The 57539-nt window shown below is 49.2% G+C and overlaps 3 protein-coding genes across 7 annotated transcripts; 2 read left to right on the top strand and 1 right to left on the bottom strand.

Moving 5' to 3' along the window:
• The first annotated feature begins 5322 nt into the window (after positions 1–5322).
• On the top strand, positions 5323–10144 carry LOC122107361 (tubulin alpha-1B chain-like). Of its 2 annotated transcripts, XM_042679022.1 has the most exons (4): positions 5323–5420; positions 7832–8054; positions 8246–8394; positions 9115–10144. In XM_042679022.1, the coding sequence occupies exons 1-4, from the start codon at positions 5418–5420 to the stop codon at positions 10093–10095; spliced, it is 1356 nt and encodes a 451-aa protein (XP_042534956.1). In that variant the 5' UTR covers positions 5323–5417; the 3' UTR covers positions 10096–10144. The 2 variants fall into 2 exon arrangements, with proteins under 2 accessions (XP_042534956.1, XP_042534955.1); XM_042679021.1 differs by lacking the exon at positions 5323–5420 and having other exon boundaries at positions 7662–8054.
• An 8539-nt stretch (positions 10145–18683) lies between these two features.
• On the top strand, positions 18684–25925 carry Dnajb2 (DnaJ heat shock protein family (Hsp40) member B2). Of its 3 annotated transcripts, none has more exons than XM_042679088.1 (9): positions 18685–19176; positions 19595–19704; positions 21295–21348; positions 21513–21635; positions 22311–22403; positions 22613–22715; positions 22871–22941; positions 23691–23905; positions 23936–25009. In XM_042679088.1, the coding sequence occupies exons 1-9, from the start codon at positions 19112–19114 to the stop codon at positions 24038–24040; spliced, it is 939 nt and encodes a 312-aa protein (XP_042535022.1). In that variant the 5' UTR covers positions 18685–19111; the 3' UTR covers positions 24041–25009. The 3 variants fall into 3 exon arrangements, with proteins under 3 accessions (XP_042535021.1, XP_042535022.1, XP_042535023.1); XM_042679089.1 differs by lacking the exon at positions 23936–25009 and adding an exon at positions 25016–25925 and having other exon boundaries at positions 18691–19176; positions 23691–23891; XM_042679087.1 differs by having other exon boundaries at positions 18684–19176; positions 23691–25009.
• Positions 25926–27842: 1917 nt separating this feature from the next.
• Ptprn (protein tyrosine phosphatase receptor type N) lies at positions 27843–46983 on the bottom strand. 2 transcript variants are annotated; one of them, XM_042679086.1, is made up of 23 exons: positions 46866–46983; positions 45340–45390; positions 45015–45128; positions 43364–43460; positions 41503–41761; positions 41063–41417; positions 40527–40658; positions 38882–38916; positions 37032–37303; positions 36742–36828; positions 36394–36473; positions 36145–36209; positions 35340–35558; positions 34718–34918; positions 34471–34618; positions 34249–34322; positions 33938–34015; positions 33709–33828; positions 32630–32796; positions 29298–29351; positions 28691–28755; positions 28432–28505; positions 27843–28245 (listed from the first exon to the last, which is right to left on the bottom strand). In XM_042679086.1, exons 1-23 carry the CDS (start codon positions 46978–46980, stop codon positions 28174–28176), a joined length of 2934 nt encoding a protein of 977 aa, XP_042535020.1. In that variant the 5' UTR covers positions 46981–46983; the 3' UTR covers positions 27843–28173. The 2 variants fall into 2 exon arrangements, with proteins under 2 accessions (XP_042535020.1, XP_042535019.1); XM_042679085.1 differs by lacking the exon at positions 36742–36828 and having other exon boundaries at positions 46866–46980.
• Between the last annotated feature and the right edge of the window lie 10556 nt (positions 46984–57539).

Genomic DNA, 57539 nt, shown 5'->3' with positions numbered 1-57539 from the left:
CAGGAGGCTGAGATCTGAGGATGAAGGTTCAAAGCTAGCCTGGGCAGACAAATCTAAGAGACTTATCTTCAATTAACCAGCACAAAGTCAGAAATAGAGGTGTGGTTCAAGTGAAAGAGCACCAGCCTCGAGCAGAAAAGACAAGAGTTCAAGCCCTAGTTACACATAAACAGACACAGACACAGACTCAGACTCACACACACACACACACACACACACACACACACACACACAGATGGAAGGAAAATGGAGAAGGGAAGATTGGAGAGAGAGAAGGAAAGGGGGAAAAAAACTGAGGACCAACTAAAAGAGCAAATTTTTAAGCAAAATCAGGACCTGGATAGTGAAGAAGAGGCTCAGGTATAGCCAAAGCTGTTTGGGTGTCTACCACTCTTGGAATTAGCTCACTCTTTGCTTTGTTCCAAATTTAGCTACTTTCCCCAATGTCCCACCCCCCTTTTACAAACTTCAGCCCAAGCCACCCTCTCTTTATTTCCAGATGCCTACAATAGCAATGGTACTTTTAAAATCCTTCCACTTGGGGCTGGGAAGGTGGCTCCGTGGTAGAGCGCTTGCCTTTCATGCCTGAGGCCCTGGGTTCGATTCCTCAGCACCACATAAGCAAAAAAGAAAAAAGCCGGAAGTGGTGCTGTGGCACGTGGTAGAGCACTAGCCTTGAGCTGAAGAGCTGAGGGACAGTGCCCAGGCTCAGAGTTCAGGCCCCACTACCGGACCCAAAAATAAAAAATAAAAATAAAATCTTTCCACTGAGCTTATAGTGAAACCATTACCTCCAAAGCTCCTTTGCCTCTGTGATCTCTTGTATAATTCTCCCCCTCCCTCCTCCATTTCTTTGACATACTGGAATAGTTCTTGCCTATGAAGTTTTGTTCTTGATATTCTCTCTACCTGGAGCACTATTTTCTAGGTCTTATCATGGCTGACTCATTTAGTTCAAATATCATCTTCTGGAGAGCTAGTTGCTCCTTCTCTGTTCAATCTAAAATAATCATCTAGCCTGGCACTGGTAGCTCATGCCTGTAATCCTAGCTACTCAGGAGGTTGACAAGATCTGAGGATCACAGTTCAAAGCCAGCCTGAGCTGGAAAGTCCATGAGATTCATCTCAATAAACCACCAGAAAACCAGAAGTGGTGCTGTGGCTCAAGTGGTAGAGCACTAGCCTTGAGCTGAATTGCTGAGGCACTGTGTCCAGACCCAGAACTGACAAAAGATAAATTAAAATAATCATTCCCCCTTCTCTATCCTCTTAGCCTCTTGTTTTCTTTATGTGTACTGCTATTTGAAATAATTTTCTGTCTTTTCATACAAATGCAAGCTCTTTAAGACTTTTTTCTACCATTGTACTCCTGGCAGGTGGACCAGTGCTTGGCACCTAGTATCCACTCAATAAATATTGGTAGAAGGAATTAGTAATATTGACTACCTCTTATTTCATAACTTACATTCATTTGCTTTTAATATTCTGGTTTCTTCTTTTTTTATTTTTTCTGCCAGTCCTCGGGATTGAACTCTGGGCCTGGGCACTGTTCCTGAGCTCCTTTTGCTCAAGGATAGCATTCTACCACTTGAGCCACAGCACCACTTCCATTTTTTTCTGTGATTAATTGGAGATAAGAGTCTCATGGATTTTCTTGCCCAGGCGGGCTTTGATGTACTATCCTCAGATCTTAGCCTCCTGAATAGCTAGGATTACAAGTGTGAGCCACTGGACCCGGCTTCCAGTTTCTTTAAATTCTATTTTACAAATAAGACCTGCCCTTCAGATAGTAGAGTTGGTGATAAGTGGACTGACCCAGATGTCCAATTCTAGAGGTTTAATGAAACAAAGTCTCTTTACCCAAAAGAGTTCGGCTTCCAAATCTCTCTATTTAGATAGTAATTTCTAAAGGTGACAATCCAGCAGGAGGTTTGACAATGACTTTTTTGTGTGTGTGCTAGGGATTGAACTCACAGCCTCACACTAACACACACATGTTTTATCACTGAGCTACATCCTCAGCCCTTTCTACATTTTATTTATTTATTATTTTTGTCGGTTGTGGGGCTTGAACTCTGGGGCCTGGGCGCTGTCCCTCAGCTCTTCAACTCAAGGCCAGAACTCTACCACTTGAGCCACAGTGCCACTTCCGGTTTTCTGGTGGTTTATTGGTGATAGGAGTCTTATGGTCTTTCCTGCCTGGGCTGGCTTTGAACCACAATCCTCAGATCTCAGCCTCCTGAGTAGCTAGGATTACAGGCGTGAGCCACCAGCGCCTGGCTTACATTTTACTTATTTATTTATTTATTTAATTTGTGGGTCCGGTCGTGGGGCCTGAACTCTGGGCTTGGGCGCTGTCCCTCTGCTCTTTAGCTCAAAGCTAGGGCTCTACCACTTGAGCCACAGCACCACTTCCGGCTTCTTTTTTCTTATGTGGTGCTGAGGAATCGAACCCAGGGCCTCATGCATGCAAGGCAAGCGCTCTACCACTGAGCCACCTTCCCAGCCCCTTACATTTTATTTTTGAGGCAAGAGTCTCCCTATAGAAATGGATGGAGCTAGAAGGAATCATGTTGAGCGAGGTTAGCCAAGAACGAAGAGACCAACGGTACATGGTCTCTCTGATAAGTGGATGCTAAATCCAAAATGTTAGGTGATATGACAAAACTAACAGGACTTAAGAAACAAAGAACTCCCACTCATCTGGTTGAACCACTACTAAATATCCCCATGCTGCTGATCACATATATGGTATATAACATGTGAACACCGTTATATATTACAGACTGTGATAGACAATTTGCTCCAGGAAAGTTAGAATGAACTTGTGACTTTAAATGAGCATCATTATTCCACAATACTGTGAATTTCCAGAAATTATGTAATCACTTAATCACAATCAAAAAAAAAAAAAAAAGAACCTCAGGGAAGGGAGCGAGGGAGGGGATGGTGGGGGGAAAACAATAGAGGGGGTAACAATGTTCAAGAGGAAGTGTACTCATTACCTCACTCATGTAACTGTAACCCTCTGTATAGTAGCTTTAAAATTTAAAAAAAAAAAAAAAGAGTCTCCCTATATTGCTTAGGCTGGCCTTGAACTTTCAGTCCTCCTGCCTTAGCTTCATAAATTGTCAAGATCCAGCTGTGTACTATCATGGTAGTTTTGTTGACCTTTGATATGGCTATATCTTTTCTCTGGGCCTACTAATTCCAGAAGGAAGACAGTAAAACTCTAGAGACTTCAATCCACAGCCCAAACCAGGGTTAACCATGTGGAGATTCTGAGCTGTTCTTTGGCTTGTGGGTAATGAGAAAGCCCCCACCTCAAAATAACCTTTCCTATCATTGCCCACAGTAGCTGGAAAATCACATTAGTAACTACTTCTTGAATAGGCTTACTATGTGGTGTCCTTACTCCTGATTGGTCACTGTTTGGAGGAAGGAGTAGAGAAACATGGTGTGGAGTCCAGGCAGCATTAGGGCCCATTGGAGACTAATAATCATTCATTTAAAATTGGAGCTGGGCTTTTTGGCTTTAGCTGGACTTTCGTGCCCACCACTTAAGTGTAGGCATAGAACTGGTGAATAAATAATGTTAAGTCAAATAAGGATATTGAAATTAGAGGGACGCAAAGGATGATGGTGGTGAGCCATGGAATTCAAGCCTGAGAGAAAGGAAATAAAGATATACATAGGGATGGGGGGAAGGCAGTAAACACTGCCATGTGGAAAGAGTAGAGTGCAAGTCTCAGATGAGTCTTAATTCTACCACTAATGAACCCCCAGGTGATCCTGGGTAGCACACTAGAGACTTCAATTTTGTTTTTTCATCATGGGAACCTACCTCACAAAGCTGCTAAGGGACTCAAAAGAAATGAAGGATAAAGCTGCCTTAAGAATTATAAAACAAGGGGCTGGGAAGGTGGCTCAGTGGTAGAGCACTTGCCTTGCATGCTTGAGGCCCTGGGTTCGATTCCCCAGCACCACATAAGCAAAAAGAAAAAAGCCGGAAGTGGTACTGTGGCTCAGGTGGTAGAGCGCTAGCCTTAGAGCTGAAGAGCTGAAGGACAGCGCCCAGGTCCAGAGTTCAGGCCCACTACCAGACCCGAAAAAAACAAACAAACAAAAGAATTATAAAACAAGGGGTTGGGAAGGTGGCTCAGTGGTAGAGCGCTTGCCTTGCATGCATGAGGCCCTGGGTTCGATTCCTCAGCACCACATAAGCAAAAAGAAAAAAGCCGGAAGTGGTGCTGTGGCTCAAGTGGTAGAGCGCTAGCCTTGAGCTGAAGAGCTGAGGGACAGCACCCAGGCCCAGAGTTCAGGCCCCTCGACCGGACCCAAAAAAAAAAAAGAATTATAAAACAAGCGAGGAGCTAGTGACTCATGTCTGTCCTAGCTACCCAAGAGACTGAGATGAGGATCAAGGTTCGAAGCCAGCCCTGGCAGACTCTTATCTCTAACTAACTAGCAAAAAATATGGAAGTAGAGGTGTGGCTCAAGTGGTAGAGCACCACTGTTGAGCAGAAAAAAGCTAAGCACAAGGGCAAGGACCTGAGTTCAAGCCCCAGTACTGCACCAATAAATAAATAAACACAAATGCTAGTGATTAATGACTTTATTTCAGAAAATTTCCCACACCATAGAGAGACTCCTATTATGGCTAGTACAGCCATAACTTGCATGGAGAGACACATAGCCCCAAGTCTACCTTCATCATTCTTCATTTGCCTGTAGAGAACAACAGGATTTCTGAACTAAGTACTCAAGAAAAGTTTATCTTGTTTGAATCACACAATACTTCTGTTCCTAATTCCACAAAGGAGGAAACTGAAGCCAAAAGAAGCTAAGTGCTGTATTAGACACAGAGCTATCAGACTGTAGCTCCCTATGTTCTATGATAGTCTGCATTTCTACCCAGAATGCCCCGGGCTTGATTTCTTGCCCCAGGACTCGTTATTTCTGGATCACTGAAAACTTGATTTTTGTCCCACACAATACTTACAGCTCTTGCCAACCCCAAGGGGTTGGTAGGGGGAGGTGCTGGAGCGCTGGTCTTGGTTTCTAAATGCTCTCCCACCTGTGAAGCTTGGGCTGCCACCAGGACATGGAGTTGTGTGATTAGCAACAAACACCAGGTACCCAGAGACCTGGAAACCTGTGTGTGGTTACAGGACTTGACTCCTCCTCTGCCCACCCCACCCAGCTCCCCTCTTTGTGCTCAGGCCCAGTTTGCCCTATGCTCTGTAACCAAGTCAGCAGGCTGGCCTCCTGGGGCCACTGTATCTAACAACATTCCCCCTCAGAGCAACTAGAGAGTATAAAGAGCCCTAGCAGTGGGTTCCCTGCTGATCCATCCCAGCTCCTGTTCTGCAGCAGACACACAGACAGCAGGCCCGGCCAGCCCTCAGCCAGACAACATGGTGAGCCAGGGAAGGGGACTATAAACCTGTAAATGAGGGACCCATTTGACCTAGATGGCTGGTGTGAGGGGAGCTTGGATGTTCACGTAGACTTCAGGGATGACTACAGGGCTAGAGTGTGCGATGCAGTGAAGAGGTGAGCGGTGAAAAGACTTCCAGCTATGCTTGTGGCCCCAAGCGTGTCGATATAGCAGAGCATACACAGGTGATGGGGAAAGAAAGGATGTTTACCAGTGGTGGGTCTGAGTTAGGGCTGCTGAAGGGCTCTGAATTTAGGGGGTGGTGGATGAGGGTAAACAGGACTTGAGCAGTAAGCTTGGATACTTTCCCTGATGGCTGAAACTCCAAACCCTGAGCACTGCACGTATAGATTTGTCCTTAGGCTCTGTTCCCTCTTCCCAGTTGGAGGGACGTGTCCTTCATAGAAGCTGTGGTTTACAGGCTTCTGCCTTAGCCCTGCCCGCCCTGTTGCAACTTTGTCTGACCCAGTATTTCACCGAGATCAGGAGAGGGAAGAGGAAGAGGAGGGAGTGTACCACCTATCTGCTCTGCTGTGCTGTCTGATATCTTAACTATTAACTGCCTCTCTGCCAGGCAGGATAGAAAAGCAGTAAGAGAATGGTTGGAAGTACATTTTCTCTTCCCTGAATGTGCTTATGTTTGCTCCTGACCTTGAGCTGTGTTCTTAACCTTTCTGAAGGTCAATTTCCTGTAAAACAGGGATAATTAAAGTATTCACCTAAGGGGATTACTGTGAAGTAAAAATGAGATGATCTAGGCACATAATACAGTGCCTACCATCTAATTTGTGTTTATTAAATAGGAATAAAACAACACACAAAGCCTACTGGGTAGAGTATTATACTACTTTTATCATGGGGATCTGCGGAAAGGATCTCTAGGTAAAGTGACACATCCAGAATCATCAAGATCATGTCTGAAACCTGTTACTCACAGTAGCGAGCATCATTCCTTGTGTAGACTGGCAGTTCCTGGGCCCAAGGTGATAACAGGTTGCCTGGCTAGAGCTCAAGCAGGCTCAGAGATGCAATAGCTGGTGCTGGGCTTTGGTAAGCGATGGACAAAGCAAGTCAGTTCCCATTCTAGATCTGTATAGCATCCCTAAAGTCCTCCTAGATCAGCCATTACCTTCTACAATGTAAATTCAAGGTTGGGGGATGGGAAATGCACGTGGTGTATGTCTCCTTTCATTCAACTCTCATATTCATTTTAAGTGAGGGCTCTAATTATTGTTCCCATTTCACAGTCACAGGGGTGTCACAGGGGTGGGATACAGACAATTTACAGATTAGTCCCAGTCATCAAAAATCATAAATCAATATCCTTGATGTATTAACATTTTAGAGAAAGTATCTTCATTAAAATTGTTCACTATTGGGCTGGGAAGGTGGCTCAGTGGTAGAGCGCTTGCCTTGCATGCTTGAGGCCCTGGGTTCGAATCCTCAGCACCATGTAAGCAAAAAGAAAAAAGCCGGAAGTGGCGCTGTGGCTCAAGTGGTAGAGCACTAGTCTTGAGCTGAAGAGCTGAGGGACAGTGTCCAAGCCCAGAGTTTAGGCCCCATGACCGGACACCCCCAAAAAAATAAAATAAAATTGTTCACTATTAAGCTGAGTATCAGTGGATCATGCCTGTAATCTTAGCTATTCAGGAGTCTGAGGTCTGAGTATTGTGGTTCAAAGCCAGCCTGGTCAGGAAAGACTCTCATCTTCAATTACCCACCAAAAAGCCAGAAGTGGAGCTGTGGCAGCCTTGAGCAAAAAAGCTCAAGGACAGTGCCTAGAATGAGTTCAAGCCACTCATGCACACACGCACGCGTGCACACACACACACACACACACACACACACACACACACACACACATAAAGTATGTTCAGTATTTCAGCCATGCAGAAAGATATAAGGAATAATGTAATGAACACTGGCTATCAAATTTGATAAATAGAATAATCCCATTGAACTGCCTCCCTTCCTTACCAGAAAGAACAATTATTTGATGTTAAAGTTTCCCTTACTTTATATATTTTCCCTTGCTTTCCTTATCAATAGCTTCTTTTTTCTCCCAAACATGGATGGATTATCATTCTCTGCCAGACTTGTCTGGTTCCCTTTTTGTTCCTTATTGAGGTGCTTAGTCACTGAGCAAGGCTCTATTATCTTATATCTGCCCACATCTATTTCCCACAGGGTTTTAGCCTAGCCCCTGTAGCACATGCCTGTCGGTCCTCAAGGCCACCAGCAAATGCTTAGGCACAGGAGGTAGGATGAGGACAGCACAGTCCAAGAATCTTGGCCCTTTGCCAGAGAACCACTCAAGGAAGACAGGCAGGAACCATGTCGGGCTATGATATATTTCTCTCTAAGGCTGTTCTCTGCCCTTTGTTCGCTCAGCGTGAGTGCATCTCAGTCCACGTGGGGCAGGCTGGTGTGCAGATTGGCAATGCCTGCTGGGAGCTCTACTGCCTGGAACATGGGATCCAACCAGATGGGCAGATGCCCAGTGACAAGACCATTGGAGGAGGGGATGATTCCTTCAACACTTTCTTTAGTGAAACCGGGGCTGGAAAGCATGTGCCTAGGGCAGTATTTGTGGATCTGGAGCCCACTGTGATCGGTGAGTGGTGACTAGTCCCAAAACACAGCAAGTCTTACCCCACCACTTGAGGGTGCTGGAGTCAGTGATTATAGCCTTGGTTACAGCTTCTCTGGGGGTAGAATCTGGTGATTCCATTACTTCTTGGTCCTCTGGGACTCACATCCCAGATTGCAAAGGGAGGTGGAACTCAAAACTCTTGTTTGTTGTAGATGAAGTTCGAACAGGTACATACCGCCAGCTCTTTCACCCAGAGCAGCTCATCACAGGCAAGGAAGATGCTGCCAATAATTATGCCCGAGGCCACTACACCATTGGAAAGGAGCTCATCGATCTTGTACTGGACCGGATTCGTAAGCTGGTGAGGGAGGGTGGAGAACTGAGGCAGGGAGGCTGGATTCTACTTGTGGAGTGCTTGGAAACCAGACTGGGGAGGGGTAGCTTCAGCCCCAGGGAGAGCTGCCTCAATATGAGGAAGTCTAGGACTAGTGTGGATGGGGAAGGAATCAGGGGACAGTCAATCACATTCCAGCCTGAAGCTAAGTGTCTCCTTTAACTTCCAGGATTGCCCAGTGCTAGGCTGAGTGGCTCCTTGTGCAATTGTGATAGACTGTATGACCAAATTATGGAAGTATATATGCAACCCAGAACACCACCTTTTATTATACGGATGTAGCCAGAAGTACCTATGAAAACTGGGGATCCAAAGAATGATATCCTAAGGCCCTATGATTGGTTTTGGTCCTAGATTATGGATCTCAGTAGAGAATTGCTCTACAAATATCTAGTATCAAATAGGGGGAGGGATGGGTATGAAGCTGGATGGAATTGCCAAGTTATGATGACAAAAGTGGTATCTTGATTCAAAAGCACTGTCTATGAACAACTTCCAAAGTTCATAGAAAGGATGAGGGACATGGAGGAGAAAGATTTGCCCTGTCCATGTGGATCTCTTCTGCTCTTGGAAAAAGACATCCAAGAATTTAATAAAGTTTTGAGGGACTTTGAAACAGTATGCTGAAGAATCTTATGGGTCAGCTGTGCTTCATATACCCCATTTCTCTTCCCTTTCACTGCATAGGCTGACCAGTGCACAGGACTCCAAGGATTCCTCATCTTCCACAGCTTCGGAGGGGGCACTGGCTCTGGCTTCACCTCTCTCCTGATGGAACGGCTCTCTGTGGACTATGGCAAGAAATCCAAGCTGGAGTTCTCCATCTACCCAGCCCCCCAGGTGTCCACAGCCGTGGTGGAGCCCTACAACTCCATCCTGACCACCCACACCACCCTGGAGCACTCAGACTGTGCCTTCATGGTGGACAATGAAGCCATCTATGACATCTGTCGCCGCAACCTGGACATCGAGCGCCCAACCTACACCAACCTCAATCGCCTCATCAGCCAAATTGTCTCCTCCATCACAGCTTCCCTGCGCTTTGATGGGGCCCTCAACGTGGACCTGACCGAGTTCCAGACCAACCTGGTGCCCTACCCTCGCATCCACTTCCCCCTGGCCACCTATGCGCCAGTCATCTCTGCAGAGAAGGCCTACCACGAGCAGCTGTCGGTGGCAGAGATCACCAATGCCTGCTTTGAGCCTGCCAACCAGATGGTGAAGTGTGACCCAAGACATGGCAAGTACATGGCCTGCTGCCTGCTGTACCGCGGAGATGTGGTGCCCAAGGACGTCAATGCCGCCATCGCTGCCATCAAGACCAAGCGCAGCATCCAGTTTGTGGACTGGTGCCCCACGGGTTTCAAGGTTGGCATCAACTACCAGCCTCCCACTGTGGTTCCCGGGGGTGACCTGGCCAAGGTGCAGCGTGCGGTGTGCATGCTGAGCAACACGACCGCCATTGCTGAGGCCTGGGCCCGCCTGGACCACAAGTTCGACCTGATGTATGCCAAGCGGGCTTTTGTACACTGGTATGTGGGTGAGGGAATGGAGGAGGGTGAGTTCTCTGAGGCCCGGGAGGATATGGCTGCTCTGGAGAAGGATTATGAGGAGGTGGGCATGGATAGTCTGGAGGGAGAAGAGGATGAGGAAGGAGATGAATACTAATGAATCATGTGTATTTGCCTAAATAAAGTGCTAAGACCTTACTGTCTGATAGGTATCTTCTTGTGCTTTTCTTTTCTTTTTTTGTATGTTGTGGGGCCTGAACTCTGGGCCTGGGCGCTGTCCCTCAGCTCTTCAGCTCAAGGCTAGTGCTCTCCCACTCGAGCCACAGCGCCACTTCCTTCTTTTGTTGTTCTTTGCGGGGAAAGCATTGAAGAAGGCATCTCTTCTATGAGAGAAAGGAGACCTGGTGTCTTACCCTGGCTACCCAGAAGGCAGGCATCATTTTAGATTTCATTAATTTACAATTCCAGGGAGCAGAATAAGGATCAGCGGAGAATAGTGGAAGTGAAGAGGGCAAATCCACCCTACAGAACATTCAGCTGAACAAATTATTCTCTTGGGGTTATCCTTGGGAGACTGGGTAAGCAGAGTGGGTGGGGGGAGCTGATGGTGAGAGAATTTATATTCTGCTGTGAGTTAAACCTTCTTCCCATCAACCACCACTTCCTCTGCACTTCTAAGCTTCACACATATCACACATTTGTGCTACTGTCAACAGGAAATCTTGGGGGTGGAGAGGAGGCACTGGGAAGTTTTGTGCTCTAAAGTTGTACACTGTTAGGTTGGCCAGTGCTGCAGAGGAACCTGGGAGACCAGAGAACGAACACAAAGAAACCCCTAGGGTGGTGAGATGCAGCTGGTGCTCAATGGTCCCTGCTGCAGCCTGGAGGTTTGTCTTCTCTAGGCAGGAGGTTTTGTGTAGGGAATCAAGAAGAAGCTGACAGTGTATGTCAAAGCTTAGTGGTAGCAACAAAGAGCAAATAGGAGATGAGCTTAGCTCTCAGTAATCATCAATGCTCACCACTTTAAAAACAAAACAACTGACCTTCATTGTATGTAAGCACAGCTTCAAGTCCCCTCTTCCAGTTGGATAATAGTCATTAAGTCCTCACATATAAACTACTGAACTGCAGGGATGATTTAACACCCCCCTCCCGCCCCACCCATCCAACACCCAACAAATTCTCTGTGTTGCTCTCAGCTCTCTCCTTCATAAAATCAGTTCCAAAGCTTAGTGTCACTTCCCAAGATGGGAGGCTAGGAGGATAACCCCAAGTTAACAGTATCAGGAAGATGCTGTCACCCCTTGGGTTGGAGAAACCAAGGGATGAAATGTGATACTAGAACCTGGATACTAGGGCTACTAACCAAGAGCTGGAACCAAGGCAGGAATACCCAAGGGAAGCTAGAGGGACCAGAGGGGAAAGGACATTTGGTAGGATCACAGGCAAGGAAGGGACAGGACAACTACCTGAGAAGCCACCCACTTTCGAGGAAAAGGGGAGAAAACCCCTTGCTTTTCCCCTAGTCTTTCTTAATCTCTAGCCAGTTGTTCTGATGGGCTGAACCTGGGCAGAAGCTATTTGGCAAGGTAGGGGTACCAGGACAAAGGATGTGCTGCCTGATGAGGTATAGAGCAGGGCGGAGGAGGTGCAGACTGGATTTTAGAGAAAGCAATCAAATCACCAGCATCCACCCCCAGTAGGCCCAGTGCTAGGATACCATTCAGTGGAACTCCTTTTCCTCCTGATTTTGTCCCCATTGCTTGTCTTGCTACTCTTTCCCGACAAGTGCTTTGTCCTAACTAAAGATTACAGTAGAAGGCAACAAGATGGTGGGGAGTTTACAGAAGAAAATGAGTATACTCGTTCAGCAGCTTCTTCAGAGAGACAGTATTCTCAATTCTTTTAAGCTCAAATGATCAGAAAAGCCTGAGTTTAGGGTGTGTGTAGAGGACAGTAATTAACTCAGAAGGCTTATTTATTTAAAGCCTTTATCATTTGAGCCCCATATCCAGCTTTATTATTTTTTTTCAAAGAAGTTGTCATTTATTCTGTACCAAATATGAGTGGATATGGCCTGGGAACATGGGTTCACTTTGAGAGACATGTTCAAATTTTGGCTGGATAGACTAATTGACTTTTTTTTTTCTCACTAAAAGAGCCAAATTGTAAATCCCCATCTATCTGACTCCTGTGTTTTTCTCTCCTTCACCTGGTTTCAAATTTGGAGAAAGATGGTTATTTTGGGAACCCTTCAAACTCCTAAGAGTTTGGTTTCACTTATTGAGTACTTGTTGTATGCAGGACCCTGTGACTACATTGTCTTGTTTAATTCTGAGGACTGCATGGTTGTTGCACCTACTGGAAGGGACGCTCCTGGGGAACAAGGCCTTGTTCCTCACTACCCTAGTGCTGAACTAGGTACTTTGTTTTTGTTTTCCTTTCCTTTCCTTATCTTTTTCTCTAGGTCCAAGATTGGGACCTCAGTATCTGCCTCTGTTTTCACACATTGGCTAGCACTCTACCAGTATTGAGCCACACTTCCAACTCTATGAATGTCTATTTTATAGATGTGGAGACAGGAGCTCCAGTACTTTGAGAGACAACAATTCAAACCCAGGTTAGCCTGACCTAAAACTTGTGCTGCTGTCCTTCCCTTCTACTCACCATGCTTTCCTTTCCTGCCTGTGATGGCTCCAGGCATCCATGCAGACACCACCTCTTCTGGCCTGTCAGATGTCCAATGCCCAGACAGTGACTCAGGTGCCCTGGGGGCAGGGAAGGGGTGATGCTCAACACTCCTGTGTGGGGTGGAAGGCAAGGGGGAGGGACAAGAGGCAGAGTGCCCTAATTGGGGCAAAGGATTCTTTGGGGACAGGTCTTGGAGCTGGGAGTGCCCTTTGGAAGGGTTTCTGACATCTCACAGGAGGTAGATTGAGGCCAGGATGGAGGAAGGAGCATCACCTGCCAAGATGGCTGGTATCCGGCGAGGCAGCCAGTGTTCCCTCCTGTCTATAGTACTAAGTGCCTACCCTGGTGGCTATGTGGCTGTCTCCTCCCAGATCACAAGGCCTCACAGCTAACACTCCTGCTGGCATGCACAGGCAGGCCCAGGTTGCATGGGGTGTGGGTCTGGGAGGTGGCAACCCAGACCTCCTGGGGCGCTCAGAAGCACCAACCAGCCTGGCTCCTGGGGACTCACTCAATGTAGTGGAATGCTTTTATCCCTGATGCTTCTAAAGCCAGGGTACAATTACCTCCTGCAGGCACGCAAGAGACATGTTCCCAGTCTTGGATCCCACCCAACAAATTTATTCCTTCATTTCTGCTCTGTCAGAAAACATGCCTGCCTCTAAAGCTGTGTTTTCTCTCCATTCCTTTCTGGAACACCCCGGCTTGCCCTAACACTATCATACCTTCCAGCTTAAGTCACAGCTGTGCAGAACCTATTCAGCCCCTAGGAGCTCTCCCTCACTGGATTCCATTGGTCCCTTCTGCCTGTCACTATCATTCATTTGGTAATGGACACATGCTGCTTTTTATAGTAGCATGTGGCTTCTTCTTATTGTCTAAATTTCCCAACTAGATTTTTAGGTTTCTTGATATATATTGGAACAACTAGCACGCACATACGCTTTAGGATCCAAAAAATATCTAAGAAAGTTATGAATAAATTTTCATTTTGTTTCCCTCTTGGTAGCCATCACTGTAAATTTGTTTGGTAGTGTTCTAATGCATCTATGTATGCCTTAAAAACATTTTTGTGTGCTAGTACTGGGCTTGAACTCAAGGCCTCTTGCTCTTGTTTGGCTTTTTCAAAGCTGGTGCTCTGCGGGGTGTCAGTGGCTCACGCTGTAATCCTAGCTACTCAAGAGGCTGAGATCTGAGGATGACGGTTCAAAGCCAGCCTGGGCACGAAAATCTGTGGAAGTAGCACTGTGGCTCAAGTGGTAGAGCACTCTCCTTGAGCTGAAGAGCTGAGGAATAGCACCCAAGCCCAGAGTTCAAGCCCCATGACCGACATTAAAAAAAAAAAAAAAGCTGGTGCTCTATCACTTGAGCCATAACTCTACTTCTGGCTTTTTTCTGGATAACTGGATTTGTCTCCCCAGGCTAGCTTCACATTTTTATCCTCAGATGTCAGCCTCCTGAATGCTTAGAGTTACAGGTTTTTGTTGTTGTTGTTGTTGTTGGTCATGGGGCTTGGACTCTGGGCCTGGGCGCTGTCCCTCAGCTCTTCAGCTCAAGGTGAGCACTCTACCACTCTACCACTCTATCACTTCCAGCTTTCTGGTGGTTTATTGGAGATAAAGAGTCTCATGAACTTTCCTGCCTGGGCTGGCTTTGAACCGTGATCCTCAGATCTCAGCCTCCTGAGTAGCTAGGATTACAGGTGTGAGCCACTGGCACCTGGACTAGAGTTACAGCTGTAAGCCATAGATGCCTGGCTCATCTACACATATCTAATGTGCATATATAGACATTTAGTGCATACTTTGTTTTATAGCTCATTTGGTCACTTAACAATCAGTGTAGAAAATGGTATATCAATACATGTAATAGTACCTCACTCTTTTTGGTGATAATATTCCATTATATAGAATATCATCTCTCATTTAACTAATCTGCTATCAACAGATATTTATATTGCCTCTAATCTCTTGCTGTTAAAAAAAGAATGTTGCAACCCCTTTGCATATACACACAACTATAAATTCTTAGATTTGGAATTGCTAGGTCAAATGCTACACTTTTAATTTTGTTGTATTTTATGTTACCTTCTTCAGAAATTATAATGAAGTATCTGACTTCCTACTCCAAGTGCTCAAAACCTTACAGATACAATGTATTCAAACTTGTGTTTCTGTGACTGTTTCCCAATCCAGGGGCTTGAATCAACCCTGAGTTTCTTTTGCTCAATGCTAAGTGCTCTACCACTTGAGCCACAGCTCTCTTCCAGTTTTGGGGTTTTCTTTTTTTGGTAGTTTATTGGTAATAAGAGTCTCTTGAACTTTCCTACCCAGGCTGGCTTCCAAATAGGATGCTCAGGTCTCAGCCTCCTGAGTAGCTAGGATTACAGGCGTGAGCCAGCAGCTTGTATTCAACTTTTTGATCACTGTTAATCTTTAGTAAGTAAAATAAAATATATTCTTGCAGATTTTGTTTGTAGCTTTCTTGTTTAAGATTTTCTTTTCATGTATTTAAAAGCCAATGTTCTTCTGTGAGCTGTCTGTGCCCTTTGCTCAGTTAAACAATTACATTGGCTCTAGATGTGTAGCTCAGCATACATGTGTGTTGCCTAGCATATTTGAGGCCCTGGGTTTAATCCTCAGCAGTGAAAAAAAAAATGTATGATCTGTCTTTTCTTTTTTTTTCTTCTGTCGTGGGGCTTGAACTCTGGACTTGGGTGCTATTCCTCAGCTCTTCAACTCAAGGAGAGCGCTCTACCGCTTGAGCCACAGTGCCACTTCCAGTTTTCTAGTGGTTTATTGGAGATAAGAGTCTCACGGACTTTCCTGCCTGGGCTGGCTTTGAATTGTCATCCTCAGCTCTCAGCCTCCTGAGTAGCTAGAATTACAGGAGTGAGCCACTGGCGCCTGGCTTCTGTCTTTTCTTATCAATTTGGATTTCTTTGCAAATAAACAAATCTCTTTATCGCCATTTGTCTATGCCACAACAAGGTCCTACATTGTCACCTCCTTGACAATCTAGTCATCTCCTTGACACAGGGACTAGAATGACAAATGGGCAGTTTGTTTTGTTTTGTTGTAGAGTTTCACTGTGTACCCCAGACTGGCCTTAGACTCTTGATTTTTTTTTTTACTGCAATCTAGAATTACAAAACTGTTATTTTTTTCTTTTTTTCTATTTTTTTTTGCCAATCCTCCTGGTGCTTGAACTCTGGACCTGAACACTATCCCTGAGCTCTTCTGTTCAAGGCTAGCACTCTACCATTTGAGCCACAGTACCATTTCCAACTTTTTCTGTGATTAATTGGAGATTAGAGTCTCACGGACTTTCCTGCCTGGGCTGGTTTCAAATTGTGATCCTTAGATCTCAGCCTCCTGAATAGTTAGGATTACAGGCGTGAGCCACGGGTACCCAGCTACTTCTGCTCTTAATATACTGCCACATATCTGATCGGTACTAGACAAATGGCTTGAGAAAAGTAAGGAAAAAAAGGCATCATCTGGGTTGTAATCATAATTATGAAGGAGCTGAGATTTGGAAGATCATGGCTTGAGTCCAGCTTGAGCATACATTAGAGATCCCTTCTCAACCAATATTTGGGCACGGTAGTGTGTGCCTGTAGGCTATAACAGGAAGCCTAAAATTGGCAGATTTTAGTCCAGGCACTTGCCTGGATAGGATGTAAAACCCTATTTCTGAAAAAGCAGCACAAAAAAGATCTGGAGGCATGGCTCAGCTTTATGAATACCAGTCTAACACGCATAAGGCCCTGTGTTCAAACCCCAGCACAAAAAGAGAGGGAGAGAAAGGGAGGAGAAAGGGAGAGAGGAAGAGGGAGAGAGAGGGAGAGGGAGAGAGAGGAAAAAGGGAGAGAGAGAAGGAGATAGAAAGAGACAGAGAACAACAGAGAAGAGAAAGGAGAAAAGAAAACACAGAGACTTGGAAAACTTTGGTGTGATCTAACCTATTTCCTCTTATACCAAACCTAAACCCTCAGTGTTTGCATCTATCAGTACTCTTATTGTAAACAGCAGACACTTAATTCTTTCAAATTAAAAAAAGCAACAGGGGCTGGGCAGGTAGCTCAGTGGTAGAGTGCCTGCCTTGCATGCATGAGGCCCTGGGTTCGATTCCTCAGCACCACATAAGCAGAAAAAGCCGGAAGTGGCGCTGTGGCTCAAGTGTTAGAGCGCTAACCTTGAGCTGAAGAGCTGAGGGACAGTGCCCAGGCCCAGAGTTCAGACCCCACGACCGACAAAAAAAAAAAAGCAACAAATTCCCCTGTCCTCTTCCCCCCCCCCCCCCCGCGCCAAAAAAAAACCCCTAAAACAACCTACATGACATTAGCAACGCATGGAATTGCATATATCAATATGAGATTGAGAAAACAAGGCTCACCACACAGGCAAGCACCTAAGGAAAGGTCAGAGTAAAGGCAGCCTACACAGATCATTGTCCACTCTGTCTTGGCCTTCCCTCAGAAGACACTGAGGCTGACTTTCCTCCTCCAGACACTAGAGGCTGCTGCGGAGCCCATGACAACCATCTTCATACAGAATCAAATTCTCAATTACCTATACCTGCTTCCTTAGACCTTGCTCCAGATTGAAAGTCCTAGTTAGCAGTCCTGATTAGCAGTGTTTTTTTGTTTGTTTGTTTTGTTTCTTTGTTTTTTGTTTCCCCTACACCCTTAAATCCAGGAATTCTGGGAGAGTTCCAAGTTTTGTGGTAGATGGCCTACCTCCCATTAGGGCCCATGCAATGGAAATTCCCCAAATGTAGACAAGAGGTTCAGATTAAAGGCAGCCAGGAAATCAGGACAAATACATACTGCCTGCTCTCAAATCCCACTCAAGCTCTTCTCTTTGGTGAAGTCTCCCAGGTCACCCACTCTGAAACACTTTTCTGGATTCATGTAACCATTACTCCTTGTGTAAATTGTGATGCCCGAAGGGATTGTAATGACAACACCTAGTATGTACTATGCTTCTTTGGACTTTCAAACAACCCTAGGTGTTACTTATATTTAGGTAGAAAAAAAAATCCTCATAGCTTCTCCAAGTCACATAGCAGTGCCAGCTTGCAAATCCAGGTCTACCTGTTCCCATAGCCCTGGGGTTACCAATGGGTTATACTGATGGGCTACTATCAAGTTTCATCTTGATGGAGGCAGTAATTGGGCCACATTCTTCCTTCCTTCTTCTTCTTCCTCCTCAACTAACTCTATTGGTCAGATGCTATATAGCAGGAGCCAGCTCTGGAAGGTTCCCTGTCTCCTGAGGTCTGGACTTCATGAGACTCATTTTGTGGTGGAATTGCCCTATTCAAGATTGGTGGACAAAGAAAACCTTTGAATGTGCATGTTTTCTGGCTTAATGTCCCCTTTAACCTAACCACTCTCAAATATGTCACAATTGTCACCAAGAGACTCCTTATTTAAGTCATCCAGTAGATATTTCTGAACCCTGACTAGTTGACTTGTGCCCTATATACAAGTGTGTGTGGGGGGGGGGGGGGGGGGGGGAGAGCACCATCTAGTCCTGCCTGTGAAATTTACATTCTAGTGGAGGGGGGCAAATGATAATCCAATAAATGCTAATTTGTGGCTCTGACAAGCCTGATGAAGGGAACGCCGGAGGATGATGCTATAAAAAGCAGGTGTGACCTACTCTGGGAAGCCAGGGCAGCCTCTTTTGAGGAGCTGGAGCAGGGATCTGAAGAAGGGGAGGGGCTAGGCCCTGGTGGGGGCGGGGAGGGGGAGAGTCCTAGAGGTGATGGCCTCCAGTGAATACCCACGGATCACCGAGCTTGTTTACTGAGGAGGGGCCGAGGGGCCGGCCGCCCCGATCGCTGAGCTGCTGTGGCTTCGGGGTGGATCGGAGTGCGTCACGCGCGTGAGGATGGAGCGGGCTGCGGCCTTCCCCTCCTCTCCCCCTCCCCTGAGCATGACGAAGCGGGACTGCGAACCCCAGCCAGCAGGCTCCGCCCCCATCTCCCAGCAGCCCCTGCCGCGGCCCTCCCCGCCGCGGCCGGCCCAGCGGGCGTCTCGCCGTCTCTAGTAGTTTCTGTGCCGCTGACGCACGCTTGCGCGCACAGCTGGGCCCGGCGCGTCCTACGCAGCCGCCGCGCGAGCCGGGCTGTCGGTGCCAGACGGTTCCCCGTGGGGGGCAGGGGCGGGACTCCCGGCAGGGGAGGGGCGGCCTGGGCTCCGTCCGGCTGCTGGCATTGGGGAGCTGCGATCGAGCCCTCCCGGCCTGCGCCCGGATAGTGCTGCGCACAGGCTTGCGGGGGCCGATAAGGCTGCGGGAGGAGCTTGCGCACCGGCTGCACGCCCGGCCCGAAGGTCCCGCTTCTACTTGCGGACGCCTCCCGCATCCCCCTTCCTGGGGGCCCCGGCCGCAGCGAGGGGCTGCGGTTCCTCCCACCTTCCTCCTTCTCTCCTCTAGCCCGGTGGAGGCCTGCCTGACGACTGCCAAGTTGCCATGGCATCCTATTACGAGATTCTAGACGTACCGCCAAATGCGTCCGCCGATGACATCAAGAAGGCGTAAGTGCCTCCGTCGGGCATCAGGACATCTCACGCTCCCGGCGCCCTCGCGCCCTGGGGGGGAGGAAAGGGGACCCCTGGAGAGAAGGAGCAGGTCCTGAGAGGGGGGGATCCTTACCCTGCCTGTCCCCCCCAGCTGTTTCTTAGCAAAGATGCCTGACTTGGTGTGAGGGGGAGGGCCAGGGTCACTGCCCCCTCTGTGGTGTCACAGGTGGCCCCATCCAGTGAGCCCCAGGGAGGCCTCATACATGCATTCCTAGCCCTGGCTCAAGGGGAGAGAGAAGTCCCTGGAAGATGGCTGCAGAGCATCTGGGGTGGACTGGAATCCTAGCGCTGAAAGGCGTTGGTGGGCTAGGGGAGATTTCAGATGGGAAATGTCCGCCTTGGCTGACCCTCACTCCACACTTGATGTTTGCAGGTACCGGCGAAAGGCTCTGCAGTGGCACCCAGACAAGAACCCTGATAATAAAGAAGTTGCTGAGAGAAAATTTAAGGAGGTGGCTGAGGCCTACGAAGTGCTGTCTGACAGTAAGGCCTGGGGTCAGGCAGGGTCCAGCACATCCTCGCCCCTCACTTCATGCCCCAGTTCCTTCTTTCCTGAAGCCAGGCATCTGCCACCCCAGTCTCATTCATGATTTTGGTTTTGGTTTTTTTTCCAACCTGACATTTAAGTGATCCCTCCCACAGAGCCATTCTGTCTGCCCTTCCAGGGCCTCAAGAGCAGCAGGGAAGGGAGCAGGCCACATAACCATGTGATTAAACTTCCTAGATACCAGGCCTTGGTTATCTCTATGGGTTCTCACAGCCATCCTGCCAAGCAGGTTTTTATCAACCCCATTTTACAGACAAGGAAACTGAGGCTGAGAGAGGTAACTTGCTCAAGGTTACATGGAGCTAGAATATAAATCCAGATATTTTCTTTTTTTGTAGAGCCAGGGTTCAAATATATACGTACATACTCATACATATGTACGGGCACATACGGGGTTGGGAAGATGGCTCAGTGGTAGAGTGCTTGCCTTGCATGCCTGAGGCCCTGGGTTCGATTCCTCAGCACACATGAGCAAAAAAGAAAAAAGCCGGAAGTGGCGCTGTGGCTCAAGTGGCAGAGCGCTAGCCTTAAGCTGAAGAGCTGAGGGACAGCGCCCAGGCCCAGAGTTCAGGCCCCAGGACCGGACCTCCCCCCCCCAAAAAAAAAAAAAAAAAGTACGGGCACATATATGTATACATATGCATATATATATATATATATATATATATGCACACACACACACACACACACATATATATATATGTGGATGGTTGTGTGGGCATATATATGTATATACATGTGTATGTGTGTAGTACTGAGGTTTTAACTCTGGGCCTTACACTTGCTAAGTAAATGCTGTCTGTAGATCTAGGCAAGGAAGGAAATTACCACTGAGCTACATCTCTAGTGTCAGGTCTGTTTTTTCATTCATTCATTCATTCCAAGATATTCTGGCCTGTTGTAGTGGTATGTGCCTCTAATCCTAGTACTTGGAATTTAGAGGCAGAAGAATTTTAAGTTTGAGGCCAAACAAATGTTGAAGCAACAAAAATCCAGAAAGTATTTATTAAATACTGCGGCACTAGGCACTTGTTGGGTACTAGAAAAACAGTAAGGACAAGCAGGCACTGTCCTTACCTAAGAGTGCATCATATTTTAGTCAAGGAAGAATGATGCTAACCACATAATACAACAACAGGATCACAGGAAAGCAGCAGAGTGATATGCTACAGAAGGTTTTTGTTTTGCTCACAGAAGGACTCTCAGCAAGGGATATTAGGTTAAGCTGTTATTAATGACAGTAGTAATTGCCTGATGTTTACTTTTAATGGAGCTGGGGATTGAACACAGTGCTCACACAAGCTACACAAGTGCTCTGCATTGAGCTATACCCCCAACCCCTAGCTGACATTTGTTGAACTGTGTGTTAGGTACTATGCTAAGCTGTTTGCGTGCATTGTCTTAGCTCTCACAACAGCCTATGTAGGTGCTGTTTAGTCTCTAGGAAGACTGTGAGGCTTATTCTGGCCTGAGAAGAAGGCTATCATCCCAGGAGGAGGGAGATGTGATCAGGTCTCTTTTTCCAGAGCACAAACGGGAGATCTATGACCGCTATGGCCGGGAAGGACTGACAGGGGCAGGTAAGTGGACTAACAGAAATGAATGGAAAGGATTTTGGGAGGTGGGGTAGGGAAGATTCTTGTATAACTGCTTTCCCTGAGGCTGCTGGCCATATCTTAAGTGAGCTCCCCTAGCCGAGAGCCAGATGTACAGCTAAGCCCCTTCCTCATCCTGTCTCTTATAGGAACTGGTCCATCTCGCGCAGAAACTAGTGGGGGTGTGCCTGGCTTCACCTTTACCTTCCGGAGCCCTGAGGAAGTATTCCGGGAATTCTTTGGGAGTGCAGACCCTTTTTCAGAGCTCTTTGGTGAGTAAACTAAGGAGGATTCCAGATGACGACCCCTCCCCCTCTTTAGGGCAGTACTCCATCAGCTGGGGAGCCTTGGATAGCTGAGAGAGAAGTGGAATTCCACAGGCTGAAGATTTTGTGTCATGGGCATGAGTCCAGCAAGAGCTAGGACAGAAACTCACACATGCCAGAACCCACATGACCTACTAGAGATACTTCACAGACTGGCCTTATTAAATGACAACAAGAACACATTGTTAGGCCTCCACAACAACAGCCACCATGGGAGCAAGCCTAAAAGCATCATGTGACAATGATGGTTGCATTGCACATAACAAAACAGACAACACTTTTGGGGATGATTAATTTGGGTCAAGTATTTTATATCTCCTAGCCTGGCATCAGTGGCTCATGCCTGTAATCCTAGCTACTCGGGAGCTGAGATCTGAGGAGCACGGTTCAAAGCCAGCCTAGGCAGGAAAGTCTGTGAGACTCTTTTATCTCCAATTAACCACAAGAAAAACAGAAGTGGCGCTGTGGATCAGGTAGAGCACTTGCCTTGAGCTGAAAAGCTGAGTGACGGCCCAGGCCCCCAGTTCAAACCCCATGACCAAAAAACAAACAAAAAGCAAGGCTCACACATATTTTAGAAGAAATCTACCAATGGCTAATGAATCCCCTGACTTGTTACAGATGAGCTGGGCCCCTTTTCAGAGCTGCAGAACCGGAGCACTCGACACACAGGCCCTTTCTTTGCCTTCTCTTCCTCCTTCCCTGGGCACTCGGGTAAGCACTATCCCTTTCCATTTTGTGTAAGGTCAGAGTCCCGGATCCCCTGGTGTCAGCTTGTCTTTTTTGCTAGCCTGCCTCCTGTACTGCAGAGCCCTGCCACCTGGTGGGCCTGGAAACACTTAAGGTTCCTGGCCTTTGGTAACTAGCAGGTGGCCCACAGCCTCGCCTAACAGCCTCTCCTCTGCCTCCTTTGTCCCATCCAGAATTCTCCTCCTCATCTTTCTCCTTCAGCCCTGGGGCTGGTGCTTTCCGCTCTGTTTCTACGTCCACCACTTTTGTTCAAGGACACCGCATCACAACACGCAGGTGAGTACTCCTTCTAGGGTTATTTAAGTAGAGAGGTCTGGGATGAGAGGTGGAGAGATGAGCTCTTTGCAAAAAAAAATAAGTATGTCCTTCCCATTGTTAGTGGCCAGAACCTGGACTATCTCCATTTAATAACTGTTTGCTATTTCTTGCAGAATCATGGAGAACGGGCAGGAGCGGGTGGAGGTGGAGGAGGATGGGCAGCTGAAGTCAGTTTCAATCAATGGTGAGGAGGAGTTCCAGCACCCAGGCATGGCAGGAAGCCCCATCCCCAAACAGCTTCTCTTTAAATCATTTGGGCTGGGCCCTAGGGAATTACAACCACAAGCCAGACTCTGCTATCTGTGGAGTGAGGGAGTGAACAGAGGGCTCTCAGAGGGCCCAGCTAAGCAACGTCATCATCTGTGGAATACCTTCCATGTGCAAAGCACTTGACTGTTTTTCAAGCACATGCACATAGATTGCATCTTTATTCTTCCTGGGGAATAAGCAGGCTAGATGGTATTTGCCCAGTTTTTATTTGTGAAGGCAGCTGCAGTATGGTTAAGTGACCTCCCACTCCTCTCTACCAAGTAATTTGTAAGGTAAGCCTGGATTCAAGCTTAGGATGCAGGATCTTGGAGCAGAATTATTCCTACCACACTGTAGTGCCCAGGATTGTCACCTTGACTACTCTTACCTCACTTCCCTGTTGAGGCTGAGAGCACTGAGCTGAGTTCATGCTGGTCTTATTTAATCATTGGACTGATTTGTGCATGTAGGTGCTATCATCATTTCTTTGAGGACCTTGGTCAAGGAGAGCCAGATGTTACCTGTTGGAGCTGAGTACCTCCTTACTCCCTGATTCTTAACGCATACATGCCAGTTACAAAGAGAGACTTTTAAGAGGTCAGGGTCATTTTGATCCTGTGAGGGGGCCTGGCAGGTTGTCTTGTCTTGTATCTGGGGCCTCAATAGTAGCTGTGCCTTTTGCAGGTGTCCCGGATGACCTGGCACTGGGCTTGGAGCTGAGCCGTCGTGAGCAGCAATCGATCACTTCCAGGTCGGGACGCCCGCAGGTCCAGCAAACCACTGTCGCACGTCCCTATGATGGTGACCTTTCTGAGGATGAAGACTTGCAGCTTGCCATGGCCTACAGCTTGTCTGAGATGGAAGCATCTGGGCAGAAGCCAGCAGGTGGGCGGGGGGCACAGCAACAATGCCAGGGGCGGCCCAGGGCCCAGCACCAAGATCCCAGCACAGGGGGTACCCATGAGGGTGCAAGGGGTGAAGCAGTCAAACCTACCTCATCCCCAGAGAAGGCCTCTCGCTGTCTTATTCTCTGAACACTGGCCCCGCCCAACCTGATTCAAATTCTGGCCCTGGGTCCAGCTTCCTGTCAGGAAAGCAGAGTGGAGAGTGGTCTGAGTTGCAGGATCCTGACTCTGTCTTTCCAAGTTTCCCTTCTAGACCCACTATCCTCTAGTGTGTGGATCTGGGATTTGCTGCATTCAGCCCAGGGCTTATGGGTAAAACCCAGGGTGGATGGCACCAGGGCAGTGGAAGGGCCTGAGGAGTGTGGATGTATTTATTGGACGGGATGTTTCTGAGGGACACTAGTGGTTTGGATTGGGCCTTTTGTGCCCAAAGTCCTCTGCCACCTGTGTTGCTGATGGGGTCAAGGAAGGAGGACTTGGCCTAGGGTACTCTGAGCCGAAGTTGACAGCTACCCTGGGCAGTAGTGCTGGCCGACTCCTTGCAAGTCTGCTCTCCTTGTCCAGCTGTAGACCTGTACACCCCTGGGTCTGTACAGTGTTGTGCTCTGGTCATCTCTTTGCTTCTTCTCTGGTGCTCCTCTTTCCTCCTACTCTGCTCTGTGCAACTCCCTGTGGACCGCATTGCTTGCTTGCTTTCTTTGCTTGCTACCTAGCTTAGGACTCCCTTCCCTAAGAAGCCTCAATGTGCCTAACAAGATGCCAGGGCCAGTGGGCCCATGAGGTCTTTCAGGCAGGTTAGTTGGCTAGGCAGGAGCCTCTCAGCCAATGAGAACTGGGACTGGAGTCCATTCCTCTTTTCTCTCAGCCTACTCTGGCCATGGGACTAGGCAGAGGTGAAGCTGGCTAACCCTGAACAGGTGTAGTAGGGCCAGGGTGTCCCAGGGAAACTCTTAAGTGGGGACTATATCCCATACTACTTTCCCCACCACCCATCAGGGTTCAGGGGAAGACCACAGGACCAGTCCAGGTGTGCATGCTTGGCTCCATCTTTCATGGCTTGCCCCTGACCCTCTCTCCTGTCACCCATCCCTGCTCTCTCCCCAGATGTGTTCTGAGCTGGATGTCCCGGATCCAGAGTTGCTGCACAGTTCCAACAGGACAGCGCCCTCCCCCATGTGCTGGGAGGGAACACTCCATTCCTCTCCTTCACCCATGCAGGGCATACAGCTGGGGCCTGGGTGGTGGGTGGGGCCAGTTGGGAGGCATCAGTAGTCTCAGCTTTTGAACTCCCTTCCCTAGGTGTTTGTTGCTGTCTCTTGGGGACTACATTTCCCAGAATGCAATGCATCTGGCCTCATCTCTGATAGATTGTGCCATGGGAAGTGATGTGTGATTAGGGAGCTGTGCTTTTTGGGATTTGTAGTTCCAGCCCTAGCTGACTTGTCACTCATTTTAGAGGGAGAGATCTTGTCTTTTGATTGTACTGCTAGGGGTGGTGAGAACGTGGATGAAGGGGGAACGATTGGAACCTCAGTTCCCCTGACACCTCTTGCTTGCCCCAAGGTCAGAGTGGGCAGACGAGAGGCCTGCAGCATGTGGTAGAGGTTCTTTTGTCAACAGCCTGGGATCTGAGGATCCTGCCAGGGAGGCAGTGGATGGATTAGACAGGGCTTGACCCCTGAAGGCCGATGGCTGTGGGCTGGCGGAGCTTGGAAGGGAAGGCTGCCCTGGCTGGGGTGTATGTGGCTGGGGACTGCATGCAATGGGAGCACCAGGCATGCTACTGCTGGAATGGCTTTCTTTGGTCTCTGACCCTGCTGCCCATTCTTTCTCTCCATCGTCATAGATGAGCGCCTCTCCTCCTCCCTGCCTGGGGAGCCCGAGGCCAGGGAGGGTACTGGTGGAGCCAGGTGTTGCCAGACCCTGTAACATTGAACCTCAGAGATCTATCAAATCCAGCTGGGCTGAGCTCAGACTAAGGGAAACTGGAAGTCAATAAAGCCGAGTTTTGAGAGCTCTGTCCCCCGTGTTCTTGTGTTTCCTCTTTTCCAAGGTGGAAAAGGGAGGGAAGGACCCTGTGGGGAAAGTGGATGGCTTTTCAGGCCTCTCACTTCCCTTCATGCCCAAGCAGCTGGAGGTGCTCGCCTTGCCCGTAGGCATCAGAGTCTCCTCTTTGACCAGGTTGCCCTCCTCATGTTCTTGACCTTCACCTCTTAGGAGCTCACCACTCTGCAGCCAATGTTCTCCTCATGAAGGGACCCACCTTCCAGGGCTCTGCAGCACAGCTAGGACTGGACCATGTTTAGACTTGATCAAAAGCATGGGAGCCACAGGAAGCTGTTAACACATGAGAACCTTTAAACTGAACCTCAGATGGGGACATCAGCCCCTCACAGGTCTTGCCTCACACTCAGAGGCGTAAGCTAGGACACATGGAAGGGCAATAGCTCATCAAGGCTCAAGGGAAAAAAAGAGCCACTTCCTCCCACTGGCATCCCAAACACAAGGCAAACACCTCAAGTCTACCTGCTGCAACACAGGTAAGTGGACCCCCTACTTCTGTATTCCAGGTAGAGGATCTAGTGTTTTTCTCAAAGCAGAGCAGCAGCCTGCCCTGAAAGAAGGGAGTTTAAAGCCTTCATCCTAAGAGGAAATTGCAAAATGGTTTTTCCCGTACTTCGTTGTTTGAGATGCAGAGCACATTGGAGTCACAGCAGAGCATAGACAGTTTTAGAGGCCTGTGCTATACTGGCTGCTCCCTTCTTGCTGCCCATAGAGATGTACTGGTCCTGATTTTCTTTTGAGCCTCAACATGGTAAGTGACTATAACTCCTAACTGCTTCTGGGCCCAAGGCTCTTATTGCCTCATTCTGTGTCCACCACTAGTGTTCAAGGACTCCTCATGACACACAGGTGAGGGCTTCTGACATCTCAAAGGTGGCAGACTCTAGGAGCTAGCTAGGGGACAGAGGGAGAACGCTTCCCTTCCCCACGGGTGGAAGCCTGCTCTGGCATTTTACAGGCAGGCCCGCTGGAGACAGGGTTGGCTGCAATGCCACCCCATTTGTGGCGGAATCGCCTCCACAGGGCCTGACCTCTATCCCGCAGCACACAAAAGGCTATTCTTGTAGCCGAAGGGCAGGAAGCAGCTGCCTAAGAACAGGCCACGCTATCTGGGCTCCAATCCTCACTCATCCACTTACAAAGTTGTGTTTCCTGGACCCGTGTTGTGCTGTCATCTTTCTTTTTTTGTTGTTGGTGGTGGTCGTGCGGCCTGAACTCTGGGCCTGGGCGCTGTCCCTCAGCTCTTTAGCTCAAGGCTGGCACTTTACCACTTGAGCCACAGCGCCATTTCCAAGTTTTTCTACTTATGTGGTGCTGAGGAATCGAATTCAGGGCCTCATGCATGCAAGGCAAGCACTCTACCACTGAGCCACCTTCCCAGCCCGTCATCTCTTTATCATAAAGTCATCATTGTTCATGCTTTGGTGAAGATTAATATATGTAAGATTCAACTAATATATCCAAGACACCTTGAAGCTTTTTGGGCACAAACAAGCACAATGGGGAGAAATTAGAAAAGAACTGCCACATTGTGAGGCACTGATAGTCAAACCTGGGCTCCTACGGGCCAGCCCAGCTCAAACCCAATCTATGCTTGAGTCTGGAAGCACAGCAGACAAGAAATGCACAAGGGGCTAGTTTGCAGCTGCACAGACAACACACTAACTTTATTCACATTGATACAAAAGTAGATTTTTTCTAGAAAGTTCTCTTGTGCTAGAGGGAGAGGGGTTGAGCAGCCCATTGCAGGAGAGCAGTGGGGGAGCCACCCAGGGACAAACAGGGCAGGGTGCTAGCATGGGGATCAAGGCTGCAGGTCAGCGACAGCAGGGCTGGGAAAGCAGATACACATCCTCCTCCTGGATCGGTACTGCAGGCCAGGAGGTCCTCAGAACCACGATAGAGTAGCGAGGAGAAGCCAGGTACAAAGGCAGGACAAGGCTCTGAGCAGACTTTCTGCTCATGTCCTCTTCGCTCCTTCTGGCAACTGCCAGCCCTCCAGGGCTCAGGCAGGTGGGAGGCTGGATAGGCCCGCCCCTTCCTGCTTTCCCTCCCATGCTGCCCTGGGAAGGGCAGGGAGTGCCCAAGAGGGGCCAACATGGTGGGAAAGTGGATAGGGGCTGAGGAGAGGGTACACAGACAGGTGCTCACACAGGCAGGGAATGGAGTCTAGGTGGCCTGCTAAGGGTCCTGGGCTCTCACTGGGGCAAGGCCTTGAGGATGGCATTCACTTCCTCTGCCACGGCTGTCAGAGCAAATTCAAACTGGTCCTGCAGAAGGCAGTGGGGGGAATGGTTGGGGGAAGTCCTGCCTCTGCTCCTGCTCCAGGGGTGCTTTACGGGGGGTGGAAGTGCTGGGCAGCTAGGAGGAGGGGGGCCCTCTGGTTTCCCTGGGGGTGGTTCAGTAGGGTTGCTTGGCATAAGTAGTAGGCATAGGGCATAGGGAGACATGGTCACCTTAGAGCGGACGAGGCCAGGCCGCTGGTCACGGACATGCTCCAGTGTGGCAGCAATGTCGATTTCCTTCACTCCTGGAGATGGAGTAGGGCATGGATTGTTCAGGGGTGTCCAGAGGGGACAGGACCCAGAAAGCCTAGGGTCTCCTGGGGCGGGCAGCTTGGAGCATGGGGCGAAGCCTGGATGTGTGACAACCTGCTCCTCCATGAGCTCCTCCATGAGGGCCTGGGCTGCAGGCACCCCAGGATGTGGTCCTTACCTTTAGCCATGCGGTTCAGGACCATATCGACGAGGATGTAGGTACCAGTCCTCCCCGCACCATCACTGCGACAGGAGTTGGGGACAAGCTTAGTGAAGCATCCAGGAGGAGGGGGTGGCAAAGAAGAGACAGAGGGTGGGGACAACACTGGCTGACCTGTTAGGGTTGTGTCCTGGGCAGGGTATGAGTGAGCCAAGAAAGGATGGCAGGAAGGCCTGGCCCCTGGGACTGAGGCCTTGAGCGGCAAGCCTGTGAGCAGCCTATATTCCTGGACACTGAGATGAGTGGAAATGAGAGCTGCAGGGGGCAGCCGGAGTGCGTGGGAATGATGGCACTTTGCAGCGTGGGCCAGCCCTTGCCTTGGCTGACTCTTTGTGGAAAGCACCAGAAAGCAAATATTTCTGACTGGGCCACATACAATCTGTCTCGCAACCACTCTTAGCTCATGAACCACTAAAAAGCAGGATGTGCTGGATTTGGCTTGTGGGCTGTCATTTGCTGAACAGATGAGCTTTGTGCACAGGAAGCAGAACCAGAAAAGATGGGAATCAGGAAGGACCCAGCCAAGAGCACCTGGCCTGGGGCGTTCTGTCCCCTTCAGTCTCACCTGCAGTGGACAATGATGGGACAGGAGCGTCCACGGTAGCACTTGTTCACCTTCCTGAAACAAGAAATGGTATGAGGGCCAGTGGCCACCAGCACTGTACACCCACACCCACACACCCACCCACCCACCCACACACAGTCAGCCTCACTCTCACTTTCTTCCCCCTCCCTCCCTCTCCTTTCCTTTCCCGCCCTCCCTCCCTCCCTTCCTTCTCTCCCTCCCTTTCTCTCTCCCCTCCTTCCCTCTCTCCCTCCCACTCCCTCCCTCTCTCCCTTCCTTCCTTCTTTTCCCTTTCTTTTTTCCCTCCCTTTCTTCTTTCTTTTTCTTTCTTTCTTTCTTCTTTCTTTCTCCCCTCCTTCCTTCCTCCTTCCTTCCTTCCTTCCTTCCTCTCTTTCCCCAGGATGATTTCTGGGCCTGGGCACTGTCCCCGAGCACTTTTTGCTCAAGGCTAATGCTCTACCACTTGGGCCACAGCTCTTCCAGGTTTTTTGGTGGTTTATTGGAGGTGAGTCTCACAGACTTTCCTGCCCAGGCTGGCTTTGAGCCATGATCCTCTCCCGAGTAGCTAGGATTACAGGCATGAGCCAGTGACACCCAGTACTTTCTTCCTTTGGGGCCCGCATGGTCAGGGCAGTGGGAGAAGAACGTGGGAGAAATGAGTCAGGATTCAAGACAGAGGATGTATAATCATTTACAATCACTGAGTTGGCATGAGCTTTCTTGCTCACTTATGAACTATGTGCTCAAGCTACACACCTGGAACGAGTATCTCAGCTTTCTTGTAAAATAGGGGTGGTAATAATAGTAATCATTTTCTTGTGTTCTCAGGTGATATCCATGAAAAGAACAAAGTGTAGCTGAGTGCTAGTGGCTCACTTCTGTAAACCTAGCTCTTCAGGAAGTTGAGATCTGAGGACCCCAGTTCCAAGCTAGCTTGGCTAGGAAAGTCCATGAGACTCTTAGCTGAGGGACAGCTCCCAGACCCTGAGTTCAAGCCCTAGTACCAGCATGCACACACATGCACAACATAAAAGAACGAAGTGTAACACCTGGCATGCAGTAAGTATTCAGTAGATGGCAGCACCTAATAATATATATTAACAGTTACTTCTGCTAGAATCCTAGGGAAATAGGCTTTTTGGTGACTTGAGGCCATCCACCAACCTCTAGAACCATGCAAGTCATTCTCCTCCTAGTCTCCTAGTGGTGTGTACCAGCCTGATGTCAGGTCACCCTGTGTGGAGTTGCACTGGCAAACCCTCAACTCTGAATGTTGTGCTGCTGCCTGCATCTCTGGATCAGTGTGACCTCAGCCTAGGCATCCTGTGGCTGGATTATATTGACTTGCTGATGCTGACCACTGCTCAGTAAGGAAAGCTGTTTCTCTCACCCTCAGCGGCCTTGTCTGACTTCCACTGTCCCTTGTGACCCGTCAGCTCTGAGAGTTACTTCCAGACTCCCGGTACCCCTTCTGGGCCAGGATCTTCTCAGATCGTTCCAGAAGCAGCTGGGGATTTGGCAATCTTCCAGCTAGGTGGCCAGGTGAATTTAAATGGTTTGATGGGAGTCCATATGGTGTCACAAGTTGTTTCTAGTCATTTGATAATGATAATCAACAGTATCTGGAATCAGCTGAGCCCTTACTGTGTGCTAGGTACTTAAACTAGACTTTATGCATGCACTTTTCCTATTGAATCTCTGCCGGTCCCTTAAAGCACATGAAATTGTCTCCTCTCCTTCTCCTTCACCACTGGCTAAGACCTTTTTCCATTTGCCTTTCATCTGGAGCACCTCACAATTTGTTCTGGGCATGGCATCCCAGCTGCTTCTGCATAATTCTAGTCTAAATCACAGAAACCTTTTAGCTTACCTATGTGGCCTTAAAACAGATCCAGCAGTAGTTCCATTATGATCTTTTCTTTTTTCTTTCTTTTTTTGGTGTATGTGTGAGTACTAAAGACCTTGTATTCTGCTTTTTGGGTATGGCTGCCTATTACTAGATCCACACCTCTAGTTCTGTCTTTTTGCTAACTAATTGAAGAAAAGAGTCTCCTCGGCTGAGACACTCAGATCTCAGCTTTCCAAATAGCTAGGATTATAGATGTGAGCCACTGACACCTGGCTCCTTTTATTTTTTCCCTGTATAGCTCCCAGGGCCTTGCCCATGCTAGGCAATTGCTCTACCAAGCTGCACACCCAGCATGAGATTTTTTTTAAGTGTGTGACAAAGGAAATAGCTCCAATTCCCTGGCATTTCTTTCAAGATGGGTTGCAGGCTGCAGAGATCCCAGTCAGAGGTTCAATAACTGAACCCAGTTCCTCACCCCCAGCTCTGTTCCTCTGCCCAGCATGAAACCCAAGACAGTCTGGTAAGCAACAGGGACCAAAGAATGGTGCAGTGTGGAGCTACTGCCATAGATAGGGGCTTTTAAGCCACCTGTCTGCATGGGGAAAGACAGGGATACTGGAGGCCTGGCTTGGTCTTAGTTTCAATATCACCAACAGGCTAAATCTCTGTTAGCCTCTGTTCCAGACACCCCTCCCTCCACTGCATGGAATCTGCCACTAACACTTTCAGGCTCCTCCTGGATCCCTTCTCCCAACTCTCCTATGTGGACCTTTGGGGTGGTGCCCGGGGCCCGCATGCCCTGTCTGTTCTGTCCATGCAGCTGCCACACCTGCCAATGACCACTTTTGTGACTATGCAACTGGAGTGAGATTTACTAGCTGCAGATCACAAAAATGACACTGGCAGCTGTGAGGGAAGGAGAGAAGGAAAGGAGAGGGAAGGGCAGAGGAGAAGACAGACAGACTGAAAAAGGGGGAGACGGAGGGAGATGGGAAAACATTTGAAGTAGGGAAGAGATTGAGGAGGGAAGGAAGGGTGTGGAGAGTGAGAAATGGAGGTAGAAAAAGACATTGATAGAGATAGAAGGATGGGGAGATGAGAGAAAAAAAAAGAAAAGAGAGGGAGGAGGGACAGGGGACAGAGACAGGGATAGATATGGAATGAGACCCAGGGAAAAGCAAGACAGGGGATAGAGTCGGGGGCCACAGTGCAGGAGGAACTAAAATGAGCTAAAAATGAGTTGCTTCTTTTTGCAGGAAAGCAGGTAAAGAAGCATTCAGATACAGGAATGTAGGGAGAAAAAGAGAGGCAGAACAGCAGTATGAGACCAGACACAGGACTGGGGCAAGACCTAGCCAGACAGAGCATCAGTCTTGGTTTTGGGGAAGGTGATGGAGGAAGCGGCCAGAGGTCAAGGTTCTGGGCAGCTCTGTGCCAAGGCTCCTCTGAGCCAGCCTGGCATGGCGCACGGGGGCCCACTCACCTGCGGAAGTCCAGCAGCGGCCGGGTGGAGGCGGGAGTGCCCTCTGCCGGCCAACTGAGGAAGTGGAACTGCGTAAGGGTGCGCGTCTCTTGGGTCTGCACGTTCTTCAGGTAGAAGCTCCGCACCAGGAAGTCCTCGCACCAAATGTGCTCCGACACTAGGTTCACCTGCGGACACCACCCAGGTCTGAGCCCCAGATGGGGCGCTCCAGCCTCCACCCACGCTCAAGACTTCCTAAGCTCTCAGAATCCTCCCACTTCCCAGGCAGTTTACATCCTAAATCCTCCAGGAAATGTGCCCACTCAACTCTTCCCAGCTGTCCCCAAGAACCCTGGCTGTTTAAATACTGCTTAGATAACAGGTAGTGTTTCCACCCAGATAGGACGATTACTCTGGGCATCTGGAGCTCAGAGTTTCTTCTTCCTCTTCCTCCCAGATGTATGTACCAAAGTGTCTGCTACATGATCCATAAATTTTGATGAAATTCTATATTCTCAGTGGTTTTTTAAAAATTACCTACTAGCAGGACCAATGAAAGGCTTTAAAAAAAAGTTGAGTGCTCAGTTGGTGACAGAAAAACTGATTTCTCCAGCTGACCTGTGATGAGAAATTTATTACCTTCCCTCATTTGTTTGAGATTTCTTTTTTCCATTCCTTGATTTGCCTGTCTGCCCAATTCCCTCCCACCTCTCTTCGCTCTCAGAGAGAAAAAAGTTCGTTTCTATTTTACATAAACAATATATGCAACTGGTGACATTTCTCTCTTTGCTTTTGTCACCAGGAAATTCAGAGCTATATTAGGTTCAATGAAAGGAGGTCTTAAGTTCCAATATACTTACTTCCCCCCATCTCACATATTTAGTGTTCCGATGAGTGGTTTTATGTCCAGACCTTTATCAGATGTCCCTACAAATGCCTTTGACCTTAGGATATGCAGGCACAAATATGTATGTGTATGTTTGGGAAGGTATGCATTGTATGTACATTTAACTTTTGCACAGGCATACATTCAAATGTGAGGAGGCCACCACCCATGTTCTCCACTCCCCTTGTCCCCTTGCTATGGGGGTCCTGCTAACCTCATATACATGGTAGAGGGAGGAGCCCTCATCTGGCCAGTAACGGTCACACTGCTTGACGCCATCTTCCACCAATGGGGTCAGCATAACGATGACGGTACAGCCACTCTCCCATACCATCTAGGGACAGGTCCAAGTTAGCTTCACTCTAGCCTCCCTGGGATCTGGATGGCCACAAGGGCCCCAGGTCCCTGGAGAGGCCACTAACGTCCCCACTCCACGAGCCTACCTGCCAGAAGTCTGCGATGGTATGGGACAACGGTCCCTGTGTGGCTATGTAGGCCGGCATCCTAGGGTCATGCTCGATCTGGAGGCAGGGAGGATGTATCATGAGCCAGAATGGGAGATGCCACTATGCAAAAGTTTGGTGCAAGGGCCTGGACCAAATGGTTGGTCCACCGAAGCTTCCATTGAAGCTCCTGTTTCATTGGTAGGATACAGGTCCACAAATCCAAAAGTAGGAGGTAACCACAGGGGATGGAGCAAAGAGAGGCAAGATGGGGCCAGGGCAAGTTGGGGGCTTGAGTCAGGACCACTTACAATGGGGCTGGCATTGATGTAATCGCTCCGAGAAGGGCTGCTTTCCACCTTCAACTTGATGCGAGCATGGTCATCTGTACATCCCAACCCAAACAGGATTCTGGTCACTGGAGTCTTAACACCACCTCTGCCATGCATATTGGGGGGAGCACCGCCCCTTCCCAGAAGCCCTTTCAGCGCTCCCAGCAGACATGGTGGGGCAGGGCTGGCCAGCTCACTTACAGGGCAGGAAGTCAGGATGGCGGTTCTTCTTGATGTTGCCTTCGCTTTGGGCAGTGGCACAGGTGTTTGGCTCTGCTTGGTAGGCACACAGGGCCTGCCACTCCTTGGCCAGGCGGTCTCGGTTCCGCAGGTGGTCCTCCATGTATGCCTGCGGGGGCACCACAGCCTGGCTTTGGCCCACACCGCCAGTCCTGCCGTTCCCACCATCCTGCTCCCTCCCCGTGCTGGACTTGGCCCCTTTCCTGACCAGAATCATGTGTCCTGTAGAAATGTCCATGTTGGCCTGGGCAGGTTCCTCGCACCAGGATGGCGTGCTGCTGTGGGAGCTGGGGCTGGCCTGGGCTGCGTCACTGAACTGTGAGGACACGCTGCTCACTCGAGAAGGCTCAGGAGGACCCTCTGATCGGTTGAACAGGGACTTTGTGGCCATGTGCTGACGACACAGGTCCTGTAGGATCAAGGAAGGTTCAAGTGGGGATTCGGGGTAGGGGGGCCCTGAAGCTGTTCAACAGGGCCTTGAGTTCAAGTCTGAGTCCTTAGACTGGTCTTTGGTTGACTTTAAATGAGCTGTGTCTCCTCTGGGAGGAAGGTTTGACCTCTTCCCTTTCATAGTCTTCTGCTTGGATGGTGCTTGTGACAAGACAGTACACAGTGGATGTCAGGAAATCACAGAATTGGGAAGAATCTCAGACTATTTGCTTCCGATTTCTGCCCATCCAACCAATGGCCCATAATACCCCTGCTTGGGCCTGGACACTGCCAAGGATGGCAGGTCATTCCACTCTCACCCTCACTCCGTACAAGACCCAGGTCCCCACGCCCAGGTCCTCACTCCCTCCCCTCACCAGGTCTTCCAGCCTGCTGCATACCTGGTACTCAAAAGTAGTATCACCATGGGCCCCCTCCGGTCCAAGAGCTGCCAATCGCTCCTTGTCCCGCTGCCGAGCATGCTGGCGCAAACACAGCGCCACTGCCAAGGCCACCAGTAGCCCAGCAACACCTGCCAGGGCCACCAGAGTCAGCAGCACTGAGCGCATGGGTGAGGTGCTGTGGGCTGGCCGGGGAAGGACGGAAGCTGCCTCCTCCCTCTGTGGGAACAAAGTTAGATTGGGGGGGGCAGACAGTAGTTGGGGGAGACCTCGCTACTCCTTACCCCTGTCCCATGCCCTTATCCCACTAGGACACCGCCTGGGGCAAAGCTGTGAGGGCAGGATTATGGGAGTTAATGGTAAAAGGCTCAGATTGTCCTCAATTCCCACCAGACCAACTCAAGTGCCAGAAACATGGTGAGTGAACCTTGTCAGGAAGGTTTCCATTAAATGATCCATGTGGAGAAGTGGAGAGGGGACACAAGGAATAGATGGTTAGAATGTGAGACAGCAGGGCTGGATACAGAACAGAAACATATTTTGAGTATAATGTCCTCCCTGGGCAAGGTTTTCCCTCAAAATGTAATGGCTTGAAGAGGCCTACGGTTTAAGCATAGGTCTTCCTATATAAGGCTGGTCCTGCAGAGGGGCCACTGGGGCCACCTGGTGGTCAGATAGAGAATTGTATGGGGAGGGGCTTGTTGGTTAAGGCAGTAGGCCAGACGCTTCCCATCAAGTTTGCCTTCACCTCTTGGGGGCAGTGTCAGACTCTTTGGCTTTGAGGGATTCTCCAGTTAGTGCCTACCTGTCCCACTCCAGTCTGCAAGATCTGGAGTCCTGTCTGTGCTTCCAGTTCAGACTTCACTAGTCCTGCAAAGAGGATGCAGGTCAGGCTTTCTCCAGCCCCCTGTGGTCTCCACTCTATGTAGTGCTATGCCAGGTGGCAGGCAGGCCCATGTGGACTGGGAATATTTCAAGGGAGCATCAGCCACAGACTGGGTATTAGGTCTGGGGCTGGGACCAAGCCTGGGCTTGAGGTTGGGGTAGTATTTACCAGCTTGCTGGGTCACATCTGCCAATGACAGGTTCTGTTCATTATGCCGGATTCGGAAGGTGAGAGCTGGTCCCACCACACTGCCAAACAGGAGCTAGGTTACTACCTCAGCCCCCGCCTTGGTCTCAGGCTTTAAAAGAAGCTAGCTCTATTGGAACAGATCAGGGTACTCCACAGTGGTGTCTGGTGATTTGCAGAAATTGGATGGGGCTGGGTGTGCCTCTACCTTCATGTAGCATCTCTGACTATGCAAAACTTGTCTTCCCTTCCTCCCCAATCCCTCCAGCACCACCGTGCTCAGGCATCCCTCCAGACCCCTGCCCTGCTCCACCAGGATCCCAGCCCCACCTGATGTTGATGAAGCTGCCTGAGGACACGTGCACATGCTCGGCCAGGAGCTCCAGCAACTTCACTCCTGCAACCAGGCTCAGGGGCCTGGAGGAAGGGAGCACACAAGAGGGAGGAGAAGGAGACTCAGCATCACTTTGTTGAAACAGGCCACCTCCAGGGGTGCAGGGCTGCCCACCACCTCCCAGACCTTTGCACATCTGGATTTCTGCTCTCTGCTTCCTGCCAGGCAAGTCAGCCCATTCTCTAAGATAGTCTGCCAGAAGATTTCCCCAGATGGGAGTCCTTACTTCTGGTCCGTGACGATGTAGCCATATTCTTCCGCTGCTGGCCGAGCTGAAGGCTGCCCCACTACTGTGGGCTGGCTCTGGCCCAGTGGGCTTTTCTTCTCCAACAGGACAAGTGAGACTCCTGGGGGACTGTTAGCTTTGGGAGGCTCAGAGGAGCCAGGGATCAGCTGGACCTTATTAGAGGTGGAGCTGGCAGTGGGGTGTCCAGGCAGGGAGGGCATGGGGGGTGGAGGCGCTGCTGTGTCTCCACCCTGCATTTGGTCCTCGGTTTTCTGCTAGAAGAAAGGATGGGGGTGTGGCCTCTGTGAGTGGCAAGAGGAAGACCCACACTCTGGGGCTTTCAGTTCTCTACTGTGGAGACTAGGAATTGGTTAGCCTTGTATTGCCAAGGTCTCATGCAGTTTTGGGGAGAGAGTTTAGCCAGAAAATGCAAGCCAATGTGGATAAATGAATGAATACAGGATTGAATGAATGAGGTCTATAAATCCACAGATGGGGTTGGGGTGGAAGGGGACTCTGGAACCTGAAAACTGGATGAGGCTGAAAGCTGGGCAGGAGAGCAATGACTTTTAGACTAGTGTTCATCCACAGCATCTGACAGGTCCAACACCTAAAGCTCTTCTAGCTATGGGGGGACAGGAGCCTGACTGCTCTCAACTTCCCCTGTGCCAAAGGAATCCTCAGAGCATGGTCTGAAAGGATCATAGCAGAAAAAGGAGTAGATCAAGAATTCTGCCTTGCTGGGAAGGTGGCTCAGTGGTAGAGTGCTTGCCTTGCATGCATGAGGCCCTGGGTTCAATTTCTTAGGACCACCTAAGCAGAAAAAGCCAGAAGTGGTGCTATGGTTCAAGGGGTAGAGGGCTAGCCTTGAGCTGAAGAGCTGAGTGACAGCACCCAGGCCCCACAACCAACCAAAAAAAAAAAGAATTGTTTTGTAAAGCTAGGTGCTCACACCTGAAATCCTAGGTACTCAGGGGGCTGAGATCTGAGTACTGATGTTTAAAGCCAGCCCAGGCAGGAAAGTCTGTGATTCTTATCTCCAATTAACCATAAAAAAAAAAAAGCCAGAAATGGAAGTGTAATTCAATTGGTAGAGTTCTAGCCTTGAGAAAAAAAAATGTTAAGGGATGGTACCTAGGCCCTGAGTTCAAACCCAGGACTGGCACAAAGTAAAAAGAATTCTGGCCAGGTGCCAGTGACTCAGCTACTCAGGAGGCTGAGATCTGAGGGTTGAGGAGAGAAAAGTCTGTGAGCCTCTTATCTCCAATGAATCACAGAAAAAGCTGGAAGTGGAGCTGTGGCTCAAATGGTAGAGCACAAGCTTTGAGCAAAAGAAGCTCACGGACAGTGCCCAGGCCCAAGTTCAAGCTCCAGGACCAGAAATAATAATAATAATAATAATTCTGTCTTCTACTCTCAGCTGTGCTATCAAGTTGATGTAAAAGACCAGAGGCAATGATTCAAAGTCTTTGGGCCGGGGCTGGGAAGGTGGCTCAGTGGTAGAGTGCTTGCCTTGCATGCATGAGGCCCTGGGTTCGATTCCTCAGCACCACATAAGAAAAAAGAAAAAAGCCGGAAGTAGCGCTGTGGCTCAAGTGGTAGAGTGCTAGCCTTGAGCTGAAGAGCTGAGGGACAGCGCCCAGGCCCAGAGTTCAGACCCCACAACTGGACCCCCCCAAAAAGTCTTTGGGCCAGCGTTTTCCCAAAATGATATGCTAGAGGATATGGAATTTGGACTCTGCTCCCACCCTCCCAATCATGAGACTTAAATTTCACCAAAAGGAGGGGGTAGATGGATGGTGTCCACTGCCATGGGACCTTTACAGGTTAGGAAAGTGTTAGAAACTCACTTTCTTGACATCAGCTCCAATATTTACAGCCCCACCTGAGGAGACAAAAAAAAGTCATGAGTCTAAGGAAAGGGTCAAGGTTGAAGTCCATGCAACACAGAGAGGAGAAAGGACCAGACTCCATGAGCCTGTTCCATGTGCTGTGGCCTCTTTAGTCAGGTGGCCAAAGACACTGGCAATATCCCATCCCAAGCATGGCCTCATTCTTCTTTACATCTGGATTTATAAGTTATTGTTTTATAAACCTCTCCCTTGGTTACTCGCTGTAGTTTCCAAAGAGATGCTTTGTTCAGTCCTTCCTCTGTCCATCCCTCAGATCTGGGCTAATTTCCTCCAGCCTTATTAGCACCAATCTGTCCCCCACAGAACCCAGACCACTTGCCCATGCTAAACAAGCATCCAACCACCTCATTTCATCCTCAGCCCAAACTACCCCCTCTTGATGCCTCCTTCTTTCCATATACACCCTTTATTGGTCTCTTCTTCCATTACTTTGATCCTCTGTTCTTTTCCTAGTCTGACTCCTCAGCTCTTCATTTTACGCCTTTGTTCTCTGCTGTCAATGACCCTGTATCTTAAAAGAACTTTCTTCTCTTGATCTTGACCATGACTCTTTCTCTCCAGGAACCACATTTCATGCGTGTGTGTGTGTGTGTTGTTGTTGTTGTTTATTTGATATTTGTTTTTGTGGGCACCATCCTTGAGAACTACTAGCTCTACCACTTTGAGCCACAGCACCACTTCCAGTTTTCTGGTAGTTTATTGGAGATAAAAGACTTTCCTGCCTGGGCTGGCTTTGAACTGTGACCCTCAGATATCAGCCTCCTGAGTAGCTAGAATTACAGGCATGAGTCACCAACACCAGCTTTTTTTTTCTTTCTTTTTTTGTAGGTCATGGGGCTTGAACCTCTGGGCCTGGACATTGTCCCTGAACTCTTCAGCTCAAGGTGAGCACTCTACCACTTGAGCCACAGTGCCAGTTCCAGTTTTCTGGTGGTTAATTAGAGATAAGAGTCTCACGGACTTTCCTGCCCGGGCTGACTTTGAACTGTGATCCCTAGATCTCAGCCTCCTGAGTAACTAGTATTTTTTTTTTTTTTTTTTGGGTCTGGTCATAGGGCCTGAACTCTGGGCCTGGGCGCTATCCCTCAGCTCTTCAGCTCAAGGCTAGTGCTCTACCACTTGAGCCACAGCGCCACTTCTGGCTTTTTTCTTTTTTCTTATGTGGTGCTGAGGAATCAAACCCAGGGCCTCAGGCATGCAAGGCAAGCGCTCTACCACTGAGCCATCTTCCCAGCCCCCATGAGTGGGTATTATAGGCGTGAGCCACTGGCACACAGTGTGGTATTTTTTTTTTTTTTTTGCCAGTCCTGGGGCTTGAACTCAGGGACTAGGCACTGTCCCTGAGCTTTTTATGCTCAACGCTAACACTACCACTTGAGCCACAGAGCCAGAGTTCAAAGCCAGCTGGCCACTTTTCTGTTTATGTGATACTGAGGAATCGACCCCAGGGCTTCATGGATGCTAGGCAAGCACTCTACCACTAAGCCACATTCCCAGCTCTTCATATGGTTTTTGAGAAGTGGAGCAAGAGGCCTCTAGTAGAGTTTAGAGCTGCTAGATACTTTGCCACCTGGATACTTACCCAGATTTCTTCCTGCACCCTTGGGCAGCAGCTGAAGCAGAGTCAAGAGGGTGGAGAGCTGCTCAGGGGTCAGCTGCCGGAGCTCCACCCCATAGCCTGCCAGCACAGTAGCCAGTCTCTGCAGGGTCCCATCTGCTGAGAGCCAGGTACAGGCCTTAGGGCTGAGGTGGGATGAACTTGGCGGGGTAGGATGGGAGACTGGGAGAAGATGACTAAGAACTCTCAACTACTAGGATACTGGTACGCCCCTGGCCTGCCCTTGTGAGCACTTTGAGGGAAAGAACTCTGTGAGCTAACACCAAACTCCAGGCCCAGCATGGACATCTGGATTAGTCATCTGTAGGAGTCATGTCAGCTCCTGAGCCCACTGTATTCTGGCTAGGCTAGTGCGGGCGTAGACTGGCTTGTCAGTAGACATTAACTGTGTGAATGATTTCAGGGACAAGTAACAAATGTGTGAATAATCAGGAAAGAATCCCTGTGGTTCTCCCAAAGCTGCCTCCACAGGCAGGCAGGTAGGGACTGAAGACTGTTACCTGGCTGCACTGCTGGGGAGGAGGGCTTCTCTTCCTGAGCTCCTGGTCCTTCCTCCTCATAGCCCTCTGAGGAGTCCTCTGCTGGGCTGCTGCCCCCTGGTTCTGGTAACCTTGGTGCCCTGGCCCTGTTGGCTGCTGGCAACTCCTGGGTCAGGTAGAGCAGCCCCGAGTCCTGGAAGAGCTGAGCAGGTGAGGGCCCTGGAAGGTCCCTGTAGGAGTGGCCAGGGTGGGCCCCAAACATGGTCTTGGAGGTAGTTCTGCTGAAGAGGGCAGGAGTTTCAGTCTTGGGTAGGGGGCCAACACTGACCATCCCTGTGGAGCTCTCCGAGCCCCGGGAGCCATCCCGAGAGCCAAACTGTGGGAAAGCAGAGATCTGGGTAAGAGCAGAAGGCAGGACTGGGAAGACTGGGGTTGGGGTAGTTCCAGAGTCAAGGGCTCACCTGCTGGAACAGGTAGGGCTGCAGCAGACCAGGTTCATAACTCAGAGCAGGGTGGGGAGGCTGCGGGGGCAGCAGCAGATGCTCCAGGAGAGGGGGCAGCAACTCAGTCTGCAGAGGGGACAGGGGGGAGCCGGCCCCAGCTCCACCCCCACCTGCTGGAGGTCGAGGAAGCCCCTGGGCAGCAGGGGCGGAGCCAGTGGGGATACCCTGTAAAAGCAGCTCCCCAGCGGGATCAGGTCTCCTGGGCACCATGCCAGATCTGGGGAGGAAAAGCAAAGTGTATGTGTGTGTGTGTGTAGGGGTTGGGGGGACTTCTAAAACAGAGATGGTAGGAGTCAGACAGGTTTAGCATTTTAGAGAAAGTCTGATCTCTTAATAAATGAGGTGGAGCCAGCCCTGGTGGTGCACCCTTGTAATCCTGGATACGTGGGAGGTAAAGCTTGGAAGGACAAGGCCTGTGTGGACAAAAAGACCGTATTTCAACAACCATGCTGGAGTTGGTGGTTCTTGCCTGTAATCATAGCTACAGAGGAAGTAGAAGTAAGAAATCATGGTCTAAAGCTGGCTCTGGGCAAAAATAAGACCCTATCTAAAAGATAAATGAATAGCAAACAGGGGTGTGACTATGGCCCTGAGTTTAAAACCCTAGGCACAGCAAAAAAGCAAAACAAGAAAAGGAAGAAATGAGAAAAAGTAGGCCACAAAGGCACGGGGATGAGCCAGGCCTGGGTTGAGGTGTCTGCCTCCTGGGTAAGCATGCTTGCATATGTGACACACAGCTGCAGAGGCTAGGGAAGTGTGGGGCGGAAGAATGTGAGAACAAGAGCAGGGAAGGCAGCCAGAGCCACCAGATGGACTGTGGCTGCAGTGTGTGTCCCAGCTGTGTCTGCGTCCTGTGTCCCCACGCCTGGCTCTCCAAGTGTATGTCCAAGTGTATGTCCAAGCATTTAAGCCCCCCACCTTCCCTTTTAAATGTGAGTTCTTCATCTGATGTCACCACCTGAGTTCCACAGACAGACTCATGTCTTTTCCTACATTTTGCAGGATCTAATAGAGCCTCTGGAGGCCCTAGCCACAGGAAAATGATGGTTCCCCTGCCAGAACAGCCCTACCTAGTAGAGAAACTCAACATGACACTACTTCACCTGAGGAAATTCTAGTTCACCCATGATGACTGCTGTCATGCTTCTGCAAGTGGCAACATTTTTCAAAGAAGATATATGAGCTTGTTTGCTCAAGGCTAGTGCTCTATGACTTGAACCACAGCTCTACATCTGGCTTTTTGGTGATTCATTGTAGATAAGAATCCTTCATGGACTTTCCTGCCCAGGCTGGCTTTGAACCATGATCCTCAGATCTCAGCCTCCTGAGTGGCTAGGATTACAGATATGAGCTACCAGCACCCAACTCTTAAAGGATTTTTTTTTGGGGGGTGGTGGTCGTGGAGCTTGAACTCTGGGCTGGAGTGCTGACCCTGAGCTCTTCAACTCAAGGCGAGCACTCTACCACTTGAGCCACGGTGCCACTTCCAGTTTTCTGGTGATTAATTGGAGATAAGAGTCTCACAGACTTTCCTGCCCAGGTTGGCTTCAGGTTTCAGCCTCCTGAATAGCTAGGATTATAGGCATAAGCCACCAGCACCTGGCCTTTAAAGGATATTTTTAAAGTCCTGTTTTTCTGTATCCACAGAGGGAGCTCAGCTCCTACTCATATAATAGCATGTAAGAGAGAGACTGTTCCTGAGGATGTACCTGAACTCCAGCCTGTTGACCTTGGTTTCTTTCTTCTTGCTCCTTATGGTCCATCAGGAAGACCACACCACCAGCCTCAGCCCCATGGATTGTGGAGAAAGGTTGCTTACCTGTCCTTTGGACGGGACTCTGGAGGACGAAGCCTGGGGATGCGCTCCATCTCCTGGGAGATTATATACTGGGTGAGGTCATCATGCCAGGACAATCCTGTCAGGGGAAGGAGAAGATGAGGTTGGCTCAAGAGTCTAGGGGCCTCAGCTGGGCCTGGTTAGGATTATAGACATAGCCTATAATCCTAGATCCTCAGGAGGCTGAGAGCTGAGGATCAGAGGTTTTGTTGTTGTTGTTTTTTTTTTTTGCCAGTTCTGGGGTTTGAACTCAAGGCGTAGGTACTGTCCCTGAGCTTCTTTGCTCAAGGTTAGCACTCTACCACTTGAGCCACAGCGCCATTTCTGGCTTTTTAGAGGTAAGCGTCTCATGGAATTTTCTGACTGGGCTGGTGTCAAACATCTGTCCTTAGATCTCAGCCTCCTGAGTAGCTGGGATTACAGGTGTGAGCCATCACTGCCTGGCTCTGATCCTCAGTTATATTTGTGAAGTGAGAATAATGCATATGTCATAGGATTATTACAAAGGCCAAATATGATGAGGAAAATGTAAATCCTTAGAAAATTCTGAAGCACTGTGCAATGTTCAGTTACATCATCCTTGTGGTTGTCATTATCATGATCGTGATCACCACCACCACCACCACCGCCGCCGCCGCCGCCGCCGCCGCCGCCACCACCACTACCGCCATCCTTTTCACTATCCCATCCTGAGAAGATTTATTTTATTTTTATTTTTGCTGGTCCTGAGACTTGAACTCAGGGACTCAGTGCTGTCCCTGAGCTCTTTTTGCTCTACCTCTTGAGCCACAACTCCACTTTGAGCTTTTTGGTAGCTAATTGGAAGAGGTTTGTAGCCTTTCCTGCCCAGGTTGGTTTTGAACCTCGATCCTCATGTCTCAGCCTCGTGAGCAGTTAGGATTAGAGGCATGAGCCACAGGTACCCAGCTCCTGGGAAGATTTTCTGTTAGACCCTTTACCCTATGAAACCCAGCTCTCAGGAAAGGTCACCTATTGTAAAGAAATAACCTTCTACTCTCCACCCCTATTCTTTCTGTTCTGCTCCTGACTCATGTTCTGGGATCTATCGACATCTAAACCTGCCTTCTTGCCTGTGAACAGGAGAACAATCAGTGTTCCTTTTTAATGTCAATCGTTCCATTTAAGCATCCCCCCTCACCTACTCAGGAAACCTTCCCTGCAGTTCTGCCCCATTTCCCACACAGTTCTGTTTCCTGATGAATTATTCCCATTAGCACACAAATGTGACTTGTTTTCTTCCATCTTAACAACAGCACTGTTTGATTCCACATCCCCTTCAGCCTATTTCCCACATTTGACCTATTTCTTTGCAGCAAGACTCCTTGAAAGACTGATATATCTTGGCTGTGACCAATTCCTTTCCGCAAATTCCCTCGTAATCCACTGTACTCTGGACTTTATTCTATTACAGCTGCTGTCTTAAAGGTTGCCAGTGACTTCTGCACACCTAAACCCAGTGTCCTTTGTGGGAACCTATCCTCTCAGCAAGATCTGGGTAGAGACTACAGAGGTGGGTGAGAAATGAGAACTCTTTGAGTCAGGTGGTCCTTCCCTTTCCCGCCCATATCTAACCAAGTTCTGATCTCTCTACTCCAAGGCACACAGACCTCACCTTGGGACATGAGTTGTCGAAGCACACCTTGTAAGCGTTGGAGAACTGGAGAAGTGACTTGCAACAGAGGTCGGGCCTGCCCCACGCCCGTCTGACACTGTCCAAACAAGCCATCTAAGTCAGACCACAAAAGTGATGTTATCAGGGGCTTGGACAAGAGGTCTTTCAGAGTCAGATTGTAAATGAACAGTGTTCTTTCCATCTCCTCTGCTGGCTTTAAGGCTCTGCTCTTTTCTCTGCCCTAGCCTAGTCCCCTCTCAACTTGTTTTTTATTATTGCTCCCCTTGCCCACGTCTTGTGAACCCTATGCCTGGGCCTCACTTACCCTGAATACAGACTTCAAGGCGAGAGCAGAGTCTTCGGTCAAACAGACAGCCTATAAAGGGACAGGTGAGCAGAGACTCAAACACATACGGAATAGCCACATGAACAGACAGGCTGGGATACAGCGGAACAGACACAGCCCTCTTTTATTCTAAGGATGGTTTTAAAATGGAAGGGCAGAAGGGGGGGGGGGGGGGGAAGATGAGTAGAATGTATGTGTGTGTGTGTGTGTGTGTGTGTGTGTGTGTGTGTGTGTGTGTCTAGTACTGGGGCTTGAACTCAGGGCCAGCACATTCTTTCTTAGCATTTTTGCTCAAGGCAGGTGTGAACCACCAGCGCCTGGCTCTATCTAGAATTCTTAAAAGCAGAAACACGTGGGATCTGGCTTTGAATTTTAAAGACTCTAGTCAAGGCCCTAAAAAGCTTCCATTTGCTTAACTAAGAGTTGAGGAAAAGAGTTTCAAGTGCGTTGGAGGGAGGGAGTGGAGGTGGAAGATCGTTAACTTCGGAGGATTCGGGGCCAAATTCAGAAGGAAAAGGTACTTCTCCAAAAGCGCCCTAACTAGAATGATCTCAGAAGAGGCGGCACACCACTGGGCGGGGGGAGGGGGGGGGGGAAGAGGTGGGTGGGCTTGTGTCGGAGGCAGCCCCTCTCCCCACGCGGCCCCAGGCCCTGGGCGCTGGCGCTGTCCGTGGTGCTGAAGCGTCGGCCTGTCGGAGCCTAGGACTGCCGTGGAGGCAGTTAAGGGGAGGGACAGGTGGCAGGCGAGGAGTCTCCCCAGGACCCGCAGCGTCACAGGAAGCACCCTGCGTTGGCCTCCAAGACCGGGTGGGGGAAAGAGGGCGCCAGATGGCGAGGCTGCGCCCCTGCCCCTACCCCGGTCCCCACCCCCCACCCCCGGCCCGTGAGTCAGCGCTGGTTCCGTGTCCGCACCGACGTGAGTCAGCACCAGGCCTGGCGCTGGGGAGGGGGACGCGGAGGACCCGCCCCCTCCTCATCCTCTTCCGCCCCCTCTCACAGGAGACCGAAGCCGGGCAAGCGGCCTCCCTAGCCTGAAAGAGAAGCCTCAACCTCTCCCCAGCCAGCCCTCCCCTGGCACCCCAAGATCTCCGGGCTCTCTTCTCCCCCCCCTTCCTTGCGCCCCCCCCCCCCCGCGTCCTCCACTCCTCCATCACTGCTCGCCATCTCTCCCGCGCCCCTTGCCTCTCCCACGGCCTTGGAGCACCTCTCCAAAGCCCCCCGCTGGCGCGCACCCCCACTCCTCCTTCGGATCCGCTATCTCCCCCCCCCCCAGCCCCCTTCCCCTCGGTCCCGCCCGCCCAGCCCCAGCCCCTCCTCCAGGCCTACGCCCCTTTCCTCCCAGCCTCGCTCTCTTCTTCCTCCCTCCAGTGCCTCCCGGACCCCGACCCCGAACACCTTCTGCCTGACCTTCTCGCCTTCGAGATGCTTCTCCCCGCCCCACCCCCACCCCTTGCCACCAGCCCCGCACCGTCCCCTCCCGCCACCCCTCAAGTTTTCCTCCTGACCGTGGGCACTCATGGCGCTGCAGCCCCCCGGGCGGCCGCTGAGCAGCAGGAGGCAGACGAGCAGCCGGAGACCCCCTGGGCCTCCGGGACCCCCAGGCCGCCGCGGGCGCCGCATCCTCCCCGGCGCCGAGCGCTCGCTCGCTGCCCCGCCAGTGTGGCGGCGACGCCGGCGGGAGCCTGCGGGAGCGAGGCGGGGCCTGCCGCTCCCCACCCCCCTATAAGGCGGGGTCTATACGCCCCTCTCCGGGCGCCTCGGCCAACCGCAGGCGGGGGGTGACGACATCTCCACCCCCGGCTCTTACGCCGATTTGCGTCACAGGTGGCGTCAGAGCCCCGTCTTAGTTGGGTGCCTACTCAACCTTGTCCTCCCCCGCCAAATAGTAGACGCTCGCCAGAATTCCCACTTGGTTCTCTCCCCCCCCTCCCCCCGCCCCGACCTGCACGCCTCCATCTCCCGCCCCAGAGCGGTCAAAAGAGCTACAATTCCATGGGGAAAGATACGTAAGTAAGAGAGCCTGAACCCTAAAACGAGGAGCATAAAAGAGAAGAGAATAGAAACTCTTTACGTGCCTTCATCGCGGTTCTGGCGTCATCCTGAAGACCAAGTAGGGTTAGATGTGCGTGCCTGGAATCGGCTCTGAACAGTGCCACCGGCTAGGAGTTTAATTAACTATGGACCGGAGGCTTTCCGAGGCTGGCTGCACCTACCTCAAGGTTGTTGGGAGAATTACCTGGTTAAAATGTTTAAAACTGGGGAGAGGGAGGGAAAGTGGGAGAAAAATGAGAAAGGGGGTAACAGTGTGTGACAAAAAAAAAGTACTTATGTAACTGTAGCCCTTCTGTTCATCACCTTTACAAAAAATATAAAAAAATTACACGTTAAAACCGCATGGATTGGCACACACCACTTTTTGCACTGTACTTATTTATTGTCTTTGGGGTTTTATTCTTTAATACTTCTAATTGATAAATAATAATTGTGCAGATTTATAGGGCACGATCTTATACTTCAATACGTGTATACACATGTTTGCAAGCAGTAATAATCTAATCAGGCTAATCAGGCAAAAGCAGACATCTGTCCTTTCTTTAGGAACATTCAGAACCCTCTACATGAGCGATTTTGAAGCTTTCAAATCATTGTTGTTAGCCACCATTACTGGGCAATGCTATAGAACATTAGAGCTTATTCCTCTCCAGCTGTACCCCTGTACATGTGTGTGTGTGTGTGTGTGGCACTTTCCCTGAGCTTTTTTACTCAAAGATGATGTTCTATCACTTGAGCCACAGCTCCACTTATGGATTTTTGGTGGATAATTGGAGATAAGAGACATGGAGGTTCCTACCAGTCTGGCCTCGAACCTCAGTGTTCACATCTCAGCCTCTTGAGTAGCTAGGATTACAGGCATATGCCACTGGCATCTGACTACAGTGATGTTTTAAAATTGTAGGCTAAGCCGGGCACCAGTGGCTCACGCCTGTAATCCTAGCTACTCAGAAGGCTGAGATCAGGATCATGGTTCAAACCAGCCCAGGCAGGAAACTCCATGAAATTCTTATCTCCAATAAACCTCTAGAAAACCAGAAGTGGTGCTGTGTCTCAAGCAGTCCTGAGCTGAAGTGCTAAGGGACAATGCCCAATCCCAGAGTTCTAGGCCCACATAGGCTATGCTATGGTTTTCCCTTTCTTAAAATATTTCAGCTAATTTCTCACTGTATTTAGAATGAAATCCAAACCTTCTATTGTGATCTGTTAAGCCCCTGAATGGTAAGTCCTGGCCTTCTCCAGCTTTATCTCTGTCACTAAGTTTTTTAAAAAAATAATTTTTTTATTGAGATTAAGTGATTACATAAATTTCAGATATTTCACAGTATTGTGAGATAGTGATACTTAGTTAAAGTCACAAATACATTTTAATCTTCACAAGGCAAAGTGTCATTATGGTCTATAATGTTTGTGAATTCTATGAGCTTTGACAATACAACTATTTCTTCCACATCGGGTGATACGTATATTTCTTTCCTTGTGCTTAGTGTCAGCTTTTCCCTCTTTTCCTCTCATTCCTTCCCTTCCATCGCTGCCCTTGAGTTGCTTAGTTGTTTTCATCAATGTCCAGTGCAGCTGATGGGCCCCTTTGTTGTATATTTCCCCCCCTGATTCTGTATCACTGACTTTTCTGCCTGTTCCTCTAACCTGCCATGGTTTCCTTTTCTTTTCTTTTTTCTTTTCTTTTCTCTTTTTCTTTTTGACTGTTGTGGGGCTTGAACTCTGGGCCTGGGTGCTCTCCCTGCGCTCTTCAGCTCAAGGCTAGCGTTCTACCACTTGAGCTACAGCGCCACTTCCGGCCTTTTCTGTTTATGTGGTGCTAAGGATTGAACCCAGGGCCTCATGCATGCAAGGCAAGCACTCTCCACTGAGCCACCTTCCCAGCCCCTGCCACAGTACTCTTCGTCTCATGGCAAGAAGGCTTTCTTGTAATGTTCTCTCTCTGTGGTGCTCTTCTTTTATATCTTCCTCTAGATGTCACCTTTTATCATTTAGATCTTAGTTCTTAAAAAATATTTTTCCAGCCCCACACTCATGCTGTCCTTGAGAGAAAGGGCTGGAACTAAGCGGGGGAAAGAGCTGGCAATCAGGAGACCTGGGTCCAGTTTTGTGTAAATCTCACAACCATCCTGGGATTGGAATCCCAGTGGATTCCAATCTGGATTCTAGAGCTCAAAATGTCCAAGGAGTTGCCTCTGAGACTTGTGTCTTTGGCTTGCTTGGGTCAAAGTAGAGACCAGGCAGAGGCTGAGTGTGAGGGCTCTGGGGTGTGCCTCCCATTTATCCAAGAGAGCTTTACTATCCATTGCTATCTACAAGGAAGGGAATATGTGGTGAAAAGAGAGGAGCCTTTATCTAACTTTGAGAACTCTGAAATTCTCAGTCCCTAATTAAAATAAAGGCTGATGCATAATTCTGTACTTCATATCTTCCTTAAAGGCTGCCAGCAGTTACATTATACTCTGCCGCTCCACTGTCACATGGATGCCTACAGAGAACATGTGAGAGTTACAGGAAACACAGATACCCTTGGATTGAGAAAGGGAAGATCTTTTCTTCAGCTTATTTGTCTTTGCTCCAACATCTCTTTCCTCTTTCATACCTGCCTCCCTCCTTTAAACAAGTCTTAGGGCATTCCTAGAAAAAGTGAGCCACTCACCTTGACCTCTTCTCTCAAGCTTTTTGGACCACTCTGGAGAGCACTCATCCCTGTTCACCTTGACTGTTAGGCTTTGTGATGAGGAAAGCCAGGAGTCAGAAAGAAGCAGAAAAGGATAAGAAAGACCCAGAGGGAAAGTTGTAATGAACAGATTCAGGGATTCACAATTCTTGAGAAGATGCATACATCTTGCCTTGGGGAATAAGTCAAAGTTTCTCCTCTTGCTTGCCCCTAAGGAGACCGAACCTTGCTAACATCCACTTCTTCCTTTCCAGGGATAATAATACATCATGGAATTGCTCCTTGCTGATCCTAGAAAGGGTTTCTTGAGCCCAGAGCTCCTGTTGGCTCCTACTAGTGAGTTTTTGTGTACTGACTTTCCCTGTTCTGTCTATAAACCCTAGGCCTCATATACTTCATCATAGTTGTTTTATTGGGGGAAAAACTGCCTTTCCATTCTTCAGGCATGTATCTCGGGGGGTAGAATCTACTGATATTTGTGTCATTAGATCCTGGGTGATGTCCTCTTTCCAGAACAGATCTGCAAGGCTTAACGATGGGGTGGAATACTATGACCCACTCCAGGGACCAGGGACCACGGTCACCTCTCCCTCAAATACATGGAGAGACTAAAATGAGATGGTATGTAAATACTGCTCAGCATAGAGCTTGATGTGTCATATTCAATAAATCTGATGATTCATTGGGTGCTATGGTAAGGGTTAATTGAGATTAGGGGGTAAGAACAACGGAGGTGGTAATTCTCAAATTTTAGTGTGAGTCAAAATATCTCACAAAGCTTGTTAAAACAAGATTGCTCTTTCCAACATCCAGAATTTTTCTTTTTTGTATTAGTGCTGGACTTGAACCTCAGGGCCTCCCTCTCTACTTGAAGCTTTTTCACCACTCTTTTTTGCTGGTTAATTGGAGATAAGAGTCTCATAATTTTTTTGCTTGGGCTGGCTTTGAACCTTTATCTCAGATCTCAGCCTCCTGAGCAGTTAGGATTATAGACATGAGCCTCCAGTCCCAAGCCAGAGGTGGTTTGTTTGTTGTTGTTGTTTTTGCCTTGTCTTTTTTGTCAGTTGTGAGGCTTGAACTCAAGCCTTGGTGCTGTTCGTGACCTCTTTTACTCAAGGCTAGTACTCTACCACTTTGAGCCACAGCTCCACTTCTGGTTTTTGAGTGGTTAATTGCAGATAAGAGTCTCACAAGAACTTTCCTGACTGGGCTGGTTTTGAACCATGATCCTTAGATTTCAGCCTCCTGAGTAGCTAGGGTTATACGTATGAGCCACTGGTACTTGGCTACTTTGCCTTTTGAGATAGGGTCTCATCATGTGGCACAAGTTGACTTCAAATTTGCTGTAGCCTAGCATTGCCTCAAACTCATGATCCTCCTGCCTCAGCTTCCCAAGTGCTGAGATTCAGAAGTGACCCACCAACCTAGACCACATTTACTTTCTGACTCAGCTGGTCGAGGGTGAAGACCAATAACTAATATTTCTGACAAATCTCCTGTTGACAACTGGTATTGCTGGTGTAAAATAAATACGCTTGGATAACTAGTGCTCTAAAGAATTCTACACATAGGAGCTGGGAAGGTGGTTCAGTGGTAGAGCGCTTGCCTTGCATGCATGAGGCCCTGGGTTCGATTCCCCAGCACCACATAAGCAAAAAGAAAAAAAAGCCGGAAGTGGCGCTGTGGCTCAAGTGGTAGAGTGCTAGCCTTGAGCTGAAGAGCTGAGGGACAGCGCCCAGGCCCAGAGTTCAGGCCCCACAACCGGACCCCCCCCTAAACAAATTTTACACATAGGAATCTGAACTCTAGGCAGATTTTCTATCCCACTTTTTCTCAATTCATGAAAGTCTGCTCTAGGGAAGGGCCTTCCATCTGTCTCCAGTGGACTATGTTTCTTTTCATTCCTTTCCTATGTTATACAATTTCCCTGCTTCCTACTCAAAGACTGAAAAATGTGCATATTCTCCTGTGTATACCTAGGGAGTCCTGGCTCTGGAAAAACTCTGACAGTGTTGGGGATTGGGACTGGTATTGGATGCTGGCCCCTTCCAAGGTATTCAAGGGCAAATACTCAATTCATCAAGACTCACCCCTCTTTTCTTCTCACCTCCAAAGAGGTGAGCACAAGTAAGTTTGAGGCATTTGGGGAAAATGAAACATTCTCAATTCAGATAGTCCCTCACTGAGGGATTAAATAAGCTCCAATCTTTGTTCTACAGCTTCAAATTACCCTGGGATATAATCTGGTGGAGTACAAATTGTTAGTACCAGAAGACTGGAGCAGTAACTTCTTGGAAGGGGCAGAGCTGCCCTATTTCTGCTTGGCTGTGATCATCTAAAGGCAAAATGATGGTGTCAGCAAGGACCTTGGCCAGAGCCTTCCAAATTTCAGATAAGAGAAGCTGCTAGGTTTCCTCTGCTGTCATGCCTGAGCTAGATAATTTCTTTCTCTTAAACCTTTGTTTTCACTCTTTCCATCATCACCATCTCTGTTCTTCAGCCCTTGGGGTTCATTCTCCTTTGGTATCAACTTCCAGATAAGAACTGAGGACACTTATTGGAGCTTGTTTCAAAAAATATTTCATGGGCTGGGAAGGTGACTCAGTGGTAGAGCGCTTGCCTTGCATGCCTGAGGCCCTGGGTTCGATTCCTCAGCACCACATAAGCAAAAAGAAAAAATCCGGAAGTGACGCTGTGGCTCAAGTGGTAGAGTGCTAGCCTTGAGCTGAAGAGCTGAGGGACAGTGCCCAGACCCAGAGTTCAGGCCCCATGACCGGACCCCCCCCAAAAAAAGAGGCTAGGAGGGCTATCCATGTTGGTTGGACAATCAGATAAGTGGTGAATCATCCTAGGGAAGTCTTGAAGCCAGGAGAGATTAAGAAGGAAATATGGAATCCTTCAAAATAGAAGGATCCTCAGTATCTTCAGAGGATTGGTTCCAGGACCACCCCTCCAAAATCTGTGGATGCTTAAGTCCCTTATAGAAAATGGCTTAATATGTCTATCACCTACAAGCATCCTGTGGTGTGTTTTAAATCATCTCTCAATTACTTATAATACCTAATATAATTATGACAAGAAGAAAGTCTTCAACTGTTTAGTACAGACACATTTTTCACTGAATATTTTAAATCTACAGTTGGTTGCATTTGAGGATGCAGAATTTTCTCATTCAGAATGCATGGTAACAGAAGGCTGGCAAGATTGATGTGTACAAGGCTTGAAGGTGTTGATCCTTTCGTTGAAAGCTACAACTTTATGTACTTAAAAGAAGGACAGGAAGCTGGGTGATGGTGTCCCACGCCTGTAGTCCAAGGTACTCAGGAGGCTGTGATCTGAGGATCATGGTTCAAAGCCAGCCAAGTCAGGAAAGTCCCCAGGAGACTCTGATCTCCAATTAGCCACTAGAAAACTGAAAGTGGTCCTGTGGCTCAAAGGGGTAGAGGAAAAGAGCACAGAGAAAGTGCCCAGGCCCTGAGTTCAAGCCCCATGACAGACTAAAAAAATAAAGGGCAGGAAGGAGGGAAGATAGTTCCCAGTGCTAAGCTTACCTTTTTCATCCAGAAGAAAGGAAGTAAGCTTAAAGGAGAATTCCCCCCACCTCTTTTTCCCCCTATAAGTGGAATTACCATGAGTCGTTGTGGAGTTTTTTTTCCTTTGACAGGGCCTCAAGCTCTCAATCCTCCAGCTCTGCCTCTTGCATGCTGGGATTACAAGTTTTAAAAGTGGGGGACTGACACTGTCCTCCTCAATCAAATATACTTTTTTTTTTGTAAGTCACAGGGCTTGAACTCAGAGCCTCTTCGTAATCAAGGCTAGCACTTTATCACTTTGAGCCACAGCTCCACTTCCGATTTTCTGGTGGTTAACTGGAGGTATGAATCTCACAGACTTTCCTGCCTGGGGCTGGCTTTGAACCGTGGTCCTCAGATCTCAGTCTCTTGAGGTAGGATTACAGGCGTGAGCCACTAGCGCCTGGCCCAAGTATACTCTTAATAACAATTTCCTGGCCCCAGAAAGGAGCAGAGCCTCCAGCATTCCCTCCCCACCCCGCCCCCCACCCCGCCCCCAAGACGGAAAAGGGAAGGGGAGGGAAGGGAGCTCTCTGGGACAGCTTCCCAGGACCTTCACCCTGACTTGCTGGACCAGGACCCGCCCGGGAGCCAGCGCTGTCCGTGGTGCTGACAGATGGCCGGAGCCCTTCATAGCCAGGGGGTTAAGAGGCAGAGACCTCTCTGGCAGGCCTTGGCCATCTTCTGTCTCTCCCCATCACCCCCTCTTCCGCCACCAGGAGGGGCTCCTCCCACAGTTCCTGGCGAATCCTCTGCCTTGGGCGGGGTGGGGTGGGGAGGGGGGAGAGTGGGCGTCAGTCAGCCGAGGAGTGTGCGCCCAGCTCCGGCGGCCCGGGGGCCTGCGCGGGGCTCCGCGCCTGCGCAGCGCGGCTCCCACGGATCCCGGGGAGCCAGCCGCGTGACGAGCCAGGAAGGACCGAACTCCTCCCCCTCCATCCTGCTCTACCCAGCCTAGCCACCCCTTCCTTATTGGAAATCAGATCACAGCCACCAGGATTCTCTGGGTTGATCTTGGTCCAGCCTTCTTCCTGGAGCCAGGACCCCGCTACCCGTCCCTTGCCAATCCGTGGCCCTTCGGTGCAGCTGGTTTTGAACCGTGGCCGAGCTCTGCCCATTTGCTTTCCCGACCTCCTCCCCAGTCCCCAGTCTTCCCCTGAGCCAGCTCATCTTAAACCCTGGCCCCTCCCGCAGCTCTCTGCGAGATGTCTTCTACGTTGCTCTCTCCTTATGCCCCAGGCGCGTTGTTGTCCTGAGTTTCCTAGTTTTGCGGCCTTCTGACCCTCTCTGGTCCAGCTCGCAACGCCCCAGGCTTCCCCCTGATCGTGGGCACTAATGGCCAGTGAACGTAGAGACAGGGTCGGAGACGCTGTGTGTGGCTGTGGCTTCCCGCTGCCCCCGGCCTGGCCTCCGCAGTGTCCTTCTCTGCAATTCCATCCAGCGCAAGCAGGGCCCTGCCTCCGCCCCCACGTGTACCCCACTCCTCCTTCCCCTATAGCCTCTCCCCTCGTACACCTTTTGGAGTTCCTGGCGCCTGCTTTTTAAGCATTATTTTTTTATTGTGATATAAGCCAGTCTCAAGGGTCACCACCTAAACTCCCAGTTTCAAGGTTGGAGAAACAAATGCCTGTAAGATGTGGGCGGGGGGCTGGGAAGGTGGCTCAGTGGTAGAGTGCTTGCCTTGCATGCTCTAGGCCCTGGGTTCGATTCCTCAGCACCACATAAGCACCACAAAAAGAAAAAAGCCGGAAGTGGCGCTGTGGCTCAAGTGGTAGTGCGCTAGCCTTGAGTTGAAGAGCTGAGGGACAGCGCCCAGGACCCGAGTTCAGGCCCCACGACCGGACCCCAAAAAAATAAAAAAAAAAAAAAGATGTGGGCGGGGAGCGTAATACTTCATGAATCCTCTGTGAGGTTTAAATATGAACAGTGTCGGGACAGTAGACACTCAAGGAATTTGGTTTGTTTTTATCCTCCTTGATGCTTTTTTTTGGGGGGTGGGGGTGGACTGGTCCTAGGGCATGAACTCAGGGCCTAAGTGCTGTCCCTGTGATTTTTTTCTCTCTCTCAAGACTAGCACTCTTGAGCCACAGCTTCACTTCTGAATTTTTGATGGTTAATTAGAGATTGGAGTCTCATAAACTTTCCTGTCTCAGATCTCAGCCTCCTGAGTAGCTAGAATTACAGGTATGAGCCACTGGTGCCTAGCTGTACTCTTAAATACAGCTGTTAATAAGAGGATCTGACACTTTTTTTTTTGCCATGCTCAGTGCATGGAAGTTTATCTGATGAGCTAGTCAAGGGCTCTGAGCCTGGAGAAGAATGACCGTAGTCTTAGTTCCATGCTCAGCAGCACCATGGCAACAGACTTTCATTGTGGGAATCAGTCACTTGGTGCTGATAGTGTCACCCCAGCAACCAGTCCTGGCAGAAGCACAGCTGCCATGGTGATAGAAGCCAGAAGCAGTTTCCTTGGAAGAAGTGCAGATCTTCCTCCTCTGGCCCAGAGGTTCAGGATGCTCTGGATAAAGTGCTCATCTCACTAGAGGAGCTCAGCGCTATTGTAATTGCTAATCCCAAGCCACTACAGTCCACCACCTTAGGCTAAGACAATACTTTGTACTAGGTCTCTCTGTTCTATTCTTGTTTCGACTCCAGCAGCTAGTATTTTAAATTATACATGATACGATTTGATTCCCTTCCTTATAATCTCTGATGATTTTTTCCTACACTTTGCATAAGCCAAGGCCTCTATTATTCCCTGCAAAGAACTATACAGTCAGTTCTGGACTTATTTCCCCCAACCTATCATCTACTGATCACTGTTCTGTTATTCCTCTAATAAAAACTAAAAAAAATACAAAATGATGGAGCAATAATCAGAATGAGAGACATAAAGGGGATCAGAGGAGATAAACATTGTGGAAAAAACCTAGTAACTTTTCAACTTCAGTGGCTCATGCCTGAAAACCTAGCTACTCAAGAGGCTGAGATCTGAGGATCCTGGTTCAAGACACCTGATTCAAATACTCTTATCTCCAACAAACTACTCAGGAAAAGCTGGAAGTTGTGCTGTGGCTCAAATGGTAGAGTGCTAGCCTTGAGCACAAGGAAGCTCAGGAATAGCACCCAGGCCCTGAGCTCAAGCCCCCCCCCCCAAGAGTGGCAAAAAAAGTAATTAATTAAAAATATGGATGCAATTTCTTTAATAGTCATGAGACTATGATATTTATCTTCTCCTGGATGTTTGGGTAGTTTATAATTTTTAGAATTTGCACAAAAGGAGATGAGATATTTTGAGTGAGAAGCAATAAAAGAATGGGAAAAACAAATACTTGAGAGTAGAAAAAAAATCCAAGGACATGAAATGAAGCTATTTGCTATTGTAGCCAACTAAGACTCACGCTCCATTGGGTCCTTGAAGAACACCTATTGAGGGCAGAAAAAAAGAATCTGGCTAGGTTAGCAGGGCAAAGATTCCCCTCCCACAGAGGTTCTGCATCCCTCAGCATGGCCTTGAGCAGTCCTGTATGCAAGCCCCTACACATCTAATCATCATGGCCTTGAGCAGTTGCACATGCAAGGCTCCTGGACATCGGGTCATAGCCCATTGCTGCTGGAAGACTTGATGCAAACAATGGATTAATTGGACCCCCAGAGGTGTGTGTGCCAGAAAGGGCTCCTTGTCAGAAGGGCTAAAGGGCACACTGGTGCAGGCTATGTGGAGCCTCTGACTGGATGTGGAAACTGGTAATGGTCCACTAGCTGTCCAATGATCTTGAGAGTCACATAGCTCTCTTCTAAAACCGCCTTATTAACCCCTGCACAATCAACCTCACATAGTGCCTTTCCTTGGACCCCTTCCTGTATAGTAGGAACTC

The sequence above is a fragment of the Dipodomys spectabilis genome, unplaced genomic scaffold (genome assembly GCF_019054845.1).
Source record: "Dipodomys spectabilis isolate Male_0828 unplaced genomic scaffold, ASM1905484v1 ptg000051l, whole genome shotgun sequence".
NCBI classification, from domain to species: Eukaryota; Metazoa; Chordata; class Mammalia; order Rodentia; family Heteromyidae; genus Dipodomys; species Dipodomys spectabilis.
This window is presented reverse-complemented; position numbering and strand designations above follow the sequence as displayed.

Excerpts from the sequence above, each read along its gene's own strand:
- Ptprn (XM_042679086.1), bottom strand. The coding sequence starts at position 46,980 with ATGCGGCGCCCGCGGCGGCCTGGGGGTCCCGGAGGCCCAGGGGGTCTC. Across the intron at positions 38,917-40,526 it reads GGGTGCAGGAAGAAATCTGG|GTGGGGCTGTAAATATTGGA; the intron begins GTAAGTATCCAG and ends TTGTCTCCTCAG. Across the intron at positions 34,619-34,717 it reads CTACAGGACACATGATTCTG|GCATACATGGAGGACCACCT; the intron begins GTCAGGAAAGGG and ends GTGCCCCCGCAG.
- LOC122107361 (XM_042679021.1), top strand. The coding sequence starts at position 7,775 with ATGTCGGGCTATGATATATTTCTCTCTAAGGCTGTTCTCTGCCCTTTG. Across the intron at positions 8,055-8,245 it reads TCTGGAGCCCACTGTGATCG|ATGAAGTTCGAACAGGTACA; the intron begins GTGAGTGGTGAC and ends TGTTTGTTGTAG. Across the intron at positions 8,395-9,114 it reads TGGACCGGATTCGTAAGCTG|GCTGACCAGTGCACAGGACT; the intron begins GTGAGGGAGGGT and ends TTCACTGCATAG.
- Dnajb2 (XM_042679087.1), top strand. The coding sequence starts at position 19,112 with ATGGCATCCTATTACGAGATTCTAGACGTACCGCCAAATGCGTCCGCC. Across the intron at positions 22,404-22,612 it reads CTCCTTCCCTGGGCACTCGG|AATTCTCCTCCTCATCTTTC; the intron begins GTAAGCACTATC and ends TGTCCCATCCAG. Across the intron at positions 22,942-23,690 it reads GAAGTCAGTTTCAATCAATG|GTGTCCCGGATGACCTGGCA; the intron begins GTGAGGAGGAGT and ends TGCCTTTTGCAG.